Here is a 72089-nt window from a genome sequence, read left to right on the forward strand (position 1 = left end):
TCTGAGCTTTTTTGATCAACACACGATTCTGAACGTAGCAACCAGTGTTAATTGCCTCGGCCCAAAAGAAAACTGGTAACTTGGAGTCACACAGCATCGTCCTGGCAACGTCTTTTAAAGTTATATTTCTCCTTTCAGCAACACCATTTTGTTGAGGGGTATGAGTGGAGCTGTATTGACGCATAATACCCTTTTCTATGCAAAAATGATCTAGAATAGAATTCTTGAACTCTGTTCCGTTGTCGGTACGAAGCGCCTTCACCCGATTGTTAGTTTAGTTCTCAATCAACACAATGAATTTCTTAATTAGATCAGCAACCCCAGAATTGTTGGATAGAAATAAAACCCACGTAAAACGAGAGAAGTCATCAATCACAACCAGACAGTACGAATTTCTGTTGATGCTGAGAAAGTTGACTGGTTCAAATAGATCCATATGTAGCAGTTGAAGTACCTGACTGATTGAGTTAACTTGTTTTGGCAGGTGTGGTTTTCTATGATGTTTTGCTTGTGCACATGACACACACTTTTCAAAAGTTATAAAGTCTTTGACAGGCAAACCACGGACGATCTCATTCTTCGCAAGACGATTTACGTTTTTGGCGTTAGCATAACCGAGTCTTCGGTGGCACAACATTGCATTTTGTTCTGAGACCTTTGAAAAGAGGCACGTAACTTGTGCTGGAAGGTTGTTATTCATATCAATAACGTAATCATTCCATCCCTCTTAGATTTGACAAGAATCCATTCTTTTGGGATAAGAATGCCTGGCTTGAGAATCATACATTCCTTGTCAGTGAATTGTGTAGAATAGTCTTTGTCACATATTTGAGACACACTCAACAAACTATGCTTTAATTCGGGAGCATAGCTGACATTCTCGAAACTTAACACTCCATTTGTGACAGTTCCTCTCTGAGTGATCTTGCCACCTTCTCCACCCGCAAAGGAAACATATCTCCCATTAAAAGATTGAATGTTGTTCAGTTGAGAGATATCTCATGTCATATGTCGGGAGCAACCATTGTCGATGAACCAAGGTCTGATGACATTCCCCCGCAACTGTCCCTGCAAAATGTGCAGGATAATTCAGATTCGGGAACCCATGTCATCACTTTCCTGGGTGGACCCATTACTTTTTCAGATTTATCATTTTTTACTAATTTTCCAGAGGATAATGATGATGGATTGGAACTTATTTTGGGCAACCATTAGTAATTAGGTTTTCTAACAGTCCCCGATAGTTTTGAAATAGGATTTTTATCAGTTTTCCTTGAGCACTTGGGCTTTCTACCTGAATTGGTTGAAGACCCATAGCTGCTCCATGATGAAACCGATCATGGCTTAGTCATGTTCGGTTTTGGCAAACTGTTTGGGACTTTGTTATGAAAGACCTTTTTAATCTTTTGAAAAACTGCCCATTTTCTACTACGATCGTCCTTCCAATCATCATTCCGAGAACGAGTTCTAGAGGACTTTCTAGTTAAAGACCTTCCTCTAAATTCGTTCTCTCCTCTAAATTCCTTGCTATATGACCACCAATACCACAATTGAAAGAAATCTGTTTGTTAGGGTTAAAACCTGTACTGCTCTTTTCAGATTTGCATTCCATACCGACGCCCAGGATTTTCTCACATGAACAAGAACAAGAAGTAGGTTATGAGATAAGTGAGGGTGTGCTAGATGGAGAAACTTGTGGAAATGATGTATTTTTATTAGTGTCATTACAAACATTAGAATTATCAACCATCTCATCAAACACTTTAAAAACATTCAAACCAGTATCAGAAGGTGCGGAAAAATCACGAAAAACATTGTCACTTTTAACATCTAAAAAATTTAAGTCTTTATTTAAAACTAAAACTTCAGGTTCAGACTTAGTTTTATTTTTAGAAACAGATCCTTCAACTTTGTGCTTTGACTGATTTAAGGATTGATCAGCAGGAAAAGTAGAAATGTTAGTACTTTCAACATTAATAAATCCTCCCGTAACAAAACCAGATGGCTTGCCATAAACCATGGATGGTTCATTAGCAATCTCCTCCTTGGACAAAGGTTGAAACTGATATGAATGGTTAAAAGGAGGAGGCACTTTATCATACCCTAGACCCTTTGACTGATTATGTTTAAATTCAATGCAGTGGTCTATCATGTTGGCAACTACCTCACTTGATATATCAAATTTTCTAAAATCAGAATCAGCAGTTTCAAAATTGCCCTTTAATGTTTTAAGTTCAGTAATTAACTCAGCGTTCTGTCTCTTTATGTAGTTATAATTTTCACATTTATTACTGTAGTCTTCCTGAAGTCTTCCTAAAGTCTTCTAAAGTCCTTTATTTTAGTTTCTAACTGGGCCTTAAGGGTTTTTTTGTCCTTTTCTAAGTTGATAACCCTCATATCTAAGGTCCTCTACTTCTCTACGTAGTGTTTCTATTTCTTCATGAATAATTTTAAAATAATCATTACAAGCTTGAGAGCAGGAAGGCAGACTTACCTCATTTTTCTTTGGTTCAGAAGCAAAAGAGACCATCAACGCAAACTGCATCTCCATCACTTGATCTTCAGCTGTAACACTCTCTGCGGAAGCTTCACCACCAACTTGAGCTAAATGAGCATTTTCAGGTGTTGATATATTCAGGGCCTGAATCTGATCCTCCCAGTCAAATGATTGAGCAACCATAACCTTCTCACTGTTGACCTGAGCACCACCTTGATTGTTTCATATTGCAACCATTGTCCGGTCATTGTTTAATCTTCTATCCGGCTTAGAGCACTCACGAGCAAAATGACCTGGCTCGTGGCAGTAGAAACAACGCAGCTTTCCCTTGTTGAACCCTACCTTTTTATCAGCACTCATCCCCCAGTTATTCTTCCCTGTCTTATTCGCAAACTGTTTTGCCCTGAATACTGCCATGGCAATTTGCCATGTAATATCCATTTCTTCTACGTCTTCAGGATGGATCTGATCAAGATCAGCAAATGACAATTGTGGTGGAAGGTCTCCAGCTACAAGAGCATTGTAGCAGTTGACAAGTCCTGTAGTGAGAGCAAGATTTTCATCACACTCCTTGGCATTTGAGGAAGAAGCCACATTAGAGGGAGAAGCAGTTTGAGTAGCAACAAATGATTGGTTCTGAGAGACAGGCATGGATGATGCGGTGAGAAATGAAGTAGTTGATGGAATGGAAAAGGATTGAATCTAAGCTTGCTGAGCAGCAAAGAGCTGACCTGTAGAGGAAAAGGTGAGAGATGAAAGAGCATTTTTAGATGAGATCCCAAGGTTTGCAGCTGAGTATGAATTCACATGATTTATAACCTGCTATTTGTCATCAATATCACAGGCCTTGATGACTGCCATCATTTCAGCAAGAGTAAGGCGACTTAGACCTTTGGTCTTCTTGATAACAGCCACATTCATGTCCCATGACTTTGGGAGAGCATTCAGTAGCTTTTTATTTATTTCAAACTTTGTGAAAAAGATCCCAGCTACAGTCATCTCGGTGGTGAGAGTTATGAATCGCTACAGCTGTGCCTCCAGGGTTTCTCCAGGAATGTAGTTGAACATGTTAAACCTTTGTCGCAGCATATCTTGGCGGCTCTCCTTCATGTCTTCATTCCCTTCATATACCTTGATTAGGGCTTCCCACAAAGCCTTTGCTGAAGTATACTCCCTAAAACCTTGAGCAATATCTGGAGAAAGGGCCATGGTAAGAGTGGCCAAAGCTCGTTCTTGCTCCTCAACCTTCTCAAAATCTTCATCAGTGTAGTTCTCAATAGCTTTGTCAGTGACTTGTCTGGCAATAGTGGTGGTTATTCTGACGGGATTCTTAATGATGCTTCTCCAAATCTTAAAGTCCTTCATTTTAATGTACTTTTCTATCCGGTATTTCAATTCAGGAAAACCTTCAACAGACAGTAGTCTTGGAATGTGTGTGGTTGTGCCCATGACAGAGTCCAGCTCATGGTGATGTGTTTGACTTTGTGAATCCATTGATTATTAATTTTAAAAACACAGATTTTATTTATTATTATTTTTTAAAAAAAATTTGAGTTTCCGGATAACACAATGGTTTACGGTCAAAGGTAGTTTGCGGCCGTAAACTCGGTTTACGGTCGAGCTGAGTTTATGGTTTTTGAATGTAGGTTTGCAGTTATTGAAGATACTTGATGTACGGTCTACGAGCAGAGTTTACGGTCCAGTAAGGATCTTGATTTTACGTTCGTAAGCTGTGTTTACGGCCGTAAGCTCTTGGTCGTAATCTCCCAGAAGTTCAAGAAACCACGTTTTTAGGATTAAACTTGATTCCCTTTCGTAGTAAACAGCAACTCCAATCTCAAACAGTGAGGAATATGACCAAAAACTCGATTGTAAGATGCCTTGACACTGGTTTTGCTCTGATACTAATTGTAAGGTCCTGAAACGGATCTTATCAGTGATTAAGCAAACAAAACAATCAACAATAATAAGAATGAAGTAGAAACAAAAATCAGAACAAGCTTGCACACGCTTCTATTAACGAAAAACGTCTGGTACAACTCGTTTATAGCAACCGTGAACTCTATGGCATCAACAACCATTAAGTGACTTACTTAACCACTAGATATATAGTGACCTGAGCCGACTTTGGGTTTACGGCCGTAAACTCATACTCTGGTCGTAAACTATAAAACAAGCTACCAAAACTGCATTCATACCAAAAAGAACCTATTACAACGAAAGCCTATACCAAACCATTAATTAGACCCTTCACACCTCAACCCATCCCACATAACATATCCACATATAGCATAACCACTGAGCATGCAGATAATCATATAACAACACAGGTAGTCCTACAGATCTACCTAACTTGCGTAACCACTAGCATGCAAAACTAAGTTCATACTCAACATTCTAACACTGTTAGAATAGCATATCCAATGGGCTGGCCTTGGTGCCTTAGCACCCTTAGTATAGTGAGGTAACTCACCTCACAAAAGTCAGCTCGGTAGATAAACTCTGCCTCTCGGATCGCTGCCACAAACTTCACCACCTATTATCATAATAGAACCATACTCGTAAGTTCCTAACCTTCCAAGGTACCCGGTAAGTCAACTAGTCAACACCTGGTCAAAGTCAAAGTCAAAAGTCAAGGTCAACAGTCCATGTTGACCCTAACTCGTCCAGTATCCTCAACTACTCGCCTAGTTCTTTGAGATACTCGTACACTCGCCGAGTCACCAGAGTGACTTGTCGAGTTCCTACGGCTCGCGATCGAAGCTCTAAGGTAACTCATCGAGTTTTACTTCTTGCAACTCGACAAGTTCACACACATCTATTAATTGGGAAACCTTAACTGACTCGCCGAGTTGTTCATCCAACTCGTTGATTCTACGACAATCTTCATCGGACTCGCCGCGTTGTTCATCCAACTCGTCGGGTTCATGCCCATCTTCATATGACTCGTCGAGTCCCTTCAGTCTTTTAACCATACATACACTTTTTAAGCCATGCCAAGGCTCTAAATTGCATATCCAACTTCCTTTGGCATGCTTATCACGTAAAGTTGCAAACATTACATGCATGCAAGGATTTTAAGACCCTAAAATGACAAAACTAAGCTTGAAGTGAAGTTACACACTAGAGGGAAGGTTCATACTAGGCAAAGCTGATGACTTTATGAATCTAGAGGCCAAAGGGAGTCCAGATCTGAAGTTACAACTTCAGATCATGGCTTAAGCACAAGAACCTTTCTTAAAACTCATGCAAAAGAGGTTTTTGGTGAAAATGAGCCAATGAAAACGGTCTAGTACCTTCAAGAGAGTGCTTACTGATGCAGATCTTGAATCCCACGAGCTCTTGCTTCAACTAGCTTATTTCCCCAAGTGTTTCCTTCACCAAAATCCTTCCTCCAAGCTTAAACTTTCCAAAAGAACACACACTCGGATTAGGGTTGAAGAGAGACAAGAGGTTGTAAAGGGGAGGCTAGGGGGAAAGGCCAATGATCCTTTAAATAGAGTGAAATGCCCCGAAATATAGGGTTTCATCTGCCAGCTCCTACTCGTCGAGTCCCTTCTTGGACTCAGTGAGTAGGTCACTAAAATGCGTAGACCATCCCGTTACTACTCGAAGAGTAGGGCGACCAAATCGTCGAGTAGACCCAAAGACCAAGAAACATTCATACATAAATCAATACCTGAGAATAAGGGAATTAAAATTCTCCCCCACTTGAACTAGACTTCGCCCTCGAAGTCTGCTGAGGTAAACAACGTCGGGAAATACTCTCACATCTCCGCCTTCATCTCCCATGTCCACTCGGATCCTCTCCAATGTTCCCACTGCACCTTCACCAAAGGTATCTTATTGTTTCGCAGAGTTTTCTTCTTCCTTTCCAAAATGGCCACAGGCCTCTCCATGTAACTCAGGCACTCATCGACCTGAATATCATCCAACGATACTACTGCCTCCTAGTCCATAATGCACTTTCGCAACTGCGAAACGTGGAATGTGCTGTGAATCCGGCTAAGCTCCTCTGGTAGGTCTAACCTGTAAGCCACCTTGCCAATCTTCGCAATGATCTTGAACGGCCCAATGTAACAAGGAGCCAATTTTCCCTTCTTTCTGAAGCGGATCACACCCTTACAGGGTGAGACGTTCAGTAGTACTATATCACCCACCCGGAACTCTAACTAACTCAGATTGGCGTCTGTCGGCATAGCTCTTCTGCCGACTCTAAGCGGTCTACAATCGCTGCCTAATCTGTTGAATCTTTTTTGTAGTCTGCAGAACTAGCTCCGTCCATCCCATCACTCGGTGTCCAACCTCACCCCAATAAACCGGTGTGCGACATCTTCACCCATATAATAACTCAAAAGGCAGGGCGCCAATGCTGGAATAGTAGCTGTTGTAAGAAAACTCTGCAAGAGGTAGGTGGGAATGCCAACTCCCACCGAAATCAATGACACACACCCTCAAAATATCCTCGAGGGTCTGAATGGTCCGCTCGCTCTGACCGTCTGTCAGCGGGTGAAACGTTGTGCTAAAGTGCAAGCGTGCCTAGTTCCTCGTGGAACTTCTGCCAGAAACGGGAGGTCAACCTAACATCTCGGACCGAGACAATGGAGACCAGAATTTTGTGGTGAGCAACAATCTCGCGGACATATATGTCGGCCAACCTCTCGGCCGAAGAACTCTCCCGTATCACTAAGAAATGAACACTCTTTGAAGGATCTAATTAATGGTTTGGTCTAGGCTTTCGTTGTAATAGGTTCTTTTTGGTATGAATGCAGTTTTGGTAGCTTGTTTTATAGTTTACGACCAGAGTATGAGTTTACGGTCGTAAGCTGTTTACGGCCGTAAACGCAAAGTCGGCCCAGGTCACTATATATAGAGGTTAAGTAGGTCACTTAATGGTTGTTGATGCCATAGAGTTCACGGTTGCTATAAATGAGTTGTACCAGATGTTTTTTGTTAATAGAAGCGGGTGCAAGCTTGTTCTGATTTCTGTTTCTACTTCATTCTTATTTTTTTTGATTGTTTTGTTTGCTTGATCACTGGTAAGATCCGTTTCAAGACCTTACAATTGGTATCAGAGCAAAACCAGTGTCAAGGGATCTTACAATCGATTTTTTGGTCATATTCCTCAGTGTTTGAGATTGAGTTGGTGTTTACTGCGAAAGGCAATCAAGTTTAATCCAAAAAGAACGTGATTTTTGAATTTCTGGGAGCTTACGGCCAAGAGCTTACGGCCGCAAACTCAAGATCCTTCTTGGACTGTAAACTCAGCTCGTAGAACGTACATCAAGTATCTTCAATAACCACAAATCGAGATTCAAAAACCGTAATCTTTGGACCGCAAAGTCTCGACCGTAAATCTAGTTTATGGCCGCAAACCTCCTTTGACCGTAAACTATTGTATTGACCGGAAACTGAATTTTTTTAAAAAATATATATATAAATAAATAAAATATGTGTTTTTAAAATTAATAATCAATGGATTCACAAAGTCAAACACATCACCATGAGTTGGACTCTGTCATAGGCACAACCACACGCATTCTAAGATTGATGTCTGCTGAAGGTTTTCCTGAATGGAAATACTGGATAGAGAAGTACATTAAATGAAGGACTTCAAGATTTGGAGAAGCATCATTAAGAATCCCGTCAGAATAACCACCACTGTTGCTAGAAAAGTCACTGATAAAGCTATTGAGAACTACACTGATGAAGATTTTGAGAAGGTTGAGGAGCAAGAACGAGCTTTGGCCACTCTTACCATGGCTCTGTCTCCAGATATTGCTCAAGGTTTTAGGGAGTATACTTTAGAAAAGGCTTTGTGGGAAGCCCTAATCGAGGTATATGAAGGGAATGAAGACATGAAGGAGAGCCGCCAGGATATGCTACGACAAAGGTTTAACATGTTCAACTACATTCCTGGAGAAACCTTGGAGGCACAGCTGTAGCGATTAGTAACTCTCACCACCGAGATGACTGTAGCTGGGATCTTTTTCACAAAGTCTGAAATAAATAAAAAGCTACTGAATGCTCTCCCAAAGTCATGGGACATGAATGTGGTTGTTATCAAGAAGACCAAAGATCTAAGTCACCTTACTCTTGCTGAAATGATGACAGTCATCAAGGCCTGTGATATTGATGACAAATAGCAGGATATAAATCATGTGAATTCATACTCAGCTGCAAACCTTGGGATCTCATCTAACAATGCTCTTTCATCTCTCACATTTTCCTCTACAGGTCAGCCCTTTGCTGCTCAGCAAGCTCAGATTCAATCCTTTTCCACTCCATCAGCTACTTCACTTCCCGCTACATCAGCCATGCCTTTCTCTCAAAACTAATCATTTGTTGCTACTCAAGCTGCTTCTCCCTTTAATGTGGCTTCTTCCTCAAGCCAAGGAGTGTGATGAAAATCTTGCTCTCGCTACATGACTTGTTAACTGCTACAATGCTCTTGTAGCTGGAGACCTTCAGCCACAATTGTCAATTGCTGATCTTGATCAGATTCATCCTGAAGACGTAAAAGAAATGGATATTACATGGCAAATTTCCATGGCAGTTTTCAGGGCAAAGCAATTTACGAAGAATACAGGGAAGAATAATTGGGGGATGAGTGTTGATAAAAAGGTAGGGTTTAGCAAAGGAAAGTTGCGTTGTTTCAACTGCCACGAGCCAGGTCATTTTGCTCGTGAGTGCCCAAAGCCAGATAGAAGATTAAACAATGACCGGACAATGGTTGCAGTAGGAAACAATCGGGGCGGTGCTCAGGTCAACAATGAGAAGGCTATGGTTGCTCAGTCATTTGACTGGGAGGATCAGATTTTGGCCCTGAATATATCAAGACCTGAAAATGCTCATTTGGCTCAAGTTGGTGGTGAAGCTTCCGCAGAGAGTGTTGCAGCTAAAGATCAAGTGATAGAGCTGCAGTTTGCGTTGATGGTATCTTCTGCTTTTGAACCAAAGAAAAATGAGGTAAGTCTGCCTTCCTGCTCTCAAGTTTGTATTGATTATGTTAGAATTCTTCATGAAGAAATAGAAACACTACGTAGAGAAGTAGAGGACCTTAGATATGACGGTTATCAACTTAGAAAAGGACAAAAACCTCTTAAGGCCCAGTTAGAAACTAAAATAAAGGACTTTAGAAGACTTTAGGTAGACTACGGTAATAAATGTGAAAATTATGACTACATAAAGAGACAAAACGCTGAGTTAATTACTGAACTTGAAACATTAAAGGGCAAATTTGAAACTGTTGATTTTGATTTTAAAGAATTTAATGTATCAAGTGAGGTAGTTGCCAACATGATAGACCACTGCATTCAATTTAAACATAATCAGTCAAAGAGTCTAGGGTATGATAAAGTACCTCCTCCTATCAACCATTCATATCAGTTTCAACCTTTGTCCAAGGAGGAGATTGCCAATGAACCATCCATGGTTTATGGCAAGCCATCTAGTTTAGTTTCGGGAGGATTTATTAATGTTAAAAGTACTAACATTTCTACTTCTCCTGCAGATCAATCCTTAAATCAGTCAAAGCACGAAGTTGAAGGATCTGATTCTGAAAATAAAACTGAGTCTGAACCTAAAGTTTTAGTTTTAAATAAAGACTTTAATTTTTCTGATGTTGAAAGTGACAATGTTTTTTGTGATTTTTCTGCACCTTCTGATACTGGTTTGAATGTTTTTAAAGTGTTTGATGAGATGGTTGATAATTCTGATGTTTGTAATGATACTAATAAAAATACACCATTTCCACAAGTTTCTCCATCTGGCACACCCTCACTTATCTCACAACCTACTTCTTGTTCTTGTTCATGTGAGAAAAGCAAGGGTGTCAGTATGGAAAGCAAATCTGAAAAGAGCAGTACAGGTTTCAACAATAACAAACAGATTTGTTTCAATTGTGGTATTGATGGTCATATAGCTAGGAATTGTCCTAATAGAATGTTTGTGCATTATATGTCACTAAGAGGAGAGAACGAATTTAGAGAAAGGTCTTTAACTAGAAAGTCCTCTAGAACTTGTTCTTGGAATGATGATTGGAAAGACGATCGTAGTAGAAAACGGGCAGTTATTCAAAAGAATAAAAAGGTCTTTCATAACAAAGGCCCAAATAGTTTGCCAAAACCGAACATGGCTAAGCCAAGATCGGTTTCATCAAGAAGCAACTATGGGTCTTCTACCAATTCAGGTAGAAAGCCCAAGTGCTCAAGGCAAACTGATAAAAATCCTATTTCAAAACCATCGGGGACTGTTAGAAAACCTAATTACCAATGGTTTCCCAAAATAAGTTCCAATCCATCATCAGTATCCTTTGGGAAATTAGTAAATAATGATAAATCTGAAAAGGCAATGGGTCCACCCAGGAAAGTGATGACCTGGGTCCCCAAATCTGAATGATCACATACATTTTGCGGGGACAGTTGCGGGGGAATGTCGTCACACCTTGGTTCGTCGACAGCGGCTGCTCCCGGCATATGAGAGGAGATATCTCCCAACTGAATAATATTCAATCTTTTAATGAGGGATATGTTTCCTTTGCGGGTGGAGAAGGTGGAAAGATCACTCAGAGAGGAACCATCACAAATTGAGTGTTAAGTTTCGAGAATGTCAACTTTGCTCCCGAATTAAAGCATAGTTTGTTGAGTGTGTCTTAAATATGTGACAAAGGCTATTCTACACATTTCACTGACAAGGAATGTATGATTCTCAAGCCAGACATTGTCATCCCAGAAGAATGGATTCTTGTCAAATCTAAGAAGGATGGAAATGCTTACATTATTGATATGAATAGGAACCTTCCAGAACGAGTTACGTGCCTCTTTTCAAAGGTCTCAGAACAAAATGCAATGCTGTGGCACCGAAATGCTAACGCCAAAAACTTAAATCGTCTTGCGAATAATGAGATGGTCTGTGGTTTGCCTGTCAAAGACTTTATAACTTTTGAAAAGTGTGTGTCATGTGCACAAGCAAACATCATATAAAACCACACCTGCCAAAACAAGTTAACTCAATCAGTCAAGTACTTCAATTGCTGCATATGGATCTATTTAGACCAGTCAACGTCCTCAGCATTAACAGAAATTTGTACTGTCTGGTTGTAATTGATGACTTCTCTCATTTTACGTGGGTTTTCTTTCTATCCAACAAGCTGGGTTTGCTGATCTAATTAAGAAATTCATTGTGTTGATTGAGAACCAAACTAACAATCGGGTGAAGGCACTTCGTACCGACAACGGAACAGAGTTCAAGAATTCTATTCTAGATCATTTTTGCGCAAAAAAGGGTATTATGCGTCAATACAGCTCCACTCACACCCCTCAACAAAATGGTGTTGCTGAAAGGAGAAATAGAACTTTAAAAGACGCTGCTAGGATGATGTTGTTTGACTCCAAGTTACCAGTTTTCTTTTGGACCGAGGCGATTAACACTGTTTGCTACGTTCAGAATCGTGTGTTGATCAACAAAGCTCAGATGAAGACTCCGTATGAGATTCTATATGGTCACAAGCCTTCAGTCAGTCATTTCCATGTATTTGGCTGCCCTTGCACCCTTCTTCATCTAGAGACCAACCCAAAGTTTAATGCAAAAGCTGATGATTGTTACTTCGTAGGGTATGCTACACGCACTGCATATAGGGTCTACAATAAGAAGACAAAGCAGGTTGTGGAATCTTATGGTGTGCGCTGGTTGGAGGAGAATGAGATGGATGCTCGAGTGGGTCCGGATTGGTTGTTTGATTACACATGGCTTTTCAAGTCCATAAATGTTGAATTTTAAAAATATTATTTTTATTTTTATCAATGTTTTATTGTGTTTTTTATTTAATATAATGCAAAAAAAGTTAAAAAATAATAATAAACAACATAGAGTGATAACCATTTCCAAGGCTTAATAAACATGTAGTGAACATGTAAGTGAAGTGATGTGGCGTATAGATGACATCAATTTTCTAGTGAATACCTAATGACCATATCCCTTAGTCTAATATAACACGGCATCCTCTCTCCCAATAACAAACAGAAATTGAAAATAACATCTAATATCCAGATGAAACATAAAAAAACATAAGGATAAATACCACAAAGTGAAGATTTGCATCACTAGATGTCGAAATTTTCATTATGAACCAAAAGAAAACCCACATTTTTCATCGAAACAGATAGTGTAGATAATGAAATAGAAATGAAGAGTTAATTCTTACTCCAAAGCTTCATATTGTCGAGGGAGGCAGAGAGGGTTTGAGAAAAACGAACACGGAAGTCGAACTATTCAAATGAAAAGGAAAAATATCATTCCTTAAGCGGTCCAAGAAGAGGAAAAGAAAAAAACAAGCCCTAGGTAAATAGAGCATATACTTCATGGAACGAGCCCAAGGTAAATAGCCCAATCCACACCTTCAACCGAACCGAATCCTTTTTGCCCGCAAATTTTTTTTGTCAATCGGATATATGGGGTAAAAAGCGAAAACTGTAAGTTTTGACTGAGTTTATTATTATTATTATTATTATAAAAGGAAAATATGTATAAATAAACATTTAAATACTTTTTCAAAAATACGTTTTAGAAAATATGTTTTTAAAATGCCTTTTGAAATACGTTTTAAAAAAGTATATTCTTTGAAAATATGTTTCCAAAATACGTTTTGGAAAATACGTTGTTATTAGTATTATAAAGCAAAAATAAATACAAATACGTTTTAAAAAATATGTTTCTAAATACATTTTAAATGTTTTTTTTTTCAATACTCTTTCAAAAACACGTCTAATATAGTTTTCTAAATACATTTTTCAAAAAAACTTATTTTTGAAATATTATATATAATAATAATGATAAGAATATATTTAATAGACTATAGACAAAACTGCAAAATTTGTCCACCTGATATGTTTTTTCGCGATTTAGTTCAAATATCGACTTTTTTTTTTGACTTCGTGGTCCATTTGAGCTAGTTTTGTTGCGGATTTTATCCCTCAGTAAATTGAAATGACTATAATACCCTTGGGTTATTTGTTTTTTATTTTTCTTTCATTTTTTCAATATAATATTTATTTATTTATTTAAACAATTAAAAATAATAGGGCACCACCTCTCTCTCTCTCTCTCTGTATATATATATATATATATATATATATATATATATATATATATATATATATATATATATATATATATATATATATATATATATATATATATATATATATATATATATATATATCTTGGAAAATGGAAAGCCTTGAATCAACAATCATAACCTACATTTTGTGATTGGCTTCTTACACACCACCTCCGGCCGACGCCATATTTACTGCCTCCGACAACCACCTTCATACCCACTACCACCGGTAACCGATCTTATACACAAATCTTCAATTAAGGTCCTTCGTCTACATCTACAACATCAAATCCGAGAGAAAAGGGAAGGATTAAGATCGATTAGAGAAGGAGGACCGAACCTTGTATGATTTAGGAGATATAGAAATAGATGAGAGCTTGATCAATTTAGGATAAAAGAGATTTAAGGGAGCTATGGTTTTTGCTGCCTGATTCGATTAAGAACGAGTCGTAGAAAAATGCAGCGATTTCTTCTTCTTGTCGGGACACTCATGAGACGCAAGCATCCAAGAAGCATAGTTGATTGTGACATCCTTTGTGTCCTCTACGGTGACGACAAAGGGGAAGTCTGAATCGGAACCCTAAATTTGAATCAAACTGAAATCAGGTGTGTTTGTATGAATAAAGAGAGGACATAATGGAAATAAAATTTGATTTAGGTAAAGAGATGAAAAAGGGTAGATATTTCATGTTCTTTGTGGTTGTTGGTTTCATATTTGTGGTTGTTTAATGATTATTTTCTTTTTTTGTGAAGTCTGAAATCGGGTGTGTTTGTGGTTCTCGATTTCATGTTCTTTGCTCAAGAACACACACACACACACACACACACACATATATATATATATATATATATATATATATATATATATATGTATGTATGTATGTATTGTAAAGGTCTTTTACATTCATGTTCTTTTGTGTATTCATCCTTAGAAGGTCACAAACGAGAGAGAGAGAGAGGGGGACAGAAGGGGAAGGAGGGAGGGAGAGAGAGAGAGAGAGAGAGAGAGAGAGAGAGAGAGAATGCCCATATTTTAATTTAATAAAACATTAATTTAAATAGAAAAAACATTTAAGAAAGTTAGGAGGGCATATTAGTCATTTCAATTTACTAAGAGACCAAATCCGCAATGAAATGAACTCAAAATGACTTAGAAGCCAAAAAAGTCAATGTTTGGACTAAGCCTCGAAAAAAAATCATACCAAAGAAACCATTTTTGCAGTTTTGTCTAGATTATATAAAATTTCTCCAAGTAAATTTATTTTTGGTAAATCTTGTTACAACCATTTTCCTTTTTATTGTTTTATTAGTTAGTCACTATATACTTGTGAAACCAAAGGAGAGAACGTGATAGTAAGTAGCTTATTGGTTTAGGTTTTTTCATTTCGTATCCGACATCGCGAGTTCGAATCTCGTTGAAGCATATTATTCCATATGTGGCTATGTTTTTCAATTTAGGAATGTCAACGGGATCGAAAATAGCCTACCCCGCCTCTAAATTAAGCTTTTATGTAACACCCCAAAAATACGGTCCAAAAATTTCGTTTTTGAATCTTCAATAAAACCATAAATCATCCATCATCATAATGAAAATCAAGAACCATGTATCACAAAATATCATGTCAAGTACTGTATCAAAATCAAATAAGAAAACATCAGATTCTAAGAAATTCCCAGACTAAAACTGCGGTGTGTGCCATGCGATCATCCCGTGCCCTTCCTTTTGCTAGTAGAAGTACCTGAAACAAAAACTGAAAACTGTAAGCACGAAGCTTAATGAGCTCCCCCAAACTACCATATACTATACAATAAAACATAATCACATATATTGGGCCCCTCCTATTGCATCGGGCCCCGCCCGGCATCAGACTAATCCGTCATCGAGCCCTGCCCCGCATCAGGCCCCGCCTAACATCGGGCCGAAGTCCGGAATACAGATCATAGCAACAAGCACATAACACATGACATATAAGATATAAACATAATAGACTTCCTTGGGCTTGCCCCGACATTGACCGAAGTCCGGTACACCTAACATGTAAGCTAATTCTGCATCGGGCTTGCCTCGGAATACATAACATATAACAATCATGAATCACAAAGACATCAATCATACATATACTCTTCTCGGGACCGCCCCGACATCGGACCGAAGTCCGAACATATAAGCTGCATGGGGCCAACCCCGACATCGGGCCTAAGCCTGACATATAGTATCATATATAAACGGTCCGACATTGGTGCCTTCGACCCGTTCCTACCGAAAGGAAACTCACATCGTCAAGTTCAAAGTCAAGGTCAAAGTCAAAGTCAACTCTCAGTCAACCCCAACTCGTCGAGTTATCTCCCAACTCGGTGAATTCATGCACTACTCAACTTTATGGTCAACTAAGTCAACTCATCGAGTCCCTTCCCAGACTATTCGAGTTCTTCATATCATAACATCGGGACATCTCGACCCTAACTCGTTGAGTCCCTCCTTGGACTCGTCGAGTTCTTCTGTTTCCGAGTCTAAATCTTGTCCAACTCACTGAGTCATCTCCTAAACTCAATGGTCTCACTCACATCCAGAAAAGGGGTTAGGGTTTACGACCCGACTCGCCGAGTCCAAGAACAACTCGTGCAGTCCTCTATGCACCATATCCATTTAGTCGATTCTAATCCGTTCCAATGCTTCTAATTCATAGATCTGGACTCCTTAGACTAGCATAACACGTAAAATTGCTAATTTTACGTCCATGCATGATGATATAAGACCAAAACACTCATTACAAGCTGGAAAGGAGGTCTAAGTCATTGCATGGGGTTATGGCTGAATAAAGGTGATGACTTTCAGCTTTTAAAGCTTAGTAATGCCCAGATCTAAAGTCCTTTCGTCCCCCAAGGTCCAAATCTTGGAATGACATTGGAAATGACCCAAAAAGTGACAATAAATAAGCATACATGAAGATCTAAGTGGATAGAAGCCAAGGTATAAGCTTTATACCTTTAATAACTCTGAGATGCTACAAAAACTCTAGATCTTCTATTCTCTTCTTGTGTCTTTGCTCTTTTCCTTCCTTCTCCTAGCTTCAAACCACACAAAATGCAAAGAAATGGCTCAAGAATGTAGAAGATCAATTTGGGTTTGGAGATTGGGGTTGGGAGGTGATAAAGACTGGAGTGGAGGCTGAATATGATGCTTAAATAGGGTGTAAACCCTAAAGATTAGGGTTTCCTCCTGACGGACCTTTTCGTCGAGTCCAGGATTGGACTCGCCGAGTAGATCAATTAAACCCCGCGTCCATGCTAGCCTCTACTCGATGAGTTAGGGCTACTACTCGTCGAGTAGCTTTACCAAATGAAAACTTAACAACTCAATACGTATAGGGAACGGGGCATTACATTTAACTCCCGTCCCGACCCCCTCCGCCGAATCCCCCGTTATGCCAGCCCCCGATCATGTCGCCGAATACCAATGTTTTAAAACTCGGGTCGACCCGGCTGGTTCAACCGGTTGGACCTTGACTCAGGGTAGAAGGCGTGTCAATTGAGAACAGTTTTTTGTATAAGTACGGACTGGATCAAACCGGTCGGGTTTCCCTTAAACCACGGTTCGACCACTTATGTTGAACGGTTAAAACCGGATTGACCCGTTTTAATAGGGCTTAGATAGCTGGATACGAGCAGCGAACGCCCAAACAACGAGCCGTTTGCGGTTTCTTTAATGTTTTTCAATGTTTAAACTTTGTGGACATCAAATTATTGGTTTTATATGTTTATGCATTATGAAGGAAAATAAAAATATATAAAAAATAGAACAAGACCATAAACCGGGTTGACCCGGCGGTTCAACTGGTTGAACCAGTTGACTCGTGAACCGGTTATCACACTGGGTTAATTAAAAACTAAGGTTTTAAAAAATTGTTGAATACCTCTATTGCCCCTGATCCTAACCCCATTCCCCGTTTTATATGCCAAAAAATGTTTTTTTGGCTAAAACAATGCTTTATTTTATACTAAAAAAACTATAATTTCATTCTAGGAATTAAGAACCATCGATGACTGATACTTATTAACACAAATCAAATTAAAATCAAATATATGATAAACAAAAACGATATTATCACATTATCAATATTTCTAAATCTAATCATAATAAATTTGGAACAAGTCTACATTACATTGTATAAATCTTGACTAAAAACAACTATTGAAGCATTGAACGTAAAAAACTATTCAAGCAGATTTCACAAATCAAATTAAAAACCATCAATTCATAATTTCATTCAAGAATCAAGAACCACTAATACTTCATGTTAATATTTCTTCTTGAAAAAAGAGATGAGAGCAAAACTCAACTGCTTACTTCTATAACTACTAACAATAGGAACTAAAAAGGTAAATAATCACGAACAAAAACTGATAAAATTACATAAATATACAGGGGCAGAGGGTGAAGGTGAAGACAAATATAAATAAGAGTAAATTACACGAATTGTCCTTACCGTTTAGGGTAATTTGAGTGTTTGGTCCATAACTTATTTTTTTAACTCGAAAGGTCCCTACTGTGTGTTTTTGCTATGCCATTGGTCATTGTCTTACCTAAAATAATGTTTTTCCCTTGATTTTTTAATTTATTTAAATAAACACACCTCAACCCCATCTCATTCACCTTACCTTACTTACCCTGTCATTTTTTTCTATTTAAATAATATTTTTATTAGGTAAGACAGGGACATAACAAAAACAAACAGTAATGACCAAACGCGTAACAAAGGCAAATAGTAGGGACCTTCTGAGTTAAACAAATAAGTTAGGGACCGAACGTGCAATTTACTCTAAACTATAGGGACCATTCGTGTAATTTACTCTATAAAGAATCAGTTCTTCCACTTCTTTGTGGGCAAACCAACGTCGGTAGGCGGAAGGCGGAAGGCAGCAGAGGGTGAGAGTGAAGACGAAGCTCAAGAATCAACTCGTTCTTGTTCTCATGATTCGATTACTACTGTAAAGAGTGAAAATGAAGGTTGATGGAAGTCGTAAGTCGGAATCCGAGAGTCGTCGTTGGCTAAGTGAAGAAGGTTATAAGCGTAAAAAGTAGAACAATATTTGATTTTTGTCTCTTCATATGGCGGCGTCCAACAAGAAAAATAAAACCCTAAAAATTTAGATATCTTAGGAGTTATATATATATATATATATATATATATATATATATATATATATATATATATATATATATATATATATATATATATATATATATATAAATGCGGCCACCGCGGGAGTACGTAACGGAAATACCCACTCCCGACCCTGATCCCGAAAATAAACGGGGTTTAATCTATCCCCGCCCCTTGCTCCCGCTCCCGATTTTTTTTAAAAAAATTATTCGTGTACGGTATCGGGGTCCTACCGGTGTTTTTGACATCCATATTTCAATTTATATGCCAAGCTTACGTGGTAAGCTAAGTCACTTGCTACATCAACAATCCTTACCCAATCGGTAGTTATAGGTTCAACAAGTAAAAAGGCCAAATTGATTATATTAACTGGTATTTTGTCATTTTTCGTTTAAAATAATTAATTTGGGACTAAATCATAAACTGAACCAGAACTCTCAACTCTCAAGCCTCACATGAGTTTTTTAAAGAGATCAATTACATGTGGGGCGTGAGAGTTGAGAGATTGATTCCGTTAAACTACATCTTGTGGTGCCACATGTGGGGAATTTTTCCCTGGAAATACCGAAGGGGACACAGTTTGCCCTATAAAGGAGCTCGAACCTGGGATGCTCATTGAAATATTGCGACTAGGCTTCCACTTAATTTGTTTTCTGTTTTCAAAAATATAATAACATAAACAAATTTAAAATTACGAATGCATTAAATATAATAAACTAGTAGTTTAGAACTTACATTTTAAATTCGACATCTATCTAACATAATTTTTTTAAAGAGATCAATTACATCTTCGATCTTAACTTTCATAAAAGCTTATTTTTCAACACTACAAATCAATGCATTGTCAATAAACTCATCACTGTTTTGTTACACAAGTCTGTTTTCTAGAGCTTCATCGAGAAAAAACATTTTTCCATTGTTATGGTCGCAACGGGTAAAACCAAAGCCAACAATAATAACCTTTAAAACATAAGATAAGAATGATGTTTTCCCATTTTCACCATCAAACAAGAAATGTCAGTTATTCCCTTCAAACTAATGAATCGGTCACTTTTAAGCCAAGAGTAATAATATATCTCAAGTTCACCATCAAGTCCATCCCCTTCAAATCATCAAAATCATTTTTGGTACAACTAACTCAACTTCAACAATTTTGTTTTGTCAAATTTAGCAAATAAATCACAAGGAATCAAAACCCCATGTATTATAGTAAGTGGTGTTTGTTCACAAAATTTTTTCTCCAAATTCTATAATTAGCATATCCACAATTGTGTTGAAAACTTCAACCTCATAATGACATTGATTGGTAACTTTAATCTCATGGTTTCTCGAAGTGACATAATTTTTGGTAATTTCCACATTATAAATATTATGTTTTTGACAAAAAAATACTTAAATAAATTTTACAAACCTTGTATATCTTAAAATTGTCAATGCACCCATTGTTCCCCCTGACCAAAGAAGTCACATCTAAAATGTGTCGATCCTTTTTTTTAAGATGGCTTAACAATACGCATGTGAGATGTAAAACTTCATACATCAAATGTAAATTAAACATAAAGTCAAGTGACTTAAAACATCTTAAGATATTGTATGCTTGATTTCGGTTATTTAAAATGGATCGTCCTCTTCAACATAAGCAAGAACCTCAAGAACCTCCAGAACTAAGTCCATTAAACTTTTAATTATTATGTAATGTGAACCCTATCTTGTATCTCCCCCTTGAATAGGAGAACTCTCTTGATTTAACCCTCTTTTGGTTTCACGTTCACTATTAGCAACTGATTTTTGCTCCCTTTCTTTGTAAGTCTCCCATAACATTTTTTTTAATATGAACCATATGATGGGTTTCGAGCAATACATCAATCCTATGGTGTACATGCAAACCCTAATAGCTTTGGATCTAGTTTGTCTAATGAACATGTAATAGATTATCCAAAGCCATAAACCCTAGATCTAATAAACTATAACTGAAATTAGGATTTAGATCTTACCTTTGATTGTTATATAGCAATAACAATCAATCCTTGGCTTCAGAAAATTTAGTGCCTCAAGTTTTGCACCTCTAATGGAGTCACAAACACCACTAAGCAACTTGGATGAAGAGGGAGGAGAGAGGAGACACCAAAAATGGCTGGAAACCCTAAAGGAATCCTTCTCCGTGTTTTTGGGGCATAGGGGCCCTTTATATACATGTAGGCTATTAGGGTTTTACAACTAGGAAACCCTAATCTGAGTGCTTAAGCCCTAGGCAGCCAATGGACTCATTTAACATATCCCTTGGATGAATTCCTTATAGGCTTACCATAGAATTCGTCCAACCTATATATTATTAGGTGATCCATAGCCCAATTGCAATTATCTTTTAATTACAAATCCAGTCCCCTAAGTTTAATTAATCTCTTTTAGTCACAAAATTAATTCTTGACTAATATTAATTAAATAATATGATTTCTCCTTTAATATATTATTCTTATAATATATTAATAAATCATAATTAAACCTCTCTTTCCTTAATTCATCCTACATATTGCTATGGTGAAGGCAACCCAAAAGGACCATGCTCATAATCGGGTCAAGTACATACCAAAATAGTTATGAACTTAGACACTAATCCAACAGTCTCCCACTTGGATAAGTCTAATAACTATTTTGCATAACTTCAGAACCTGATCGACAATCGTAGCTTTCAAAAGTCGTTGTCCACTCTGATCTTATCAGATATGCGTGTCCTTTAGATAAGGGATCATATATTCCTCCAATCTCAAGATATCGTATAGATACAAGACATGAATTTCAATCATTCTCTCTATATTGTTTCCCGACTTCCAATTTATGACGACTGACAACAGACTACAATTGAACACATCAACTTAGTCCCGACTTGGCCAAGCACTTATGTGTCATCACTAAATTATCGATGGGACCACAAATATCGTTTTGATCCCACTTTGGGTAAATGGAATGGATAAACTTTGACTCAAATGCTCGCTTGTACTCACTTATCGAATCACACACAACAATAAGTTTTATAACACCAAGTTACTGGTGCGTTTACTTATCATCAATGTGCAACCGACTTAGCAAATAACAACTCACACATCTCGGTTTCAAGAATATACAATATTATCGTCTCACAATCACTCGTGATAAAAACCATTGAGTGATTCTCATGAGCGTGGGTTTAATCCAATACTCTAATCTTATCAAAGCACTCATGAACTCTGCAGCAAGACTTGTGCTATGTCTAAACTCTTTAGACAATCTACAGACTCTTCATGACGGTCTTGCTTCCTACCTACTACCAAAGTATGATTGACTGTGGAGGTTCGAATAACCTAGTTATTCTGGAAGTCAAAACATGCAAACTCAAACACAACAATAATACATAATCTTATATGGCCCCAAATTTGTGAGAGAAAATAAAAAAACTTCTATTTAACCACCATATTGATTACTCATTATTTATCATTTAATGTTTCGGATAATCAACTCATTACTTGAATTATAACAACAATTGTCCCATGTTCCAAGCATGCACACTTTGTTTCCTTTGGTCCATGAAATAGATCAATTGAAAACTTTTCCAATGATGCTCATTTCACAATTCCTAATCCTCATCGTCAGTGTAAGAACACAAGGTTCTTGCCACTACTAGAATATGTTAGATTCTAACATTTTATGCAACGATCCTTTCGTAAACTCATAGCACAAAAGTCACCAAGACTTGGCCAATGAAATTACTAAGTACTCTATCAGAAATTGTTACAAAACAATTCTATAGATATGATGCCTCACACTTAAAGTACATTCCTTTGAACAACCTTTTTTTTTGCATAAAATTTTCTAATCTAGGCATAAAATTCTTAATATCCAACTCCCAGCATGGATACATTTCCATATTTCCCATATGACAACTCATTCTAAATAGAATCTTATATATTCATAATAATGTCGATATGGTCCATCCAATACTATACTTCCAACTACTCTCAAGCGACCAATCCTCAGTGAACTTTGGATCATCCTTTGACAGTTGTTTAATTATTTTAGTCAAAACTGATTCTAATCCCTTTTCCCTCTTAATGCACTGGGCATTTGGAAAAAAAATTAGAATGGTCAAATATTATAGCATATGCAATCAATCCTATACCCGAAGTGTATGGGACATGATTCATAATGTCTTACATAAAGATGTGATACTTTACCAGTCTTTTGCTATACTATTTCTATTTGCCATGTTCTCATAATTTTGATTATGAAAAAGGGATGTCGTAATCATAACCAAATTTTGAGATTGCAATTATCCTTTCCATATATGGAATTTCCTCATGTTGAACCATTCCAACACAACATTCATATATATTTGACTAAATTTGATTAAAATTCCACAATCTAAGCCTTTAGATTTGAAATGAAGTATAATATTCTCTCTCTTAATTATAGCAAAACAACTTTTCAACCCTTGCGACATTGCAAAGTATAACTCTTGTTTTCTATAATTGATATTGCTAACTTGCAATACTTACCATAATAATCATGCTCCCACTAACATTATGATTATTTCCTTATTGGCATAACACTTATGCTCCCACTAGCTTTGACATGTATTCAGAAAACAGCTGAACTTCCAGAAAACAATGCTTATTGAATTCCTTAAGTTCATATTTCTAATGCTAGATGCTTTGATAACCCTTTATCTAAGCTTCTTAAACTTCATACACCTTTTCCTTAGAAAGCTTACATGTATGTCTAATTGCCAAATCTCACAATTCGAACTACGAAGAGGGATGCCGTAATAATAATCGAATTTGAGAATACAATTTACACAGCTGCTATCTCCTTAAAATCTCTCTTAGTGAAAGCATTTCCTCACAGTCATTTTCATGAAAGAGATAAATCTTACGACACTTAGATTTTAAAGTGTATGTGTTCATATCCATGTGAATTTGTCATAACAACAATCATAAGACAATGTTTGTGACAAATCCAACTCATATGGATTGAACTTGTTCAATCTTGATTTCTCGTCTTATGGCAACACGAATGCCCACCATTGCTTCCAGGTTGTTAAGCATCTCACTCTTACCTTATCAATGTACTTTACATTGATCAGGGTGACTTGCTATTATGCAATCCAATTGAGAACACATAGAACTCATATTGCATAGTTGACTTAATTTGGAATGGCACAAAAACAAAATTATGTCAACAAGATAGGCCGTCAACCTCAAGTCGTGTGCTAGTGATCAACTATCGGTTTATTCTTGATTAGCTCTTGAACTTTTCAAGACAATTGAGACTCCCACTGACTTCTTGACATATATGATTCTCTTTGTCAATGAACTTTTCTTGACAAAAAAAAATATTCAAGAGTTAGTGCGAAATCCTATCAAGACTAACACTTCGCTTAATTGGTTCTTGTTGGTCTTTGTCTTCTGCAATACATCACAACTCACCAATTTCAAATGTGCAGGAATAATAAGATTTTTTTTCAATTCCACATTTGTTGAGTGTTATAAACCTACTAAAGACGTGTCACTCAATTCTCAATCTTGGAGTATAACTCTAAGACTCGATATTGGAACGAAGTATGATTGGCTTCTTGATTTAAACATTTCTACAATTCTCGATTCCTCTTCTTAGACATGCAATTGCACTAAGACTCACTTAGAGGATCATTTGAGACATGGTTCTTAATCATTAAGACCTATCATAAAACACAATAAAAGTTACTCTCCCCTCTTCTTAGAATAGAGAAACTTTTACCTTTCTGCCTACTAGATTCTTATTATTCGTTCTACTGTTGATTGAAACTCTTTCAATCAACTCAGAATTATAATCAATCTTATAAGTATAACCATAGTTACTAAACTTTAGTAAATCATGACGAATATCTTTGTCACTCTTGTGGTAGACTCGATCAACGTATGACCTGGTGTACTCGATCTCCTAGTCCTTCAATTGACACTTTTGTCAAAGAATTAGTCTAAATTTCCCAAATGTGAAAGTTTTTCATTCATCATACAATACATGTCGCATGATTCCAAGTTTCTCTTCACTTGAAACTTGGGCGATGAGAAACTCTCCCTATTTGGTAAACTCTCGACACTTCCACAAATAACCTAGTTAAGAATCAAATCCATTTTGCTAATAATAGAAATACACAAACATCAATTTTTCATACACGCCATTGTAAGGATAAATAAATAAGATAAAACTCGAAATTTATTTTATTGCGGAAAAACTTGTCCTTACAATGCAATTCAACTGAAAAACTATGCTATTACATATTTCTTAGCGATCTACCCTAACTCTAAAGTAGCAGCTCAAAAAATCCGATCTTTGAATCAATGCGATCGAAATCCATTTCTTCGAGATCAAATTCAGCACGCTTCTACCTTAAGCTTCCTTTCTTTTCTTCGATCCTGCAAAACATCAAAATGTAATCTTATCACATCATGTATTAAGAACCAAAAAATAGGAACTTTTAGAGTTAGTTAAAGGATTTTACCTGAAGTAGAGCCATACGTCTTAACTCTCCCATCTCTTAGATCTCTCAGGTAAACAGGGCAGCTGCGTCTCCAATTCCCCTTCTCTTGGCAGTAAAAGCAAATGGACTCCTTTGGTACATAGAAAGGGACAATCTCAGGCTTTTTTAGACTTCCAATGTAGCCAGTGTCCAATGAAGTATGGGAGTTTGATCGACCAATCAAGTTTGCTTGACCAGTGCGCCAAATCACCGTTGATTCAGCAGCAATAAGCAAATAGGTCAAATTAATCAGGGTCACGTCGTGAACCATCGTATAGTACTCTCTTACGAACTCACTATACGAATCAGGAAGTGACAGAAGAACCCAGTCAACAACCAACATTTCTGAGATATCGACACCCAACATCCTAACCTATCAATGTGTGACTTCATCTCTAAGACGTGTATACACACAGGTTTCCCATCTCCATGTTTACTTTCCAAAAGGGCTTGAGTGAGCTTGAAATTTTCAAGCCTTTGAACTTGTGGGTCAGGGAGAACAATCGGAGGAGGTGGAGGAAGTGAAGCATGACTCTCATTTCCTTGATCGTATCTTGGAACGTCATCTTCATTTGGAAAGCTTGTTCCAGAGGATTTGGGAAGACCATTGTAAGATTCCGACATCTACAAAACGGGAGAAAATTCAAGTTATGTTGATTGAGTCCTTAATAAAACACCCAAATGAGTTATTAAGGCTAGGATCCAACACAATACTCTACAACCTAGAAGAGGGATGCCGAAATCTAGTTGCAGAATATTTGAAGGTAGGTAAACGACGATTTACCAATTTCCACCATGAAAAACAAAAAGGAAATTTATGTTTTAAATGAATTGAAACTCCTAAATCTTTTGAGATTCATTGAACTTTTCAATGGCATGTTTAATCTTGATTATGCCCTTCAAGTTTGCGACTGGGATGCCGAAGATCACAAACAAGGTGTGAATAACCATGCGAATCACGTGGTGCACTCAATGCTACTATCACCTAATTAATGTGCCGGTTAGCCACACACGCTCCATTGATCTATGATAAACATCGAGCCACCTTCGCCACCAATATCAATCCCAAATTAGTGTGCCGGTTAACCATACATGCTCCACTAACGTTTGACAAGGGTACGAAGTGTAATTCTATGGATTAGCATACAATTTGAAAAGGCATGTAGTTACTTTGTACTTCATTATACTTATAATGGAAGGTTTCGTCCTATCCTACCCGTTCAGCTAACCACCCTCCACTAGTCAAGAGTGCGGTGGGTAAGAGTGGATACTCATTCAATCGCCATTTTATAGGCAATTTCCTTAAACACCCCTTATAGACAAGCTTCGTGAATGAGGCCTGCTAACGGTAAGACTGACTGTTTGCTTATACATACATATATATATATATATATATATATATATATATATATATATATATATATATATAATATTAGACTTAAAGTTATATATATAGTATAGGGTGTATTTTACACTTTTAAAATACTAGGTGGTTTAATTTAGTAAATTATACTTTTAATTTAATTAAATATAAACCAAAACTTTATGGATTTATTAAATCTCTTTTAATTATACACTTTAATTAATTAATAAAACCATAAGGGTGTAAATTGAACTCTTTCAAATTACTTGAGTTTTAGAATTTAAAATTTCAAATTAAGACTTTTAATCAAAATTTAAATTCCAAAACTTGAGGACAAGTTTTGAAACTTTTCAAAACAATAGGGTTTAACCAAGGTTGTAAAAATCGTTCGACTATAGCTTGACGGTCGACTGGTGTTAACGGATTAATCGGTCTAGGCAGGGATTAATCGGAGATTAATCGGGAACCACAGATTATTAATAAAATATTAAAATTAATCAAATATTAATATATATATTAAGAAAAACAAGTACTTCAAAATTAGAAAATAAGAAAACTTGTAATTTGAAATTTTAAAAATACAAAAATATGAACATTTTGGTATAATATTTGAAATTTTGAAAATTTGACAATTTTGGAGTAAAAAAAAAGTTGATTCTTTGAGTTTGTTTTTTAAATTTTTTGACATTTTTTGGTTTTTTTTTTCGATTTTTTTTTTTACTTTTTTGACTTTTGTTGACCGATTAATCCTGCCAAGACCGATTAATCCTAAATTTCCGATTAATACCCTAATCATCGACGGTTGCAGAACGTCAAACGATTAATCCACGATTAATCGCCGATTAATCCCGATTTCTGTAACCATGGGTTTAACTATTTAAATTTCAAAACCAAAACATTTAAGTTCAAATTTAAACTATGAAACCTAAAGGGGGAAATTGAAACTTTTTCACAAGATAATTCAAATCAAATTACAAATAATCAATATTTATCTAATAAAACAAAATATTATCTAAAATTTGAAATTATCTTCTATTTTGGCAAGGATGATCTCCAAATATTGATAAAAATCGGATTTTATTAATAAAAAACGTTTTAGGAAATTATCCACAGCCAAAACAGGTCAAACTCCCGCAAAATCAGCATTATGCGTCTCTGACTCGTCGAGTTCACTATGGACCCGGCGAGTCACCTAGTTGACTCAGCGAGTCAAGTCGAAAAAACTCAAAATTTTCGATTTTCAGCCAATTTTTGATCAAATAAGCATCAAATTCACTAACAAACTGCCCTAGGCTCTGATACCACTGATGGGTTTCGAGCAATACATCAATCCTATGGTGTACATGCAAACCCTAATAGCTTTGGATCTAGTTTGTCTAATGAACATGCAATTGATTATCCAAAGCCATAAACCCTAGATCTAGTAAACTATAACTGAAATTAGGGTTTAGATCTTACCTTTGATTGTTATATAGCAATAACAATCAATCCTCGGCTTCAGAAAACTTAGTGCCTCAAGTGTTGCACCTCTAATGGAGTCACAAACACCACTAAGCAACTTGGATGAACAGGGAGGAGAGAAGAGACACCCAAAACGGGTGGAAACCCTAAGGGAATCCTTCGCCGCGTTTTTGGGGCATAGGGGCCCTTTATATACATGTAGGCTATTAGGGTTTATAACTAGGAAACCCTAATCTGACTGCTTAAGCCCTAAGCAACCCATGGACTCCTTTAAAATATCCCTTGGACGAATTCCTTATGGGCTTACCATAGAATTCGTCCAACCTATATATTATTAGGTGATCCATAGCCCAATTGCAATTATCTTATAATTACAAATCCAGTCCCCTAAGTTTAATTAATCTCTTTAAGTCACAACCAAAGGGCTTCTAGCCCAGCAGTATCCGATGTTGCCCTCTCTCCTTGAGGTCGAGGGTTCAAGTCCCGTGAGGGACATAGTTGGAGAATTAGGAGTAGTGTAGGAGTAGAATAGATTTGCGTTCCAAAAAAAAAATCTCTTTTAGTCACAAAATTAATTCTTAATTAATTCTTGACTAATATTAATTAAACAATATGATTTCTCCTTTAATATATTATTCTTATAATATATTAATAAATCATAATTAAACCTCTCTTTCCTTAATTCATCCTACATATTGCTATGGTGAAGGCAACCCAAAAGGACCATGCTCATAATTGGGTCAAGTACATACCAAAATAGTTATGGACTTAGACACTAATCCAACACCATATACCACATTGATATGGACTTAGACACTAATCCAACACCATATACCACATTGACCACCAAAAAATTTGATCAAAGAAGTCTTCAACACCATTGTGGTTCTTTGCTACACCACAATCACTAATTGAATTTGGTGTGCAAAATAATGTATAAAATTTGTTGAATCATTATCTTGTAATATCAAAGCTTTAACGCCATCATCGTAAATGTGTCCTCTTACATACTAAAAAAAGATATAAGACATATAGTGAATAATATTCAATTAAAATACATAATAAGCAAAAAAGTTCAATTAGCTGAGTTGCATTCAACTTATTACTAGTAAAAACTTAATATATGGCCTTTTTACGAGTCAAATAGGATGTATCCTTAACATGATCAATTCTAATGACTATTTCTGTAAGTCCACAAATGCGAACCAACCAGTGATCAAACAAAATCAAGATGCAAAACAGTAAGAATAAGAAGGAGTAGATGCAGAGAAGTTCCAACAATGCACACGTTATATTCAAGCAGTAACATCTGGTACACTTGGAACACACACACACATACGATTTCGACCAACAATAACTCTGACACTATTTATAGGGACCACCCAGTCGTAAACCTATTCACTGCCGAACACTCGTTCACAGCCGTACACACGTTCTCGTCGGTGAACCTTACTCGACCGTACATACAACTACCAACACACATAACATGACTAAAACCCTACTAAGACCTATACAGATAGATGCCTAGCCCAAACCAACAAAATATGACCTAACAGTATACCAATTGTAAGTCCCACAAATGCAAACCAACCAGTGATCAAACACAATCAAGATGCAAAACAGTAAGAATAAGAAGGAGTAGAAGCAAAGAAGTTCCAACAATGCACATGTTATATTCAAGTAGTAAACGTCTGGTACACTTGGAACACACACATACGATTTCGACCAACAGTAACTCTGAGACTTTTTGACACTATTAATAGGGACCACCCAGCCATAAACCTATTCACTGCCAAACACCCGTTCATGGCCGTACACATGTTCATGGCCATGAACCCTACTCGGCCGTACGCACAACTGCAAACACACATAACATGACCAAAACCCTACTAAGACCTATACAGATAGATGCCTAGCCCAAACCAACAAAATATGACCTAACAGTCCCCCTTGGTTTGAGATAGTATAGATTCAGTCTTTTTCAATCACCAACACATTTGACCTCCCCATTACGCCCAACCACATCTTATTGTCAATAATCTCGGAGATCATGCCTGTGAACTCCTTGGCAGCAACCTCCACAATCTCCTGATCACATAAAACCTGATGTACAACAAGAGTGTGAATATCCCTTTCACCAAACTGAAGCAAGTCCTTCTTATCAACGAGACGAAAGACACCATCTTTAAACTTGATAACGGCAGTAGCTGTGGCTTCATCGTAGACCCAGTAATGCATGTCACATAGCGAACCATCACAAAAGTTCTTAACGATGGGAATCTTTGTCATCTGCTTCGTTGGAGGCCATATTACATTCGTGAAGGACATTTTGGTGATAGGGTCAAACACATCTTTAGCTGTCTTCAAGAAAGATTCGGTGGTATTCATCCCATCAAATTCTTTCCTCACTTGGTTTTTTAAGAAGAGTTTAAAATCTGTTGCACAAGGGTCATTGGAATGATTGGAGAACTGAGCTGCGGAAAGCTCAACGAGATCCACTTTGGTGAGGGAAGAGAAATAATTATTGTCTCTATAATATTCCACATTGTTACTTTTTCTTTTCACCAGCCAGTAATTGAGTCTTTCATGAAAGCCCCACATACAAATCCCTGACCGGTCACTGTATTTGTGCTTGAACCTTATCTTGTCGAGCTCACTTACTGTTAGTTGAGGCTGGTCTCCACGAAGATTTTGATCAGAGTTCTTCATGAAGAGCCACCTTCCTCTTTTCTGTGAAGTGACATGTTTCCCACCTCTTTTAATTGTAATTCTTGGCGGGGCTTGCTCCGGTTCTGTTTCAAAATGGTCGACGATTATAGTGGTTCTGACTGGTGGATGGTCATTAGGCTGATCAAAAGATGATGTATTGGCTGGGGCTGGTTGAGAAGATTGGGTTGCACTTGGATCTTCAACTATAGTCTTGAACTTGTCACCAACTTCAGCAATGAGCTTATTCTTTAAGTTGAAGTATCCATCCGATAGAGCACCAAGATTGACTTGCAGAGTGGATATTTGTTTTGATTTTAAAGCACTTTCTTCTTTAAGATCAGAAATTCAGCAATCGACGGGTCCGTTCCCCCTATATTTCCTTCTCCTATAGATATTCCTTTAGCTCGGGAAAAGGAGTCAAAATCAGGTTGCACCAATAACCTGGCAAGCCTTTCAGAAGAGGCATCATGTGCAGGCATTGGAGGGGAGGAACCCCCAGGAGCTGAAGAGCTCCCAGCTTCATAAGAAGGTCGTAAAACACTTGGGCCTTCTTGGGTTGGTGTAGCAGCTGTGGTGGATTGTTGAATTGGTGGTGCCTATTCCTTTACTAACACTCCCGACCTGGGATCAGCTCTTCTCTGTTTAACTGGAGGCTGGGAGGCTTGTGTCAGATCTAGATCACTATCAAATGGAAATGAAGTTGGAATGTCAACAGGAAGGAGAGGAATCCTTGAAGTTGAATCCATAACATTTAAAGGATCGACCATCTGTGTTGAAGTAGGAGGCGTTGTCTTAAGAACATTATCATCTCCTTCCGTCTCCATTGCAAATTGTGCAACTTCATTGACGTTGTCGAAGAAGGCATCAAGGTCATCAGTGCTCAACTTTATATCTTGATCCTACTCAAAACTGAAGATAAGATCATTATTATCATAACCGATTAAATCTTCACCCTGATCCATATCATCTTCATTTACAACATTCTCCATTAAGCTCATATCAAAATCACTCTAATCATCATCTTCTTCTTCAACTGTTATCGGCACATGCTCTTTGGCAAATATCTCCACTGGAGCAACACGTTCCTCTTCGTGTTCAGAAGCAGTAATTACTTCATCTTTAGTTTCTTCATGAGCTGAGGAGCTTTCAATCTCCGACGAATTACTGACTTCTACGAATTGGCCAAATTTCACCAATGGATATTTCACCTGGAACATGAACTTTCCTTTTCTATTTTGCTTCATGAGCCTGAAAGTACTAGAACCAATAGACTTCAAATCAAGCGTTTCTCCTCTTTTCTCAAGTTCAGGGTGTTTGCTGTTGAAGATCATCTGTAGGAACCTCGGAAACATGAGAAATTTATCTTTTCTTTTTTCTTCAACATTTCCAACCATTTCATTCAAGATGTATCTCGAAATGTTGAAATCGAGACCCGTAGCTATAACAACAATGACACCCGTGTTTAATAACAAGATCTCGTCAGCACCAGCTCTCCTTTTGGAGACGCAACTCATAAACACATGGACCAGGAACCTCCAATAGGGTGGCAAAAGTTTCTTGATTGTAGGAGGAAACACACCCTTATAGCCCATTCGAATGATGATCTCCTCAGTCTGGTTCATGGAGATCTCATTTGGAAATCTAGACTGGTCATTGATCTGCAAAACCTCGCGGACGACTTGCTTAGTTATAGAGATCTTCCTTCCATTGATAGTTACTTCTAAGGAGATTGCATCATCATCATCTTCTTTGCACACCGCAGCCGTGTTCCAGAACTGCTTCACAAGATCTTGATAGAGTATTGGACTGGATGTGAAGGCATATGGCATACAACATTTCTTCAGTCCATGAGTCATGGACTTGAAGTCACTGTGCGCAGCTAGTGGATTCATTAGAAAGACAACAACGTTGTGATTGTCTGAAAACTTCAGTTCTGCCATTTTGAACTGCACAAACCAAGCCAAGTCAGAAAAACAAAAGATCTAAATAATTAAGCTTAGTTTTTCTCATTAATTAATTAATTAGGCTTTAATATCGAATGAAATTAAGTTAAAAATGAGTTCAAGTCCAAAAGAGGGTTCACGGCCGTAAACGGGTTCAAGGTCGTGAACGCTTCATTGGCCTTGAACACCTCAACAGTGCCAAAAATCAAATTTAATCCAATAGCCCCTTAAAACATGGTCGATTATTGTCAAGTTTAGTATAAATGATGTCGCCTTGAACATACCTACACAAATAAACAAGCAATTTCGACTGAAAACACGAAAAATGTGGAATCGAGAATTGAGAGAGAGAGAGAGAGAGAGAGAGAGAGAGTCGGTAAGTGGTTCACGGCCGCAAACAAGATATGGACTGAAAAAGTTGAAACATCTGAGAACCTTTTCTTTTAAACACATGGACCATTCACGGCTCAAGAATGTGCTGCAATTCCAAAGGGCCGCAAATCCAATATTTAATTAAAAATAAAACATTTTGAGGACATTAAAAAATTAAAAATAAAAATAAAATAAAATCTAAAAATTTAACTAAAATAAATTTGCAAAATTTTAATTTTTTAATTATTAGGAAAAATAAAATAAAATAAAATAAAATAAAATAAAATAAAATAAAATATCACTAAATTCTTTTCACCAATACAGATAAATCTTGTGTAATTTTGGGATCAAAGTTCTGGGACAACCTTAATCTGTATTTTAGTACTTCCACCTTCATGAGTAGATCTGGTCAATTGTTGGTATTGTTGTCCACTTAAATACGAGAAATTATGACAAATATGGACATACTACAGGTGACAAGATATTTGACCCTAAGATCTTAAATGATATTCCTAGAAGACCATTTAGCTGACGACAACCATAAATATTGTTCACCTAAAATTAGCAGCAATATCTATAGACAACCTATTGAATGTTTAATTTTAGATAACCTTGAATGTGTTTCCCGCTTCCTAGCATACTTCGGTAATCAAGAGCTTCCAGAATACTCCTTACTTTAGATGAGCAAATAATTATTAGGAGGGAAGTCAGATTTAGAATGCATATGTTGTATACCTAGTTCGGATCTTCCAATCAAGCAGAGGGATAAACACATGACTGACTGAATAAAGGGATTGAGAAATAGAATGTTGCATATGCTGTGTCCCAGGTCGGACATTCCAATCACGCATAGGGGACATTGTATGGCTAACAGACAGAAAGAATTGCATAGATAAGAAGATGCATAGAAATAGAGTTGCATATGTTGCAGTCTAGGTCGGATATCCCAATCACAGAGATGAAACAACATATGACTAACATAAAGAAAGCAAGAAAATAACTTTCTACATATCTACTTTATCAGAATTCCCCAGTCGCCCTATCAATACCGGAATTAAGGACATGCGTCCATACATCGAGAAAGAGTTAGCCACAGTTCTAGATGCTGATTACTTTAGTGTAGCCCAAAGATTCTCATGTATATCTCACAACTCAATCTACCCGAGCATCGTATGTCTGATCAAATAGAACTATCTAAGTTAATTACTTGTCAAGTCCTTTTAAATGTCAATCTATACCTAGTCTACTCCATTTAAATCTTTCGTGCCTACCAGCGCATCGAACACAGAGTCTAGATCAGTTCAGAGTTGGTACCTTACACAAATCAAGATTTCTTATTATCACTGAGTTGATATTACTTCCCAACACATCACCTGCAGACATGGCTAACATGAGATACTATTTTTAGATTTTTGATATTTTCTGAAAAAAAATTAAAAATAGAAATAACACTATTTTTGGATTTTTGATTTTGTAATTTTTTGTTTTGTTTTTGTTTATTTCTCCCCATAAATTTGTACATGGGAGAGAATGAAAACGAAATGTGCAAATTTAAACTACCTAAAAAACATAAATTAGTCCTCAAAATGTAGCATTTTTAGAAAACCAACCAGCACATCAAACCGAGCTTTGTTAAACGATTTTGTGAACAGATCCGCCACATTATTATCAGTGTGGATATGCTCCAACCGAATGAGCGAACACTCATAAAAATCTCTGATAAAATGAACTTTGATGTCGATGTGCTTGGTCTAAGAATGTTGGACCGGATTTTTAGCTATCTGAATTGCAGCATCGTTGTCACAGAAGATAGGAGTTTCAAGAAAATTCAAATCGTAATCCAACAGCTGATGTTGAATCCAAATGACTTGAGAGCAACAGGCAGAAGCAGCAATGTATTCTGCCTCCGCCGTTGAGGTTGAGACCGTGTGTTGTTTCTTGCACTGCCATGACACCAAAAGGTCACCTAAAAATTGACATCCCCCAGAAGTTGATTTCCTATCAAGTTCACAACCTCCGTAATTGTTGTCAGCGAATGCATATAAATCAAAATCAGAGTTCTTCGAGTACCAAAGAACCAATTTTGGGTTACCTTTGAGATACCTAAAGATCCTTTTAACAACAATTAAGTGAGAGAGTTTAGGATTAGCCTGATATCGTGCACATTGAAAAAATGTGAACATGATGTACGGCTTGCTCGTAGTTAGATACATCAGGGATCCGATCATTGATCTATACTCACTCTGATCTACGGATTCGCCTTCACAATCTGGAGACAACAGGGGTCGTTCAGCCATTGGCGTCAGGTCAGCTTTTGAATCTTTGAACCCGAACCTCTCAAGCATGTCTTCAACATATTTTCCTTGATGTAACAGGATTCCAAATGAATCTTGACAAACCTGCAAACCCAAAAACATAGTCATTTCTCCCAAGGAACTCATCTCAAACCTCTTTTTCATAATGGTCTCGAACTCGGTGCACAACTTTTGACTCGTTGAACCGAAAATGATGTCATTGACATAGATCTGAACAAGAATTATATCTCCATCCAGATGCTTGATAAATAGCGTCTGATCAATCATGCCTCTGGTGTAATCATGTTCGAGCAAATGATCTGTTAGGGTAGCATACCAGGTCCGAGGAGCGAGATGTAACCCATATAGATCTTTGTCTAATTTGTAGACATGATTCGGAAACTTTGAGTTGACGAAACCAGGAGGTTGATCAACATAAATCTTGTAACGCTCTGTTCCGAATTGACTTCTAGTCTAAGGTTGTGGGCCGAAGGTTGGTCTTCATAAGGAGTATGGCTCTAGTGAAGGTAATATCTAGGCCCATTTGGGTGCGAGTGATGTATTAGGAGTGTTTCGGGTGTTCGGGTTGTGTTTTGGAGCCTAGTGGTAATTTGGTAAAGTGTCAGTTCGGGCTTTTATGGATAATGGATTTTTGTTTGGAAGGTATTAAGGAAAATTTGAGTTGTTAGAAGTGTAGAGCTTCTCGTCACCTTTCCGTGGATATAAGGATCGTTGAAAACGGATTTATAACGAAGAAGTTATGGCTTTTGGAAGTTTAGCAGTTTCAGGATTAGGGATTACGCTGGGCGTAATGACTAGGAGTGGTCGCGAAGGTTCCGTGGAGTACGTTGGGCGTACCAGAATTACGCTGGGCGTAATTTCGTCAGATCAGAACCCTATTTTAGGGTCTTGGACCCTATTTAAACCCCTTATTTCATAACCAAACCCTATCATCTTCAGCCTCCACCCCTCTAAACATTAGAAATCGTCTTATAGCATCCATGGTGGCATTTTGAGCTTATGGAGTCCATTTTTGGGCTGTTTAACCCATTTTCAAGAAGTTGGAGTTTGATGCAAGGGTGGGAATCAAGGAGGAGCTTATGGATCTAGCTTTTAGGACTCATTCTCAGCTTAATGAAGGTATAAAGTTCTGAACTTGACCATTGAATGATTAGATCTTCTATGTTGAGTTTTTGGATCTTTTGGTCCCAAGAATGGAGCTTTATGGTTTCAAATCCGTTTTTAGGCTTGGGGTTGCCACCCTTGATGCCATTTGAGTCCCTAAGGTAGAAAGTTGCAATCTTGATGGTCTTAATGGGTTCATGCTTGAGTTAGGATCACTTTTATGGAAGTAGAATGTCATTTTTGGAGTTTGGGTTTGTTTGGGGCATAAAAAGTCACCAAGTCAGTGACTTTATGGGTTTAGATGTTAAGTATAGCTTAGATGTGTAAGGACTTATTGGATCAAGTATTAAGCACTTAATGGATGTTGTGCATGAGCTACTTGTATGCTGGGCGTACTATGTAGTACGTTGTGCGTACAAGCCATTTGCTCAGTACGCTAAGCGTACAGAAGAGGTACGCTGGGTGTACGCTCTCAGAAGGGCTTGGGCCTTTGTGGACTTCGGACCTTTAGGCCCTAATGGTTTTGGGCCTGGATTTGTTGATATTTGGGCCTAAATGCATCTTTCGGCCAAAAATGGAATAGTCGGGCCTATTGGGCCTTGTGGCCCAATATAGAAATGGACTTCACATTTGTGGGCCTCGGTTTGGGCAAATTCTTGGACTAGGATGCTGTGGGCCTTCGTGGGCCATTTGGGTCAGGATTATTGACTAAGGAAAATATTGGGCTTAAGTATAAGGTCCATTGGAAAGGTCTGGGCCCAATTTGGAAAATTGGGTCATTGATGGTTTTCTGGACATTATAATGTTGGGCCTTGTTTTCGCTTTGGACCCTTAGTTGTGGATCATATTGGGTTAGGGTAAAATGGTCATTTTACCCCATGCTTGGATTAAGGATTATGGTATGGGGTCCAATCGCTAACTTGGGAATATTGATCGGTAGTGGCAGCTCGGGTAACTGGTGAGGACAGCAGCTAAGGATTTCCTCGGGAAGCTTCTACATTCGAGGTGAGTCTTCTCACCATACCCATGGGTCTACGGCACCAAGGCCGACCCATTATGTGTTTATGATATATATTTAATTACTCTATGTCTTGATATGTATTGTGATCGTATGTTTTGCATGAAGACCCCAGGGGGAGCCTGTGGCCTTGGGTGTAAGACCATGTGGGGTAGCCCATGGCAGTCCAAGTAAAGACCATGTGGGGTAGCCCATGGCCTTGGGTGTACGACCATGTGGGGTAGCCCATGGCAGTCCAAGTAAAGACCATGTGGGGTAGCCCATGGCCTTGGGTGTAAGACCATGTGGGGTAGCCCATGGCATTAGAAGTAAGACCATGTGGGTAGCCCATGGCTTTCCTAGGTTTTATGTGTGCATGGCTTATGTGATACAAGTAGTTTTTATAGCTAACAAGATATGTGTTATGTGGATTGTGTGTATAGTATGCTCTGGGAAACTCAATAAGCTTCGTGCTTACAAGTTTTGTTTATTGTTTTAGGTATCATCGTTTTGGAAAGGAAGGGCTCGGATTGATTGCAGCGCACACATCTATGATTTCCGCAATGAATGATTTTGGGATGAACTCTAATAAATGTTTTACTTAATGATGATTTGAAATGTTTGGAATAAATGATATCTATTTTGGGTTGTATTAAAAATGAAATTTTTACCCTTGATTATTGGGTCGTTACAAATCTCTTCTTTCACAACTTCTTATACGAACTCACAATAGTATAAACTAACCTTTGTTTACGGGATTTGCATTCTTCAATAGTTTTATTTTAATTAATAAGAATAGCTACATACTACACTGGAGGGTATTCCAGGGACACAACATTTGGTCTTATTTTAAGTAATAAGACTGCTTTACATACTGGAAGTAGCCAGGGTCTTTCAAACAGAAAATACCTTACGTACTGGTGGCAGCCATGGTCTTTCAAACAGAACATACTTTAGTTACTAGTGGTAGCCAGAGTTTTCAAACAGAACATACCTTACTTACTGGTGGTAGCCAGCGTTTTCGAAAAGAACATACTTTAATTACTGGTGGTAGCCAGGGTTTTCAAACGAATTACACTTTATATATTGGGGATAACCAGGGTTTCGATGCAAACGATATTTTACTTATAATGAAAACAAATCATTTGTACAAATTCAGTGACTAGTTTTCAATACAAAAACATGCTTATGAACTCAACAGCTTTATGTTGATACATTTTCAAAACCGCTTGTATTCTCAGGACAACGATAGATAGGTATCCTTGCCAGCTTTTGGAGAAGACAGAGCACGTTAGAGTCGCGTCTTTTACTTTTTGTTATATACTGATGTATACAAACTATGTTTCAAACAGATGTAAATATTCTTATGCAATGTAATGGTTGTGTTTACTTGATTACTATGATGCAATTTTTGTGATACTAAACATGACATCATCCGCCCCCGGACGTTTCCTCCGTCCGTTCTGATGGTTCGGGGGTGTGACATGTTCTGAGCCCGGTCTAAATTAAATTGATGTGTTTAGTTATGTTCTATGTCAGACAAATCGGAAATCGGGAAACACATTGTAGGACAATAATTATGACTATGTTCCATATATTTGTCCGCATAGACATCTTGAGAACAGAGGAATATATGATCCCTTATCTAAAGGATGCATCACTACTGGGTTAAAGTTCAAAAGTGGATTTTGAAAGCTTACGATTGGTAAGCCGGATCCTGAAGTCGCATTGGCGGCTATAATTATTAGACTTATCCAAGTGGGAGACTATTGGATTTGGTGTCTAAGTCCATAACTATAACTGGGATGTACTTGACCTGATTGTAGCATGGTCCTTTTGGGTTTCCTTCACCAGTGCAATTTGATAGAATGGACTTTTGAGAATAAGGTTATTTATGATTTATTAATATATTACAAGTATAATATATTAATACGAAATCATATTATTTAATTAGTATTGATCAAGAGTTAATTTGGGATTAACTTTGTGATCAAAAGAGACTAATTAAATATATGGGGATTAATTATGTAAATCATTGATTCTTATATTGTGGGATAATGATCCACGCTTATTTAGGATGGGCTAAGCCAATGAGATAATCCATGGATAGTCCATGGAGGTTTTAACCCATGGAGCCTAAGTAATATGAAAGGTCATTAGGGTTTACAAGGTGTAACCCTAGCACTTTCCACACTATAAATAAACCCCTTAGAGCAAAAATCGATTGCCACAACATTCTGTGAGAGTGTGTATTTATTTTGTGCTAAGTAACTTATTCTCTTAAGCCTCCTCTTGCTTTTGGTGTTTGTGAAACATTAGAGGCATCACACTTGGGGGGCTTAAGCTTTTAAAGGCCAAGAATTACAAGTCCCTCTACGAGGTAAGTTATATAACTAGTTGTATTGGTCATTTGACAATTTGTATGATAGTTTGGATATATGCTTTGGAAAATTGAAAATATGCATGTATAATTAGAGAAAACATATATCCAAAGCATTTAAGGTTGCATGTGCACGATAAGAGTGTTATAGTGCTCAAAACCTAACAGCTTTCCCTTGATGCAAGCTTCACAAAACTTCATCTATCCAATAGCCTCTCCACCAAGCAGTCCTTGTTTACTTAGACCTGATGTGCCCTTCTCACTCATGTGCCCCAACCTATTATGCTACAACCCCATCTTGTCATCACCGTCATTTAAGGATTGCGAGACAACCACCATTCTTATAATCATACTGCCTTCTAGGATATAGAGCCCTTCACGATTCATCTTTCCTTTCATTATAACCAGATAAGATTTGGTCACTTTGACCCAGTCACCTTCACTAGCATACCTCATCCTATTCATAGCCAATATGCCAAGATAAATTAAATTCTTCCAAATTTATGGAACGTACCAAAAATCTACCTTCCTAACCATGCCATCATGCATCTTGATCTGCACCGTGCCTCTACCTTTGATACTACTCGCCCAATCATCACCCATCTTGACTATGATATCCCAATCTTTGAAGGATTCCAACCAGTCACCATTATACATAATGTGATAGGATGCTCCAGAATCCAAGACCCAAGCATCAACAGAACATGAAGTACTAATAGTCAGTACATCACCATCGTCCCCATCATCAGAACATTCTTGAACCACATCAGTAGTGTATTGATGCTTGATTCACTCTTGAACTTCCCATTCTTCAACTATGGATAATTTCGCTTGAAGTATCTCTTCTCCTTACAGTTATAACATTTTACATTCGATGAAACTTTAAATTTCAATTTTGAAAGTGATCACCATCTATTTCCTTTTTTCCTCTCTTCTTTCCTTCCTCTCCTTGTAAACAAACCGAAACTGGACACATCCTCTCCAACTGAAACTTTTCTTTTTAGTTCCTTGGACATCAGAGAGTCCTTTACATCATTCACAATGAAAGTTGTCCTACCATAGCGCATGGTATCAACAAAATTCTCATTTGAGTTCGAAAGAGAACATAAGAGAATTAAAGATTAATCTTCATCTTCAATCTTCACATCAATCCCTTGTAGATCTAAGATGATGCAATTTAAGTTATCCAGATGATCTTTCACTTAGGTACTTTCATACATTCTGAGACTGTAAAACCTTTGCTTATGATAAAACATTTTCGTCAATGATTTGTTCTGGTACTTGTCACAAACTTTATCCTAAAGCCTAGAAGCAGTTACATGAACTCCCTGAGTACTTCATCTATTAAGCTCAATAGAATAGCACTATGTACCTTCGTCAGAATATCCACCTTCTTTTCAGCCGCCATGTCTTTAAGAAGTGTTGCCTCTCCTTCCAGCTCTATTTCTCATCCTTGTTGAACTAGATGGGCTTTCATTTTCACCTTCGATAATGTGAAGTCATTTGAACCGTTGAATTATCAAAATCAAACTTGTAAGTAGACATCTTCAATCACATGAATACAAACTGCAACTCCGATACCACTTGTTAGGAAGTAAAGTGTATAACTAGAAAATCTTATTTTAGGATACCAAATGACGTACCATGCATCCCTATTTATACTTGAGGGATCAAACCTAAAACCATAATGGTCCAAGCTTATTGGCCTATAGACCCATGAAAGGTGTCAACCTATCATAATCCTCCATGCAACATCTTCTGGAACATTCTTGTGTTTCATACAACCCATGAGTATGAGCAACACACATGATGGAACACCTTAACCATAATGGAGGATCATGATGCAAAGGTGGTGCATCAAGAACACTAATGGCCCAACATACATTATGGTGGCACAACATGGTGTATTTCTTGAGCATGATCATCTTCTAGAGATATATGGATCAATATAGCACAACAAAGGAATCGAGATGGCGCATCATGTACCAAGATGGTCTAGGATGGTGCAACATATCCTCCATGGATTAACATCTCACGAGGATAGCACAACTTATGTTCAAGATGGTGCAACTTCTCCCCCTTTGTGCAACTCCACTCTTTGATGGCGCAACATCGATCTCTTGGAACAACTTCACTCCCTCATGGCGCACCATCCATTATTTTGGCGCAACTATTTCCTTTTGGCTTAACAACTTCATGAATAGCGCAAGATATGATCCCATGGCGCAACATCATCTAGGCTTGGCACAACATCTATCTTCATGGCACAACATATTGATCCAAGTTGCTTCAAAATACTCCATGTTGGTCCAAGCCACTCCAAGTTTCTCCAAGCCACTTAAATTTTCTCAAAACCACCTTTTGGAGGATCCATTCCTTTGTCACTTGTTCTCTTGTCACTTGTTCCTTTATCTAATGATCCATTCCTTTCTATGAAAATCCATTACTTTGTCACATGCTATGAAACCCAAGTGCTCCATTGTGATCTAAGTGCTCCAGATTCTCCAAGAGCATGATCCAAATGCTCAAGTCACATTTAACACCTCCTAACTACAAGGAAGCAATAACAGGCATTGAGGCTGCTAAATGGAAGGAGGCAATGGAGAGTGAGATTTAGTCCATGTATGATAACCTAGAGTGGAACTTGGTTGATTATGTAACTGGTCAAAACATAGTCGAGTTCAAATGCATCTTCAAGAAGAAGACTGACATGGATGGGAAAGTACACACTTTCAAAGCTAGGTTGGTTTCTACGGCCTTTACTCAAACCCAATAGATTGACTATGATGAGACCTTTTTCACCAGTAGCTAAGATTAAGTCTATCAGGATAATGCTTGTTATAGCTGCATTTCATGCTTATGAAATATGGTAGATGGATGTTAAAACCGCTATCATTAATGGGAAGTTATCTGAGGGCGTCTACATGTGTCATCTAGAGGGTTTTGTTCATGCCAAGTTTCCTGAAAGAGTGTGTAATCTTGAGAAATCCATTTATTGATTGAAACAAGCATCTCGTAGCTGGAATCTTTCCTTCTATGAAAAAGTCAAAGAGTTTAGATTCTTTATAAGTAAAGATGATTCATGCGTATATGCCAAAGCTAGTTGGAGTATAGTGACCTTCCTAGTCTTGTATGTTGATGACATACTCCTTATAGTCTTGGGTCATCATGGAATGTTTGACCAAGAGCGTACATTTCATTTCGATCCAGGAGAGTATTTTTGCAGAGAAGTTGGATGAGATTTATATTAGGGTGGTGGTGGCACGTCATGGGGTGTCGGTATCAGTGGTTTCAAACCGGGCGGTTCACTTTACTTCCAGGTTTTGGAAGCGGTTTCATAAAGAGTTGGGCTCTCGTCTCTATTTTAGTACAACATTTCATCCGTGGACCGATGGCCAGAGTGAGCAGACTATTCAGACCCATTAGGATATGTTGATGCATGCGTGTTGTATTTTGGTACGAGTTGGGATATGTATCTTCCATTACCAGAATTTTTGTATAACAACTATTATCATGTTAGTATTGATCGACCTCGTTTTGAGACGCTCTATAGAAGGAGATGCACGACTCCAATTTGTAGGGGTAAGGTCGGTCAGCGAGTCATGGGGAGTACAGATGTGGTACTTAAGATCACTGAGCTGATTCAGCAGGTTTGGAGCAGTCTCAAGACAGCTCAGAGTTCATAGAATAGTTATGCTGACAGGCGTCGGTCGGATTTGGAATTTCTGGTGGGAGATATGGTTCTCTTGAAGGTGTCACCTTGGAAAGGTCTCATCCGATTCAGGAAGTAAGGAAAGCTGGGCCCCAGGTATACTGGTCCCTTCATAGTTTAGGCTAGGTTGGGTCAGGTTCCATATCGTCTAGATCTTCCATCCAATGTTAATCAGATTTATAGCATGCTTCATGTCTCTCAACTGTGGAAGTGTTTAGTGGATGATTCCGCAGTTGTACCATTGGAGGATATTCAGTTTGATGATCGCCTAAATTATATTGAGAGACCAGTGGAAATTTTAGATCGGAAGATGAAAACCTTAAGGAACATGGTTGTAGAGCTGATGAAGGTGCAATGGCTACACCACAAGGGGTCAGAGTGGACTTAGGAGCCTGAGGATGAGATGAGAGAGCATTATCCAGAGTTTTTCGGGGCAGTGGACTTCGAGAATGAAGCCTAATTCAAGTGGGGGAGAATTGTAACACTTTAATCTTGGTAAGTTTCTCTTTTGCCCTTGCATTATTTAAATTGTCAAATATGGTCCTTAAGTTGTACGTAGGGCGTACCAATAGGTACGCTTAGTCTACAAGCTATAAAGTGAGTACGCGTGGCGTACCAAGTATTAAGCTTAGTGTACTAATGCGAGGGTTTGATCATGGATCCGAAGATGTACGATCGGCGTACAGAAGCATACGCGGGGCGTATGTAACAATTTTAAACACCCTAATTTTCAGGGTTGTCCATAATATAATCATCCTTTAGGACTTGAAGCCCTCATTTAATTAGACTCCTTGTCCTCCCAAACCTATACTCAAAACCCTAACTCAATAGTTGAATGTTCTTGAGCTTAGAAGGTCTTTTAAGTGCATTTTTTGGTTTTTTGAAGGAAGGATATCATCTTGAAGCTTCATTGGAAGAGTGGGAGCTTGTAGATTTGGGTTATCATCATCATTTGACATTCATTTGAGTTATTAAGCTATGAACTTGTTGTGTTATAGCTTAGATCTCCTTTATTTGAGTTTTGGACCCATTTTGGTCCAATAGATGAGATCTTGTGGATTGTTATTATTTCTGAAGCTTAGAGTTGCTACTCTTGATATTCTTTTGGTCATAGAGTCATAAAGTTGCCATATTTGAAGCTTAGAACCATTCATTCATTAGTTATGGCCATTGTTTTGAAAGTAGAATGTTATAAATTAAAGTTAGGTTCTTTTGGGGCATGCAAAGTCACCAAGTTAGTGACTTTATGGTTCTAGATAATCTTTAGGACTCAATTATATGTTTTGGGCTATTATACTCGAGCTTTAAGAGCTTAATGATATAAATGGCTTAATAGAGGAGTATGTTGGGCGTACAAGCTAGTATGTGAAGCGTACAACCCATGTAGCGAGTACGCTTAGCATACAACTGAGTACGCACTGTGTACTCAGTCAGTTTTGGCTTCACATCTATGGGGCTTGGTTTGGGCCACTTCTTTGGACTTTGTTGCATTGGGCATTTTTGGGCCATTTGAAATCAAGCTTTTATGCTTTAGTGTATGGACGATATGGGGGTTGGGCCAAATTTGGAAACTTGATCTATAAGTGGGCCTTAGTGGATCTATTGGTTTTGGGACTTTTGGGTTTATGGATTTGGACCTTAGTTCTGGATTAAGCTAGGACATGGGTAAAATGGATCCCAATTATGGATTATGGGCAATAGATTGGAACCCAAGTGTTAATTGGGTGTTATTTTGTACCAATAGCTGTTGGGTTTTGGTATACTACAACATCCTATGTGCACATACAACCCTAAATACCCTGGATCTATGTTTTCACTAATTATACATGCAAATGGTTTACAAGGTATTAATCTTACAACTAGCATGCATTTAACGTAAAAATATAATATACTAGTTAGCATGACATACCTTTTGATGGAGCTTGAATTCTTAGTGTATTTGGCCTTAAAGAGCTTAGCCCCAATAGTGTGGAAGCCTCAAATGGAATCACAACAGACCATGGACAAAGGATGAACTTGAGAGAGAATTCCACGCACACAAAAGACACCATGAAATCTAAAAAGATACAAGTGGCGATTTTAGGAAATGAAGTATCTATTTATATGTGGGATTTCTAGGGTCATGGATATAACCCAAATCCATACCAATGGGTTTTATGATCCATGGTTCATGTGGCCCAACTCTTTTTGTATCCATACATAAACTTGGTCCAACATGGATCATAAGCCCAATACATATAAATATAACTAATTATCATAATTAGTCCCCATAGATTTAATTAGTCTCTTTCGACCACTAAATTAATTCCAAATTAATTCTTGATCAATACTAATTAAAACATATGATTTCATATTAATATATTATTAATTATAATATATTAATAAACCATAAATAACCTTATCTCAAAAGTCCATCCTAACGAATTTTCCTGATGATATGAAACCCAAATGGACCATGCTACTCTCGAGTCGAATACATACCAATAATAGTTATGGGCTTAGACACCTAATCCAACAGTCTCCCACTTGGATAAGTCTAAAACTATTATTCAAGTATGACTCCAAGATCCCGACTAGCAATCGTAGCTCTTAAAGTCGTTGTCAAACTCTAAACAAATCAAATGACATGTCCATTAGATAAGGGATCATATATTCCTCCATTCTAGATATTATATGGACTGAGACATGGATTATAATCATTCTATATGTCCATTTGTTGTTTCCCGATTTCCGATTTATGATGGCTGACTAATTAAACAAATCAAATCAGTCTAGGCCCGGCCGAGCACTTACGTTTGTCTTCACCAAATCATCGAGGGGCCCACAAATATCGCTTTTATCCCGAAGGTGAAAGGAATGGATAAACTTCGACTCATATGGCTTGTTCTACTACTTGTTGAATCATACACAAAGGCACGTTTTATAACATTGAGTTACCGAATGCGTTTTCGTGCAATCAATGTACAACCAACTCATAGTAACAACTCATATCTCTAGGTTTGAAGAATATAAGATATTATCGTCTCATGATCACTCGTGATAAAATCCATGAAGTGATTCCAATGAGCGCGGGTTGAATCCAATGCTCAGAACTTATGAGCACTCATGAGTGTTGTAGCCCTTTGTCCAACATCTTAGACCTCGACAAGCCAACCCATGGCTGTCTTAATTCATATCTACTTCCAACATATGACCGACTGTGGATGGTTTGAATAACTTAGTCATTTCATAAGAATAACCTAGTTTATTCTGGAAGTCAAAACATGCAAAATGAAACAAAAGAATAATTGAATCTAATATGGTATCAAAACCTATGAACATAAATAAAACACCTTTTATTCATCACCATATGATTACACATTATTCATTGTATACTCTTTCAGCTATCAACTTTATTCTTGAATTTAAAACAATAGTTGTCCCATGCTCCAAGCATGTACACTATGTTTTCAAAACACTAGTCATGCCATACACCAAGTATGAATACTATGTTTGTCTATGATCTTTAGTTTGTGAATTAGGTCAATTGAACAAAACTCCAATCATCCTCTTTTCACAGTCCCAAATCCTTACTGTAAATGCAAGAATTCCAAATTCATGCCATTTACTGAAATCTGTTAGATTCTAAACTTATATGCATTGATCCTCTTGTAATGATTATGCACAAAGTCAGAAACACTTGACAACAACCATTACAGAGCATTCCAAAGGAGATCAGCTCCTTGGAAACATCCTTCTTGCATTAACTTTCCTAATCTTACACAGATTGAATAATTTCTAACTTTGAAACATTTCCATATTCCATTTTTACTATCACTTCTGAACAAGAGTTGCCTCCTTACAGATTATGTCAATATGGTCATTCTAGAATTATCACTATACTTCCAACTGTCCTTGAGCAACCAATCTTTGGTAAACCTTAGATTGTCCTCGACAATTGTTTAATCCTTTTATTCATATCCAATTCTAGACCTTTTCCCTTCTTAATGCCCCAGGCATTTGGAAAATTTTAGAAAGGATGAATATAGCACATGCAATCGATCCTATATCTGAAGCATATGGGACACGATTCATGATGTCTCATATAAAGACTAAACCAGTCTTTTGCTATAATATTTCCATTTCAATTTGCCAAGTTCTCATAATTCAGATTATGAAAAGGGATGCCGTAATCATAATTGAATTTTAGAACGCAAATAATGGACCCATATATTAGAATTTTCTTATGTTGAGCCATTCCAACATAACATTCACATATATACTTGACTAAATACGATTAAAACCTCAATCTAAGCTTTTAGATTTGAGATGAAGTATAATTTACTCTCCCTTAATTAAAGCAAAACAACTTTTTCCCAATTGAAACCTTCTGTTTTCTATAATTAACATTGCTAACTTGCAACCTTCATCATAATTATCATGCTCCCACCAACATGATGATTATTAGCATAACACTTATGCTCCCACTAGCTTTGACATGTACTCAGAAATCAGCTGAACTTCTAGAAAAAACAATAATATATTGACTTTCTTACTAAAGTTTAGATTTCTGATACTAGATTGCTTTGATAAAACTTTATCAATATCATACACCTTATCTTAGATAGCTCACAGGTGTGTCTAAACAATTTCAGAGCTATGAAAAGGGATGTCGTAATCATAGTCTCAATTGTTTAGACCTTTTCCACTTCTCATAAGTACATGTTAGTGTGCCGGTTAACCACACAACTCCACTAACAACTTTGAGAATGCAAATATCACAATTGCTATCTATTTCAAATCTACTTGGTGGAAGTGTTTCCTCACCATCATTTTCATGAATCGGAGAGAAACCTTATGACCCTTAGATTTAATGGTGTATGTGTTCTTATCCATGTGAATTGTGAAAACCATAGTCACAAGACAAGGATAATGACAAATCCAAACTCATATGGACTGAACTCAACCTTAATTTCTTGCCACCTGGCAGCTCAAGGGCCTGCCATTGCTTCCAAGTTGTTGTGCATCCAATTGAGAACTCTAAGAACTCACATGCAAAGCCAACTTTAACTGGAATGGGCACAGAATATGTCAACACGATAGGTTATAAACCTCAAGTTGTGTGTTAGTGAAGAACTTTAGGCTTTATTCTTGATTAGTTCTTGAGACTTTCAAGACCTTTAAGACTCCCACTGTCCTCTTGACATATAAGACTTTCTTTTCAGATATTCAAGAGATAGTGTGGATTCTAATCAAGACAAACACTTCACACAATTGGCCTTAGTTGGTCTTTGATTTATCCAAAACATCACAACTTACCAATTTCAAATGTACAAGAGTAGAAAACTTTTACTCTTACATTTGATAAGTGTTTTAAACCTTCTTTAATACATGTCACTCAAGTTACAATATTAGAGTATGACTCTAAGAATTGTTTTTGGAACGAAGTATGAATCATCTTCTTGATTTAACCACTTCAACAATTCATAACTCCTCTTCTTAACTATCAGAATGCACTTAGAGGATTAATTGTCATAAGGTCTCAAAATCATTAAGATGGTCTTAAAACATGATACTAAAGTACTCTCCCATCTTTTCAGATTTGAGAAACTTTTATCTTTCTGCCTAAATTGATTCTTCTTATTTGCTCTGCCATACATTGGAACCTTTTCCAATGTCTCAGAATTACACTTAAGCTTGTAAGTATATTTACCGAGCTATAGTAAATTATGACGAATAGTCTTATCTATCTTTTGTGGTGGACTCTGACCAGTGCACAAGAATGTGTACCCGATCCCTTAGTCCTTCACTTGACTCACACATCCATGTGAACAAGTAGTTAGTCTTAATTTTTCCAATGCTCGAAAGTTCTCATTCATCATGCTATACAACTTGCATGATTCCAAGTTTCTATCCAACTGAAACTTGGGTGATGAAAATCTTTCCTTATTTGGTAAATTTAGACACTACTACAAATGAAAGAATCAAATTCATATTTCCACTCTTGCTCTTAATGGAATCTTATAAGCAACACAGATTTTCACAAATGCCATTTTAATGATATTTTAAAATAAATAAAATCAAAAGATTTACCTTTTATTTTAAAACTTTGCGGAAAAACTTATCCTTACAATCCATATGAAAACTTGTTGTTATCTATTCCTAAGCAAAATATCATAACTCCTAAGAAGTAGCTCAAGAATCCGATCTTCAAACTATGCGATAGAAATCCATCTACGCGATCAGATTCAACATATTCTTTCTTTAAGTTTCTTAACTTTTCTTTGATTCTTAAAACATCAACATGTGACCCAGTCACATCATGTATCAAGAATCTCATAATAGAAACTTAGCAGAGTTAGATAGTGGACTTTACCTGAAGTAGAGTCAAACTTATTGACTTTAACATCCTTAGGTAAATTTGGCAGCTTCGCAACCAATGCCCCTTTCTTTGGCAATATAAACATATGGACCCTTTGGTAACGGGACTATCTCAGAATTAGTTTTTCTCTTTACCATTTGATCAACTGAGTTGACTATGGCCGATCCCTTTCCATTGGGAAGAGAATGCTTTTTTTGGATTTCCAGTGTCATCATTGTCAATGTCCATAAAGTTTTTAGGAAGTTGATCTTAGCAAATAGATAAGATCATTAGTCTTGTCATAATCTGTTTCATAGGTGTTCCAAAATAACTCACTATGTGACGTAGAAAGTAGTTGAGCCACCAAATTTCTCAAGACTTTGACACCCAACTCTACCAGCTTGTCAATATGTGACTACATCTCCAAGATGTGATCACACATAGACCTTTGCTTGCCAATAGGGCTTGAGTGACCTTAAACTTTTCAGGAACTTGTGGGTTAGGGAGAATAATTGGAGGACGTGAAAGAAGTATGATTTCCATGGGACATCATCTTCATTTAGGAAAGCTTGTTTCAAGAGATTCGGGAAGATCATAAATGTCTAAACCAGACATCTTTTGGGTGATATTCAAGATAGTTGATTTAAAGTCCTTAATATAACACCCAATATGAAATATTAAGGCTAGGACCCAACACAATACTTTTATAACTTGGAAGATGGATGCCGTAATCCAAGCTATAAAATATTTGAAGGTAGGTGAATGACGATTCACCAATTTCCACCATGAAAACGAAATATATATTATTAGGTTTTAATTGGTTTTTGAAACTCCTAGATCTTTGAGATCCATTGAACTGTTCAATGGCATGTTTCAATCTCGAGCGTGCCCTTCAGGTTTTGTGATTGGGATGCCGAGGATCACAAAACAAGGTGTGAAGTAACCTTGCAAATTACTTGGTACCCTTAAGTGTTTACACCTCAATCGATGTGTGTAATAATTGGTAAAAATAGGAACGATCGTACGATGCTATGTTTTGATTATTAAGCAATATGAGTATTTTATCAAGAATGGTTGAAGGAATTTAACCTCTTTTATTTAAATAAGTTATTGTGAAATATAAAACAAGTAGCTATTGATAAATTTCGTTATGATGTATGGCTACGAACCATCACCGGTTTGTGAAATTAGCATATAACATCATTTAAACGCAACAAACTTAATTTTTGTATCAACATTTCTCTAGTTGATATGTAATTTAGGTTCTATGTAAACGGTTTTCTTAATAGATGTGGAGGATCTAAATTTGACAAATATACGAACCAAAGTGACAAAACGTGTTTAACGATATGGTTAACCGGTTAAATGTCACGAAATTATACATTGGTCAATAAATTTTATATTTAAATAAATTCAAATATAAAATGAATTATTATAAGGTATATTTAGAATGTATTTAAGTGTTTTTGAATAAAAAGAATAAAACATAAAAATTAAAGTTCAAATACATAAAAATTGCATTGTTATTTTATACTAAGTATACATGTATGTATTTGTATATATGTATTATTATCTAGTGAATGACTAGTTATGGGTCATGACTTAAAGTGATTTCATGTAAGTTTTATGATGTCTAAATCAATTAAGATAAGAGAATTGGTGGAGATAAGTGCCAACTTAATTAATAAGTACTTAATCACTTAAGACATTTTACTAAGAATGTTTCTTAATCCCTCTTCTAATTTTCGAAATTAAGACCTTCCCTCTCCTTAACTAGAACTCCTAACTAACTAAATAACTAGTAGTTAGTTATTTAACTAACCCTATCTCTAAGCAACCACCCAAGCAAGTGGCTAGACAAGATCACATCACTTAAACTCACATCCCATCACAAGCTAGTCTAGGTTTTGTCCCCTTATCCTCTTCCACTCTTTCCTCCTTCATATCCACGAAATTTCCTCTTCATTTTACCCTCATTTGACCAGCCAATACTCCAGGGAATTACTCTCAACCTTCATCTCATTTTCAAGCACAGGAACTTCCTTCCAAAGCCATCAAAACCATGAACTAAAGGGTTGCTGTCCCTTTTGTGTTTCAGCCACCATTTCACCCATATACACCTTCCTTTTGCTTGATATTTTTACCACCAAATACCCCTGGAAGTTAGTTGATATGCTACTCAAAATTATAGATTCAAAACAGTGAGTAAACTATCCTTTTTCTTACTCTTTTGCTGTAAAGTTTTCGTGACAGCAACATAGCCAAAACAGTGGCTGTTTTGGAGCATCAAACCAACACCCAAAAGTTCTTCATCTTCAACCTTCCATTCTTCAAGCATTCACATAAGGTGAGTTCATACCTCTACATTTTCATGTTTTATTCAAATTTGAAGGGGGGGAATACAAGTTAGAACACTAAACATAACTTAAATTTAAATGACAACTTTCTACAGAAAAGTTGAGTCCTGTTCACGGACTGTTTTGACCATTTTAAACTTAATATCATTCAAAAATGTACAATATGAAAATAGTTCAAGTTTATACCTTTCTAAGGACTACTCGCACGCGTTCATACTATTTTTCTACAATTTATGACGGATTCAGTTTTTGTCTTACGATGATTTTTCTATGAGTTTTCTAAAAACAGGGACAATAAAGGGTAAAACTGTCAAAAGTGGTTTATAGATTTATTAACACCTTCTAACATTTTTGAGCAATGTTTATACATTAAGGAAGTTAAAACACAATCATTTAAATATGTTTAATTACCATTTTTACAAAAGTGATAAGTACAAAAAGGTCTTTAGTATCAAACTTAAGTATTATTTCATGCAAAGTTTCTAATAAAAACGTAAGAATATGAACAACATTTACGAAACATACCAAATCATCTTTTAAAATTTATACATATATATAACCATATACATATATATGTTTTGTTTACAAACTTGTCTTCTCCATCAAAAATATACACATATAGTTTACGAAACTCTACTCCATTTGTATCCTGTTGAGCAAAGGGTAAAATATTGTCAAATGCATATCTAAAGATTTCACGTCGTTTTTCATAGCTATCCCAGTCTTAGGGGATGATCATTTATACAAACATTTCACACGTAAATCGGTTTTTATACTAAGTTTTGTGAGACATTAACTTCACGTACGTTCGAGTACACATTTCAAGTCTTGTATTATATACCAGAATCCTTTGGAGGGGGAGCATGGTGTTTGTGTATAGATCTATACGGGCTTGACAACCCCGAGCCCTGACTGTTAGCTACAGTACACCATTTGGGGTGACAAACGTCAGAACATTCCAACGCCTGAAGAATGTTGTCTGTAGGCATTCTAGTCAATAGCGTGGTTATAAAACTCACATGGAGTATTAAAAACACATTGATTTACGAGGTTTTGCAGACGTATTGGAAATTTTTTACGTACATATATTTTCTAGAAACAAACATTGGTCTTGATAGAAGGCTACACTTATGCTAGTAGAAAATATGGGATTTTCTAGGAACAGACAAACAAAAACGAAACATTTCATTTGATACAACCATTATCATTTAATACTTATGAAACTCACCAGCTTAAATGTTGATCTACTCTTTCAAAACTACTTGTATGTCCCAAGGATTCAGTAATTACAGGTAACAAACAGCTTTTGAAGAAGGGACTTTGCGGCACCAGTTTAAATTCATATTTTGGCATCATATTGTAATTGGTTTTGAACATGTACCTTTTAACAATGTAAACTTTCAATTATATATATGATGGTTGTATTGCTTTCTTTACTATGTATTCATTTGTTACGTTACCACATGAAGTCATCGGCCCCCGAACGTTTCCGCCGTTCCGGTTTGGGGGTGTGACAGATTGGTATCAGAGCATTGTTTATAGTGAGCTAAGTATATCAAACCACATAAGATATACAAACTATAAATACATAGGGACTAAAACTCTCTGACTTAACAATTTCAAAACAGGAACATTAGGGGTCCTTTGCTGTTAAGTCTATCTTTGCTAAGTGTATACGTTAAGGTGGTATATACTAAAAGTTTTATAGACTTAGAATTTGTGATTTTCACTTTACTTCCTTTTCCTTGTTTGGATGTGGATATAAGCAAAGATCACTTATTTGACTGACTATTTAATCTTGATTGTATATGACCTGTATACACAAGGCAACCATAGAAGGACCAGGAATGGACCGAGATTTCACGAAAAATGTAAGTGCATACAAACATACTAGTAAGGAGTCATATTGGCAACAAAACAAAAAGTATTAAGATAAGTTAAACACTGCGAGTAAGCCTCGGGGTATGTAATCATGTCTGGAATAAATATAGCCTGATCAACTATATTTATCCAAGAGGTGACCAACGTATGCCGAGGAATGGTCGTAATGGATGACGAGTCTAAAACTTACCAACAAACCATACAAGGAAAACTTTAACATACAAATTTAAAATACTATAGGAGTATTTTGCGTTACAATAGAACCACACACTTAGATTATTCATATGCTTCTTACCTCTATTCTCGCATAGGCATATCAGCTAGACTTCATCTCCACATAGACCCCTACTATCCTGCCACCGAAGCCAATAGATGGATCAAGAAGGATCCAGAAGAAGATTTTGAAGAGTACCAATAGATGAAATACGAGGAAGAAGATTTCCAAGAAGGGACCAGATGGAGAAAGAAGTTCGGGAGATACCATTAATAAACCTTACCCGATCAAGAGGAGTGTGAGAACCTCCACCTCTCATTTCAGGAAGCAATCCACAATTAACTACCTAGCCACACATATAGACTGGAGAGGACAACCGATGATCCACAACCGACATAAACTCACTGCACCGTACTTCGGGTCATAGCACCCATAGACCGACAAGCAAATCAAGAGAACAATATGGATCACCTACACTCCTTAGAAAAGGAGATAGTCGTTATAGGACAAAGAACCCTTACAGCTACAACCTGGACAGTCATCACAGAACTGACAATAGAGGAGGCCACTCGCGAAATAGAATCATGCCGACACATGAAGGTAATCAGCATACTGGTGCAACACTAGTTCTATAAATAGACCCTACAACATTTCAAATTGCGGTAACAACCGCCGTGACAGCAGTCATGGCACACCTCGGCGCTAACAGCACAAACAAAAGCGGGAACGGTGCCGAAAGTTCCAATCGTAATAATAAGCAGGGACACCCCGAGTATGTTCCTGCAACGACGCCCCAAATCAAGGACCTACCAAAAGACAACAGACAGTGACATTCCATACCACCATCATCCCTACTACCTCAGTGTTGACAAGACCATATGTTGGAAACCTGCCAAAATGCACCAAGTGTAGCTTTCATCACAAAGGAAAGTGCAGGGAAATGCACTGCAAGAACTGTAATGAAAAGGGGCATACCACAAATTTCTATAGGGTGCCGGCTCAACAGACCGCCTAGAACACAAAAGTTGGGATGAGTCGGACTTGCTACAGATGTCGAGAAGTAGGGCATTTCATAAAGGAGTTCCCGGAGACTAAAAACAAAGATGTCAGGAGCGTCGGAAGTGTTTTAGCAACAGAGCGTGGGAAAACAGTAATAGACCCCGTTGAGATTCCGGTACGTTCATTCCCGATAGCACATATGCATGGATACTATATAATAGAAACGCGGAGAGGAGTATTGTGAGTCGTAGATTTAATCAATTTCTCAACCAAAAACCTCAAAAACTTAATCGAAATATTTACAGTAGAATTGGAATAATCAAAAGCACTAGAGACGTGTACATAGGGTGCACTCTAACACTAAATCAACCAATTCGTTCAAATCATCCTAACACCGGTCACAATAAAAATTTACAACATTTTCATTTTAACAACATATTAGTTAGTTTCCTCACCATACCGATATCATATATTAAGAAAAGACCATTTGCCTAAACCCATCGAATAATAGAACCCTCGTTGTCTATGGTGAAAAAACCGGACACAATCCCCCGACTCACCTTTTACAACAAGACTCAGAAGTACCTACACAGGAGGTACCACGTCGTATTAGCCCGTGCTGTGGATAAGAAACAAGAAGAGAAAGACATCATGGACGTTGAAAAAGCCCGTAACCTTCTCGATATATTTCGAGAAGATCTCCTGGGAATACCATCTGTACGGCAACCTGAGTTCAAAAATCAACCTAAGTGTAGTAGTTGTGGAAAAGGGTTGTTGTAAATGCAATCTCACCCAAGTTAATCACCCCACTCAAGTAGAGACTATGGACCCATACTAGTGAATCTATGATTACTAAGTGTATATATTAGAGCCCTATATAATTAAGATTCTACGGACTTAGGGTTGGTAATTCCGCTTTAAATCCTTTTCCTTGTTTGGATGTGGGCTTAGAATAGAATCACCGATTCGATTGTCTTTTCAATCTTAATTATATACGACTTATAAACACAAAGAGATGATAGATGAATCAGTTATCAGTCATACCATGAACTCCATGACAAGTTACCCAGGAGAGTGGATGGACATGCTACCACTTGAGCGATCGTAGACAAATCAACCAAACCCACACACTTTCTACCGAGCAAGGCTATAAAGAAAAAAATAGAAAAGCTGACAGGAGCATATCACAAGAAGATTGCGAGACTGCAGAGTATACCACTATCTATCATTTTGGATAAGGGACAGGTGATTCGCCTCGTGTTTTCGATATTCGTTAAAGAAGTCCTTTTTATCACCCTCAAACTGAAAGACAAAGAGGAAGAACCATTCATCGAATCCATATACAACATCAACTATTACATTAACATCAAAGTCGCGTCATTCGAAGCTCTCTGCAGAAGCAAGTGTAGATCACCTCTTTGATGGGATGAGGTAGGTGACACGCAAATAGCTAACAGGCAAGTTCCTAACAACACTCTTACCAGCCCCCAGATCATACGAGAAACTCCAGAGAAGATTGTTCAAACCCGTGAACGATTGAATGCATCCCAGGATCGGAAGAAGAGCTTGTCTGATGAGACTCTTGTTATTCCACTGGATGAATTGAAATCAACGGGAGTCTAAACTTCATCGAAGAACCGGTGGAAATCATGGATCAGAAGTTCAAAAGGACAAAACAAAGTCGCATACCCATAGTGAAGGCTCGTTGGAACGCCTAGCGAGGACCGAAATTCACTAAGGAATGCGAGGATAAAAAAAACACCCCCAATTGTTTAGTGATATCCCGTCTGCAAGTTGAATTTCGGGGCGAAATTCTTTTAACGGGGGGAGAATGTAACAATTGGTAAAAATAGGAACGATCGTACGATGCTATGTTTTGATTATTAAGCAATATGAGTATTTTATCAAGAATGGTTGAAGGAATTTAACCTCTTTTATTTAAATAAGTTATTGTGAAATATAAAACAAGTAGCTATTGATAAATTTCGTTATGATGTATGGCTACGAACCATCACCGGTTTGTGAAATTAACATATAACATCATTTAAACGAAAAAAACTTAATTTTTGTATCAACATTTCTCTAGTTGATATGTAATTTAGGTTCTATGTAAAATGTTTGCTTAATAGATGTGGAGGATCTAAATTTGACAAATATACGGACCAAAGTGACAAAACGTGTTTAACGATATGGTTAACCGGTTAAATGTCACGTAATTATACATTGGTCAATAAATTTTATATTTGAATAAATTAAAATATAAAATGAATTATTATAAGGTATAATTAGGATGTATTTAAGTGTTTTTGAATAAAAAGAATAAAACATAAACATTAAAGTTCAAATACACAAAAACTACATTGTTATTTTATACTAAGTATACATGTATCTATTTGTATATATGTATTATTATCTAGTGAATGACTAGTTACGGGTCATGACTTAAAGTGATTTCATGTAAGTTTTATGATGTCTAAATCAATTAAGATAAGAGAATTGGTGGAGATAAGTGCCAACTTAATTAATAAGTGCTTAATCACTTAAGACAGTTTACTAAGAATGTTTCTTAATCCCTCTTCCAATTTTCGAGATTAAGACCTTCCCTCTCTTTAACTAGAACTCCTAACTAACTAAATAACTAGTAGTTAGTTAGTTAACTAACCTTATCTCTAAGCAACCACCCAAGCAAGTGGCTAGACAAGATCACATCACTTAAACTCACATCCCATCACAAGCTAGTCTAGGTTTTGTCCCCTTATCCTCTTCCACTCTTTCCTCCTTCATATCCACGAAATTTCTTCTTCATTTTACCCTCATTTGACCAGCCAATACTCCAGGGAATTACTCTCAACCTTCATCTCATTTTCAAGCACAAGAACTTCCTTCTAAAGCCATCAAAACCATGAACTAAAGGGCTGCTGTCCCTTTTGTGTTTCAGCCACCATTTCACCCATATACACCTTCCTTTTGCTTGATATTTTTACCACCAAATACCCCTGGAAGTTAGTTGATATGCTACTCAAAATTATAGATTCAAAACAGTGAGTAAACTACCCTTTTTCTTACTCTTTTGCTGTAAAGTTTTCGTGACAGCAACATAGCCAAAACAGTGGCTGTTTTGGAGCATCAAACCAACACCCAAAAGTTCTTCATCTTCAACCTTCCATTCTTCAAGTATTCACATAAGGTGAGTTCATACCCCTACATTTTCATGTTTTCTTCAAATTTTAAGGGGGGGAATACAAGTTAGAACACTAAACATAACTTAAATTTAAATGACAGTTTTCTACAGAAAAGTTGAGTCCTATTCACGGACTGTTATGACCATCTTAAAATTAATATCTTTCAAAACTATACAATATGAAAATAGCTCAAGTTTATACCTTTCTAAGGACTACTCGCAAGCATTCATACGATTATTCTACAATTTATGGCGATTTTTATAAAACTGCCTGTCATTTCAGAAGTGATTTCGGACCAGTCTGTGAAGATGTTCATTTTCACACTAGTTTGAGACCACTAAAAATCATAATAAAAATTAGGAACAAAGTAGACTCATTTTATAAACTCTCAGAGGTGACAGATTCAATTTTTGACTTATGATGATTTTTCTATGAGTTTTCTAAAAACAGGGACAGTAAAGGGTAAAACTATCAAAAGTGGTTTATAGATTTATTAACACCTTCTAACATTTTTGAGCAATGTTTATACATTAACGAAGTTAAAACACAACCATTTAAATATGTTTAATTACCATTTTCACAAAAGTGATAAGTAAAAAAAGGTCTTTAGTATCAAACTTAAGTATTATTTCATGCAAAGTTTCTAATAAAAACGTAAGAATATGAACAACAATTACGAAACATACCAAATCATCTTTTAAAATTTATACATATATATAACCATATACATATATATGTTTTATTTACAAACTTGTCTTCTCCATAAAAAATATACACATATAGTTTACGAAACTCTACTCCATTTGTATCCTGTTGAGCAAAGGGTAAAATATTGTCAATTGCATATCTAAAGATTTCACGTCGTTTTTCATAGCTATCCCAGTCTTAGGGGATGATCATTTATACAAACATTTTCACACGTAAATCTGTTTTTATACTAAGTTTTGTGAGACATTAACTTCACGTACGTTCGAGTACACATTTCAAGTCCTGTATTATATACCAGAATCCCTTGGAGTGGGAGCATGGTGTTTGTGTATAGATCTATACGGGCTTGACAACCCCGCGCCCTGACTGTTAGCTACAGTACACCATTTGGGGTGACAAACGTCAGAACATTCCAACGCCTGAAGAACGTTGTGTGTAGGCATTCTAGTCAATAGCATGGTTATAAAACTCACATTGAGTATTAAAAACACATTGATTTACGGGGTTTTACAGACGTATTGGAAATTTTATACGTACATACATTTTCTAGAAACAAACATTGGTCTTGATAGAAGGCTACACTTATGCTAGTAGAAAATATGGGATTTTCTAGGAGCAAACAAACAAAAACGAAACATTTCATTTCATACAACCGTTGTCATTTAATACTTATGAAACTCACCAGCTTAAATGCTGATCTACTCTTTCAAAACTACTTGTATGTCCCAGGGATTCAGTAATTACAGGTAACAAACAGCTTTTGAAGAAGGGACGCTGCGGCGCCAGTTTAAATTCATATTTTGGCATCATATTGTAATTGGTTTTGAACATGTACCTTTTAACAATGTAAACTTTCAATTATATATATATATATATATATATATATATATATATATATATATATTATATATATATATATATATATATATATATATATATATATATATATATATATATATATATATATATATGATGGTTGTATTGTTTTCTTTACTATGTATTAATTTGTTACGTTACCACATGAAGTCATCCACCCCCGAACGTTTCCACTGTTCCGGTTTGGGGGTGTGACAATGTGCCGGTTAACCACACACGCTCCATCGATACTATGATAAACATTGAGTTACCATTTGCCTACCTTGTTAAATACGAGTTAGTGTGCCGGTTAACCACAGATGCTCTACTAACCGACTTAAACAAAGTGCAAAGTGTAATTTCATGGATTAGCACCTTATTCACTTTTTCCTAAGTAACTAAGATTGGGTATTTATAAAAGGTTTAGTTACTTAGTATTTATCATTAATACTTTTAACGAAGGGAGAATTATAGTCCTTGTCCTACCCGTTCGGCTAACGACCTTCCACCGGTCAAGGAAGCGGTGGGTGAGAGTGGACACCCATTAAACTACCATTTTATAGGCAGTAACCTTATACCCCCCTTATAGACCGACTTCGTGAATGAGGCCTACTAACGGTAAGACTGACTTTGTTCTTATACATATATATAAGTATTAACTATTAATATTATAATAGTATAAGGGTGTATTTTAAACATTTAAAATACTTGGTGGTTTAATCTATTAATTAAACTATACTCTTAATTTAATTAAACTTAAACCATGTCTTTATGGAATTGTTAACTCTTTTAATTAGACACTTTAATTAATTTAATGAAGTCCATAAAGTTTGAACTTTAACTTTTAAAATTCTTGGGTTTGGAATTAAAATGTACATGGGGTTTGACTTTACAAATTCCAAAACTTGAGGACAAGTTTTGAACAATTCAAAAAACTTATGGTTTCCATAACTTATAAATTTTAAAGTGGTTTAATGGAACAACCCTTCAAGTTCCATAACTTTTAGACAAGTTATGGAAGACTTTAAAAACATTAAAAAATGTGACTCTTCTTTTTTTTCATAACTTATGGAAATTTTATGAGTTTTAAAATTCATAAATGTGACTTTTCATGTAACTTGAGGACAAGTTACAAAAACACATATTATGAACAACTTCAAGATTAATTTGGATTGAAAACAACTATCTCATAATTTTTCCTATTAATCTAAACAAACTCATAAACATGAACATTCATAATCAACATTTTTCAAGCATCATATAAACATGTATAAAACTTGAAACTTTGATTAGTGTCCTTTATTTTGATGAGAATAAACATTACCATAGTATCAAAAAACAAATTTTATGAACAAAAACACTTTGCAGTAATGATTCTAATCCAAAACAGGCCAAAAAACTCCAAGATAGGCTGTCAGGGGGTCCAACTTGTCGAGTGTATGAACTAACTCGACGAGTTGGATGAATTTGTTCATGGACTCATCGAGTCCATCGCTGGACTCGTCGAGTCTGCTGTCCCGACAGCAAAAAATTCGATTTTTTTTTTCAGTTTTTTCCAGCAACTTGCATCAAGTATAATTGAAAACAAACCATGTGTTTGATACCACTGTTGGGTTTTGGTATACTACAACATCCTATGTGCACATACAACCCTAAATACCTTGGATCTATGTTTTCACTAATTATACATGCAAATGGTTTCCAAGGTATTAATCTTACAACTAGCATGCATTTAACATAAAAATATAATATACTAGTTAGCATGACATACCTTTTGATGGAGCTTGAATTCTCGGTGTATTTGGCCTTAAAGAGCTTAGCCCCAATAGTGTGGAAGCCTTAAATGGAATCACAATACACCATGGACAAAGGATGAACTTGGGAGAGAATTCCATGCACACAAAAGACACCATGAACTCTAAAAAGATACAAGTGGCGATTTTGGGAAATGATGTATCTATTTATATGTGGGATTTCTAGGGTCATGGGTATAACCCAAATCCATACCCATGAGTTTTATGATCCATGGTTCATGTGGCCCAACTCTTTATGTATCCATACATAAACTTGGTCCTACATGGATCATAAGCCCAACACATATAAATATAACTAATTATCATAATTAGTCCCCATAGATTTAATTAGTCTCTTTCGACCACTAAATTAATTCCAAATTAATTCTTGATCAATACTAATTAAAACATATGATTTCATATTAATATATTATTACTTATAATATATTAATAAACCATAAATAACCTTCTCTCAAAAGTCCATTCTAACAAATTGTCCTGATGATATGCAACCCAAATGGACCATGCTACTCTCGGGTCAAATACATACCAATAATAGTTATGGGCTTAGACACCTAATCCAACAATAGCTCGGGGAGTCGTTAAGGGAGTAGGTAGGGATCTCTTTTAGTGAGCTTCAACATTCGAGGTGAGTTTCCTCACTAGGTTCAATGGTCCGACCTTGGTGCCTTCGACCCACTAATGTGGTATGAAAACTCACCTCTAACTGAAGATAACTGAATCGCACACTTGAGCTGTTGCTGACATGGTTCCTCACACTAATAATAACTGAATAATAACCCTAATTAATAATTGGTATTAATCCATAACACAAATGTCTAATTCCTCCTTTATCTACCCAAGGGGAAAAATACCAATTTTCCCTTCCCATAAATGACCCAACTAGTCAATTCCCCAAAATACCTATGGCCCAATGCCCAAAAACAGCCCAAAAGGTTTTTTGAGAGTATGCTCAACATACGCCCTGCTACGCCCAAAGTACAACTCGATCTCGAAGGGGTTCCGGGCATCAGACCGCTATGCTTAGCGTATAGTGTATTATGCACAACGTAATACCTAAAAATCCAAAATTCTAATCTAATGGTCTTAATGCATTAAGACTTAACGTCTAAAGTACATATCTAAGCCTAATAAACACTTAAAGTCATTATGTTGCAACCTTTATACCTTTGCATGGCTACAAGGAACCCAACACCAAAACCCTAAATCATTTAACCATCTAAAACTCTACAACACCTACATGGAAGAATACCAAGGTCTAAGCTTGCATTTTGATGACACTAAAGACTCTAAAATTCTTGCAGGACAGCTCAAAAGAGCTGGAGTATTCCATACTCACAAAGATCAAGGTTTTGGGACAAAAAGAACATAAATCTAAGCTTAAACAAGATCTATGAAAGCAATCATCAAATTTTGATATTTATACCTCCTGGATATGCATAAAGATGAGAAGAATCTTGATCTAAAGGCTTAAGAGAAACACCAAAAATCCAAAGGTCTTCCTTCACCACTAATGAACACCAAATGGTCACTCTAAAGCTTCAAAACTCAGACACAATGATTAGGGTTTTAAGAGAGAGGCTGGAGGTAAGAAAGGGTTTAAGGCCATAAAGGTCTTTAAATAGGGTCCAAACCATAAAAATTAGGGTTATCCCACTACATGAGTATGCCCAGCGTACGTATGTTTACACCTAACGTATGTGAGGGAACCCATGACCAACTTTAAGGACCTACGCCCGACATACCTATCTCGTTCGCCCAATTTAGGGATCAAATTTGCAATCTTTTAAGGAATCAATGGTCAAAATGAAAAATACCTAGAATACTAATGTTACAAAAACTAATAATTAAGTAACTAAAATCTATAAGAAAAACCAAACTGTAAATTACAAATGAAGAAATTGTCAAAAGGTTAAAAAGAACATAAAAAGAAAAACAAAATAAGTATATATATATATATATATATATATATATATATATATATATATACTTATACCTTAATAACCATTTAGCATGTTGTGCTGAATTTTAAGAGGTATAACCCTTAAAGCATCATATACAACCCGTTATGCATGGCAGAAAAAATCGATCTTATCAGGTATGAATCAGTCAAAGTCATTTCAACTGATATTCTCTCAGTTGCAGCAGATTGAATAGGCCAAAACAAACTTAAACCCACATTATATAGCACACTCTAACGTCTCCAACACTAACATTGAGTTTAATGATTTCATCTCTTTCTGATTTATATTTTTACTTGATTTTCAGGACTCCGGTGATGCTAACACCCCCATCCCCACCGCCTGCTCTAGTCTTCACCCTCCAAGTAAGATTTCAGCTTCCCATCACTTTCTTTCTCTCCCTTATATTCATCTATTTTAGTCGCCATCATCATTGCATCCATCTCCTTCCCTACTACCATTTACAACCACTACTATGGCTATCACATCCTACCAACATCGTATGTATTATCTTGACCATGGATGCTTCCCATCGCTCCTTACAATAGTCATCGTTGCTTCTTTTTTCTTCCTTGGACACGATTACCACCATCGTTGAACAACCACACATCTCCTGCCATTGCTACCACCGTCTTTCTATTTTTTCCAGTCATCCAACATCGTCTGTCAAATTCTTCTCGTAAATTACTGTCATTCAAAAGTCCTAATGCCAACATACCTCCCATTACCCAACCATATGTGTATGCTCCAATGTTACCCGCTGCAAAATCTTGAATCCCAGCCACCATACTAGAAACCCTAATGTAACTGTCGAGTATCTACCCCTCTTCTTCTATGTCTCTATCTAAAAATTACCGAATCATGCCACCATCATTCTATTGATTCACCCTCTCTCTCTCTCTCTCTCTCTCTCTCTCTCTCTCTTTCTCTCTAAATGCTTCTTCTAGAAACCCCTAAACTAAACCACTACATATATAGTTCTGTAAATGGGTTTTTTTTTGTCTCTCAAAGCAGATGAAGGTTACTCTTTCAGATCTATTAAAAGCTGAAGGAAATAGAATTCAACATATGAAGACAAACGAGTAGTGAATGATGTTGATCTTGATCTTATAAAGCTGAAGCCTTCCACAAATAATGGTTAGCATCTCTTTGGGGTTTTTATTGCTCAACTTCTATGCCCGATTTTGGTTTTTTAGGCTGTGCTATGAGGTTGTTCATTGTTTATATTTGGTTTTTGATCTGATCACATTTTTTTCTATTTATAAATTATTTTTTCTTCTTTATGAATTTGTTTAACCTTAATGTTTAATATTTTATCTTATGAGGATGAATTATTTTTTCTTCTTTATGAATTCGCACCACTGCCTTCACAACATACCAGAGGCCCTAGCATGTGCCTCCCTACGTTGTTCAAAATTTTATTAAAATGGATGCCTTCTTAGATTTAGATGCTCAGTGGTAAACAGAAGACACAATTTAAGTTTTCACAAGCACCAAACATAAATCATATCGTTGAAGTATGCCTAATTTTCATCCCTTGACTTATCATATTCAATCTGATTTACACCTTTTGTAATTCTTAAATAGACTGAAACATTTTGAACTCAATAATTATGCTTCTACCATAAATGGCTTCAATGTCTCTTTGGACATTATTTGTATTGATATTTTTCATATAATTCTAACAAAGTTTTGAAAATTGATATGTAACAAAGGCACTTACACAACTTATGTGATAATAAGTAAATAAAAATTTTAAAAAGTATACTGATCAATATTTATGAAAAATAACAGTATCAGTCCTTAGTAATTATAGTTCAATTATACTATATATATATATATATATATATATATATATATATATATATATATAAAGATTAATAAATTTTGTGTATAGTTATATTCTTTTGAATTTTCCAATTGGAACATTCCACAAAGTAGGATGTTATTAAAGATAGTCCTTTTATTAAAATCCTCACAACCAATGTAAGAACTTAAACGTACTTTGGAAAATTACCATTTTTCTCTTTTTTTTAAAATCTTTTTGGAAATCTTTCAAAGAAATTGGAATATGTGGGAACTAGAGTCTCAAAGTTTTTTAATTTGTAATAGATTTGGTTCATAGGAAATGGAATGGAATTTGATAATAAAAAAGTAAATAAATTTGAACTTTGTGATTTGTCTAGCATAACCAATACGGCTTTATAGGCATCCCACATAAAATGTCACAACCACGACCTTCATCGCCATTGTTCCTCTACACAGAAACCTTATCCACCATTGATTATATTTTCTTTAAAAAAAACCCCAATCCCCAGTAACCCTAGCCTTTACCAGCATCCCTATTTGTTAGCATATGTCACACCCCAAAACCGGAACGACGGAAACGTTCGGGGGTGGAGGACGTCATGTCAAGTATCACGAGATGTGTATATGGTAAGCAAGTAATGAACAACCATTTCATTTAGAAAGAAAGTGTTTACAATGTATGTGTTCACAAAACATAGAAGTCATAAACAAATAACAAAAAAAGACTTGAAGCTATAATGCTCCATCTTCTGCAGTCCCAGTACGAGCACCTGTATAATAGTCTCCTGAGAATACAAGTTATTTGAAAGAGTTGATCAGCAATTAAGCTGGTGAGTTCATAAGATTTTAGTGATGTGAGTAAGCTGTAAAGTGTTGTTGAAAATGTATATGTAAAGTGATGTAAGCTGTAAGTTCTGTTTTGTAAATTTTGCCTGTTCCTCTAGAAAATCATATATTTCCTACTTTAATGGGAGTTGAGTAAAATGATACTACAAGCCTTTCTATGCGTAATAAGTGGGTACAAGTTATATATACTTGGAGTAAACAAACAATCGATTGTGCACATCTGCCCTCAACTCACAACCCAACGGGGTACAGTAAGTAAGGCGGATAGCACACATTCCATTGGTTGTTAGATCGGTGTCCTATATAACCATGGTGTATTCACTTGTTACTCATGGAGTTATTTGTAATGGTTCCTTTATATCTAATGGAGAGTTCCTTTTAAGAAAACCTATATTTCTTATAATAAAATATTGACTATGGTGATTACTTTTATAATAGCTTTGTTCATACTGCTATATATAATTTGGTATCGGGTAGATAGTAGATTGGGTGACCTCGGTGTAAACCCACATCCAACGGGAACAGGACGTACAGCGAAGAACACACATCCTATTAGCTGTCGGATATTAGTTTTATATATAAACATGGTGTATAAACTAAGGTGTTATAGAGTTAACTCACTTAAAGTCTTTAAAACTGTACTGGCTAAAATGGATTAAGCCCTTAACTGGGAAATCGCTAGTTTTGTATACCAAAAGTACTGACTTTGAAACGAAAGTTTTGTACTAGAAAAACTTTGCATTGACTCTAGTTTCCTATGACCTGATCCATACCTGGTACCCTTATGATGACTTAATGTATACTAAGCATAAATATATATATATATATATATATATATATATATATATATATATATATATATATATATATATATATATATATATATATATATAGACTCGGGTAGATAATAGATTAGATGACCTCGGTGTAAACCCACATCCAACGGGAACAAGACGTACAGTGAAGAACATACATCCTATTAGTTGTCGGAATCTACTTAGCATATATGTATCCTATAGTGTATACATTATGGAATCATAAAGTTAGCATCATGGTCCTAACTTTTAAAAGTAGCCTTTTACCAAGACTCGACTGTTTTGAAAGCAGCCTTCTACCAAGACCCTACTGTTTTGGAAGCAGTTTTCTACCAAGACTCTACTGTTATGAAAGTCGTCTTCTACCAAGACTCTATTGTTCCTTTGTCAACTGTAAAGTACATTCTCCCTAGTTTATAACCTATCTCGAATAGAGAATAGATTAACCTTCAAGTGTTACTGACACTTTATGAAAGTAATGGGAGAAATGAGTACCCTGATGTCGTTTATAATGACATACGGAGGTACTGTCAACCTAAAAACATATTTGTTTTATTACGGTCATAATTTGAAAGATGGAACCCCAACTAACCGCTCTCATGTATGGAGATTGAGGAAACCAAACGCAACCCGAGCAAATCCATGCAAGCCGTGTAATTCACATTAAAGTTAGATGTTGTCTGCGTGTTGTCATGCTATAGCAAATTTAATTGTTTGTTATGTTCTGTTCTAGTGTTGTTTTATTCTCTTCTCTGTTTGTTTTATTTTGTTCTGTTCTGTGTGTGCTTCATTGTACTAGAAGTAATGAATAGCATGCTCTTAAACTATACCTATAATAGTTTACTAATGTTGTAACTGGACTGTTACTGAAAAGACTCATTTATCTACAAAGTTATGCTTATACTTTAAAAATGGAGTTTTCTATAACTATAAAGTAACATAACCTTTAAAAGAGTTTTGAAATGTTTTAACAACTTATAAATAACATAAGTAACATTTTGAAACATGTTTATAACAAACATTTACACAATTATCATTGTGTTCAACTTGTATTCCCCCCCCCCCCCCTTAAAACAATTAAAATAGTTAAAAGATTCATTACGAGGTATGAACTCACCTGATGTGGGTGATTCAAACGGGTATGCGTGTAAGGATGAGAAGTTCCACGAATGAAGTCCCTAGACACAATAAGTCGTAAATGATATTTAAGGACACATAATGACATGAATATAGTGTTTATAAACAACTATATGAAAGATAACACAATCCGGGACTAGGAAACACCTTGACCAAGTGTTGGAATCACATGTGATTCAACATAGGAAGGTATAAGGCACACATATGAGTTTACTACCATGAGTTCACGGCCCAAGGGAGTTTACAGCCGTAAACTCATGGTTACTCATGGGTTAGTGTTAGTTTGAAGGCTAGGGCTGATTTAGGGACATTAGCTCTACCCTAGGATGAGAAAGACCACTTTTTTTGGCACTTTTGGGGTGTTCACGGCCCAAATGAGTTTACTACCGTAAACTCATGGCCAAATATACTTATGAGGGTCCTAAAGGTCATAAAGAAGCATTCTAAATTCATGCCTAATCCCTTGGAAGTGTTTGTGGCATCAAAACACCTCTATCTTGAGTTTACGGCCCATGGACCATTTGGTCATGTGTTTGCAGCCGTAAACACTTATGGGTGATGATATTTTGATTGTTTTGGGTCCTAGGCACACATGGTAAAGGGCTATGCTTGTCTCTTGGCTTATGGAAGGCATTTAGGGCATTTTGGCACCCTAAAATGGAGTTCACGGCCCAAGAACTTCCTTGGCAGTGAACTCACTTTTGGTCCTTGATTTTTAATGATTTTGATGCCTAAACATGTCAAGGTTTGTCCCATGTTTGGTTTCCAAGGTTTATGGGGACATTGAGCACACTTTGGCCCTTATAAGAGAGTTTACTCTCCAAGATGTGCTTGGGCGGTAAACTCCCAAATCTTGGGGTTTTGATATGATTTCTGTGTTTTTAGGCACTTAATAGACTATGTAATATAACTAGAGAAAGATACTCACGATTTGGGATGAAAACCCGAAGATCCGTGAGAGAGAATTTGGCTTTTCTCTAGTTGGAATTGTAACTAATGAATAGATTTGGTTCAGAATTCTATATATAGTCCTGGGATTTTTGGCAGAAAATATTTTATTCCCGGAATGAACTCTAATATCATAGAGTTTTGGAATAACAGAGTTGCGCAAAACCCAAGTGCAACCTCTCTCCTGATATCTCCTTAAGTGTAAATCCTGAATTGCTCAAACATATCCCAAAAGTTTGAAAGTTAGCAGAAACAGACTTGGCTTCTATTGATGTGGTTGGTTTCACTGAATGTAAATTTTTGGGTTGTCACAGCATAGAATAAATCTTTCAGCATGGATTGATTGTTTGTTGGCATTGGCTAGACATGGTGGTCATATAAAAGTTGTAAGATGTAATGAACATGTTATTTTTGTGTTTCTCTCATTGTATAAAAAAAGAAAACTTTCAATATTTGTGTTTAAGAGACTTTTTAGATGTAAAACATATGAATCTTGAGTGATTTGTGCTTTTGTCAAAGTATAGAAAGTGTAAATCTTAAATATTTAAGGGTACAGGGCTTAAACTTCTTTAATTTAATGTGATACAAAATGCTCTTATAAGTATCCTTTTAATTCTTTCACTTATTATGTAGGGAAGAAACAACAGTCTCTTTACTATTGAAGGTACCTGGTTCCACAATCTACATGATGGTTTTTTTTACAAAGGAATTAGTACCCAGATCTCTTGTGAACCATTTTGTTGATGGTGATGATGAGTTTTGTAATAGTAGGATGAAGCTCATACCATCAGTCCCCAAGGTATCAACTTTTATACCATATTACTTTGCTTTTCCTTAAGTAAGTTTGTCCATGATACTATATAGTTTGACTTATTCTTTTACATTTGATTATAGGGGTCCTGGATAGTATAACAGAGTGTTGGAAGCAATCCTTGCTTACTTGGAAAAGCAGTTGACTGTAACTATATTCGTGTTATGAATTACTTAGAAGTAAATATACCTCCTTTTCTCTTTTCTCTTCTTGCTTAATCAATGCATCAAGTCAAAATGAAACACTGACTATACTAAGGGGTTGTTTCTTTTTAAACCTAATGAGCTTAGTAGGTTCAGCTGGCACTTAATCTTGATATCTATGCATGGTAATGGTTTTTTCTTTCACATAATCTGGACATAACTAACTTTTTTGAAATGTTTTTGTATGTTGATGTTGATATTAGTTCTTCTACTGTAGCTAATGGTGTATTGGGTCTTGTAGTTGGTGGCATCACTAGCCTTGTTGTGGACATGGCCTTCCTTGTACATGTCTGTTGTTAACAGTTAGATAAAAAAACCATTAGGTTCATTAATTTGATGAGAAAGGGTAGTTTGGTCATTAATTTTGAAATAGGGGTCTTGGGCTAGATTGGGGTCCCTAATTTAAAAAAAAACGAATAACGTATAAAAGGGTAGTTTAGTTACATGCTGTTTGGGATCAAAACAAGTGGTGAAGGGTAGTTTTCCATTGATTTTTTTTAAATATGGTTTTAATAAAGAAATAGCAACATACTTTGTTATTTAGAACAAAAAAATAAAAACAAATTGAAAGTATGTTGCTATTTCACTATGAACTTAAATGCTAACATATATTTGATCCTAGTACAGGATTGTCATATGCTTGGAAATATTTTACCATTTATAGTTTTAGGACGATATTAACCCAGCAGACTGTTTTTATATTAAAAAAATTCAATTTTTACAGTTTTAGGACAATATTGCCCCTGCACACTGTCTTTATATTAATACAATTTGTTTTACATTTTTAGGACCATATTGCCCTTGCAAACTTTCTTTATATTAATAAAATTCAATTTTTATAGTTTTAGGGCCATATTGTCCCTGCACACTAATTTTATGTTAATGAAATTCAATTTTTATAGTTTTAGGACAATATTACCCCTACATAGTGTTTTTATATAAAATTCAATTTTGACAGTTTTAGGATCATATTGCCCTGCAGACTGTTTTTATATGAAAAAAAATTCAATTTTTTTTACAGTTTTAGGACCATATTGCCCCTGCACACTGTTTTTATATTGATAAAATTCATTTTTTTTTTAGTTTTAGGACCACATTGCCCCTAGAAACTGTTTTTTTTATGTTAATGAAATTCAATTTTTTTTACAGTATTAGGACCATATTGCCCTTGCACACTGTGTTTGTGTGTACTTATTTTAAATATTATTCTTTATTTTGCGACTTTCAAACCGTTTGTGAATGCTAAAGCATGGAATACTTGCAATTTTCAACTACACCTTTGCTAAAAATGTATGGTTTAACTTTGGATTGGGCTGGTAGGTGGGTTGGATGTAAACATAAAATGATTTATGGTAATCTATTGAGCTTGTGGATGATAGAAATACAATTCTTGGAAGGAGAGAGACATGTATTTGGAACAAAATTTGGGGCTATATGTCGGTTTTCTCTGATTCATGATGTTATTATTTATTGTCTTTGAGGTTGAATTTGTTTGTTAATATCAAAGGTCTCAATGGAGAAAAGTTGGAAATACGATGTT

At 36.4% G+C, this 72089-nt stretch overlaps 1 protein-coding gene across 1 annotated transcript; it reads right to left on the minus strand.

Annotated features, from left to right (window-relative positions):
• Positions 1-34912: 34912 nt before the first annotated feature.
• Positions 34913-35584, minus strand: LOC128133737 (uncharacterized mitochondrial protein AtMg00810-like). The gene has a single exon (XM_052771268.1). It carries the CDS (start codon positions 35582-35584, stop codon positions 34913-34915), a length of 672 nt encoding a protein of 223 aa, XP_052627228.1.
• Positions 35585-72089: the final 36505 nt, after the last annotated feature.

This window comes from Lactuca sativa, chromosome 4 (genome assembly GCF_002870075.4).
Source record: "Lactuca sativa cultivar Salinas chromosome 4, Lsat_Salinas_v11, whole genome shotgun sequence".
Lineage (NCBI taxonomy): Eukaryota > Viridiplantae > Streptophyta > Magnoliopsida > Asterales > Asteraceae > Lactuca > Lactuca sativa.

Bases quoted from the DNA above. Each gene is read 5' to 3' on its own strand.
- LOC128133737 (XM_052771268.1), bottom strand. From the start codon at position 35,584: ATGACTATGTTTTTGGGTTTGCAGGTTTGTCAAGATTCATTTGGAATC.